Source organism: Solenopsis invicta, chromosome 4 (assembly GCF_016802725.1).
Source record: "Solenopsis invicta isolate M01_SB chromosome 4, UNIL_Sinv_3.0, whole genome shotgun sequence".
In the NCBI taxonomy this organism is placed as follows: domain Eukaryota; kingdom Metazoa; phylum Arthropoda; class Insecta; order Hymenoptera; family Formicidae; genus Solenopsis; species Solenopsis invicta.
The window spans coordinates 16,149,952-16,222,040 of NC_052667.1; the positions used below are offsets into that span (position 1 = coordinate 16,149,952).

Consider the following 72,089-nt stretch of genomic DNA (forward strand, 5'->3'; position numbering starts at 1 on the left):
CTGGCGGTTTAAGTCAATGTTAAAGTCGCCTATTACGACCGCCGCTGGGAAGGAGGGGAGAAGTCCCTCGAACTCCTGCTGAAAAGTGACTAGATAGCCCAGCTTGGGTGGCCGATAGACGACAGCCAAAAGGAACGGCCTCTGACCAGCTGCAGAGATGCGCACGATCATGTACTCGGGTTGGCCGCAGTAGCGCGCGGGCGAGGTAGCAAGTACGCTCGCGGACAGCCCGTCGCACACGTAGACACCAATACCCCCTCCCCCCCGACCCACACGGTCAACCCGCAGGAGCGAGTAACCAGGGAGGCGAGCCAGATTGTCAGTAGCATGGGGCTTAAGCCACGTCTCGGACATAGCGATGATGTCGAAGCGGTTGCGAGAAAAATAGTCGCGAAACTCGATGAAATGGGGGAGGAGGGATTGGCAGTTGACGTGGCAGAGGCGGAGGAACCCAGCAGCAGCAGAGTTGGCAATTGAGGTGCGTCAGGTCCTACGCGCGGACGAGGGCGGGACGACAGCCGCACAGCCGGCCCCAGGCGCGCCACCGGACGCCGCCGAGGGCACACGAGGCCTGACAGCCGGCGCCCGCGGAAGGCGAGGCGCCGAGGACGAGGTCGCCGAAGTGGAGGCGGCAGAAGAAGTCGCCGAACCTCCGGCGTCCCCGGCGGCAGCGGGGGGCGGAGGGCCGGCCGTGAGGCTGTCGAGATGTCCAAGATGGCGAACTCTGATGGGTGATGTGTCCGAGTGTCGCCGGATGAATACAAGGCCGTTGCGGACCCAGGCGCGGTGCAGCCTACCGCCGCGCACTGCACGCCTAGCCTCGCCGAAGATAGTCCTCGCTGACAATGTGAGTCTTTCGTTGACGTCAACTCGGGAACCGGAGAGCTCAGCCGACACCTCAGCACCCTCGAGGACGCCCTTGGCTCTCTTTCCGTCTATCCATCGGTTTCGCGCCTCGCTGGAGGAGAGCCTGACGATGATCGGTCGCGGTCGGTTCCCCTTGGATGGAATACGAGTGGCAGAAATCAGATCGGGAGAGGCCTCTATCCCGAGTGCAGAAGCCACGCCAATCGCGACGGCGCGAGAGTCCTCGGAAGGGAGCTCTTTAACGCCAAACAAGATGAGCTCATTGTTTAGTTTGGCGCGCTCGAGCGCCTCCAGACGCTCCTCGAAGTCGCCAGGTGATATGCCCGGGCCGCCGGAAGGTCGCGCCTCCAGGGCGCGAACGCGGGCATCCAGAGCAGCCTGCCCCGCATCGACCCGGCACACAGATGCCGCCAACTCCTCGGTTCTGGCCTCGATGGTACCGAGAGACTGTTGGACGCCTCTCTCAAGGGAAGCCAGCTGCGTCCTCATGGCGGGAAGCTCTCGTAGCTGATCCCTCATGGCCGGAAGATCCTGCAGACTGCGCTCAATGCCCTCCACCTTGGCCAGCACAGTGGCGATAAGATCCCTGAGATCCGAGGGAGGAAGAGCAGATGACGTGGCTCCGTCACTCGCAGGCATCGGGCCACGGGAATCAGACAGGCCCCCAACGAGACCCAAATCACGGCAAGCAGGGCATGGAAGCACCAGGGAATCGGACCGCGACGCACGATCCAGCAGGCTTGACGCACACACTTCGTGATAGATGTGCTTGGGATTGCGGTCGCAGCACAAGGCATCAGTGATGGAGATATAGCGCTTACAAACCGTGCACGCAAGCGTCATGGCGAGGAAGGATAAGCTGATTGGCTGGAAAGAGAGGCTGACTGACCAGTGAGAGAAGCCGATTGGCCGGCGACTTACGATCGTACTCGAGCTCGGCGAGAGAGAGAGAGAGAGAGAGAGAGAGAGAGAAAGAGAGAGAGAGAGAAAGTTTAAATAGAAATGTGCTGCCCACGTACTTTTGTCAGTCATTTGAGCACAGGAGGTGCCCCACGGAAAAACCCGCGTGTAACAATGAGTCGCGCCGCCCCTGTCTACCACTTGTACCTGACCCGTCATACGCTAATTCTTATTGTAACTTGAAAACTAAGCTCCGGACAAATTTTTGCAAAAGGAAAAATCGTCTCAGAATTCGATTACGAATATATATATATATATATATATATATATATAGGGTGTATGATAATGGTTGTCCCCACGTTTTACCGTAGGAGTTGACTTACCGTAGGAGTTGACTTGCACTTGTAGTTCACTAAACGCTTTTTAGATGGCAGATGCTTCGGTACAGGACCGAGTTACACTTACATACGGGCCCCTAGTGAAACTTTTTCTCAGATTTTTTTCGTATCATTTTTTAGAACATGTGTATAATTTTTTATGAAACGTTATAAAATCTAAAAAGTTAAAAAAGTATTTTTTTTAAATTGTGAAATGAGAAATCTTAGAATTCACATGTATGAAAAGTTCTTAGAAAAGATGTAGACTTAATTTTTAAGTATTTCTAATTGTAAGTATTTTCAAAAAATGTTTCAATTTGTATAAAAATTATGAGAAAAACTTTAACCAAGGATGTTTTCGGGAAAAATATGATAAATTATACAAAATTTTTTATAATTATGGAATTGTTTTGAGAAGTTATAAATCTTTTATTTCTTGTTGAAAAAAAACATGTAAAAAGATATTAGACAATCTAAAGAATTTCACATAATTTTACATGCGATCGTTCTGAGAAACTATGAAATTTATTATTTGATATTATTTAGAAAAAGTGTTATATAAGAAATATTAGATAATATCAGCAATTTTTGAGAATTTATAATAGGATCGTTTTGATCGAGATATTATATTTTACGTTTGAAAAAAATGTGAGAAGATTTGAAAAAAATTTTTTTCAAGTTCACATAGTTACTTACGAATTGATAACATGAAAAATTATGAGAATTTTATAAAAAATTATGAGAAAAGTTTTTACCAGAAAAAGCTGTGCATGGTTATTATATTAGTTCTGAAGTTCTTTAAAATAAAAGTACTTCAAAGATAATATTTAAATTCAAAAGATTAAAAGTATTAAAGAGTTGTGATAAAAATTGTGTGGATATTAAATATACTTAATATTTTTTCTGCGTTTCTATTTACTACTTTTATTTATTAATCTAATTAATAAATAAAAGGAGTAATCTTAGTAATAAATGTAATATAACTAACCATGCACAGCTTTCCCTAGTAAAAACTTTTCTCATAATTTTTTATAAATTTCTCATAATTTTTTATGTTAACAATTTGTAAGTAATTATGTAAACTTATAAAAAAAATTTTCAAATTTTCTCCCATTTCTTTCACCGAAACGTAAAATATAATATCTCGTTCAGAACGATCCTATTATAAATTCTAAAAAATTGTTCAGATTATCTAATATTTCTTAACACTTTTCCCAAATAATATGAAATAATAAATTTCATGATTTCTCAGAATGATTGCATGTGAAATTATGTGAAATTCTTTAGATTGTCTAATATTTTCTTACATTTTTTTTCAACAAAAAATAAAAAAATTTATAATTTCTCAAAACGATTCCATAATTATGAAAAATTTTTTATATTTTATCATATTTTTCCCGAAAACATCTCTGGTTAAAGTTTTTCTCATAATTTTTATACAAATTGGAACATTTTTCGAAAATACTTACAATTAGAAATACTTAAAAAGTTTACATCTTTTCTTAGAACTTTTCATGTGAATTCTGAAATATTCTAAGATTTCTCATTTCACAATTTAAAAAAAATACCTTTTTAACTTTTTAGATTTTATAACGTTTTATAAAAAATTATACACATATTCTGAAAAACGATACGAAAAAAATCTGAGAAAAAGTTTCACCAGGGGCCTGTATGTACGTGTAACTCGGTCCTGTGCCAAAGCATCTGCCATCTAAGGTGTGTTTAGTGAACTACAAGTGCAAGTCGGTAAGTCAACTCCTACGGTAAAACGTGGGGACAACTATTATCATACACCCTGTATGTAACTATATATAGGGGAAAGTAGGTAAATTGCACGCAGGGAAATTTATCGCAGTGAAGTGATTTTTAAAGTTGAAATCGATACGAGTACAGAAATAGAAACTTTAAACATTTTTTTATCATTATGTATTGTCATATTGAACAATTTTTTATTTGATAATGCTATATTCAGCAAAAAGAAGTAAGTGGTTAAACGAAAAAATTTCTCGGGCCTTGGGTAATTGTACGTGCGGTTGGATAAATGGACGCGGAGGAAAAATGAGGTTATAGCCCATTCTTTTAACTACACTACACTGCACTACACTGTACTAGTGGCACTATAGTTGATCACACGTGGTCTCACGCCTTTCAAGATGGATGCGTAAAATTGTCGACGGCGGACTTGATTTGATAAAAAAACAATTACTGGATGACTATTTAATTAAATTTAATAAACAATAGCTCAAAGAACGCAGGAAAAAACGTACTTTTGTTAGGTATAACAAAATTAAACGAATAAAGTAAAAATACAGACTTATTGCCTTATTTTCTGAACACCAAAATCGCAAGAAAAATCATGATTTTACTTTTTCTTATTTTTTAAATTAACTACGTTTTTAAATGATATAACGTATGGTTATATATTTAAAAAATGCCTTCAGCCTACAAATATCGTCGTGATATAAGTTTTATTCATCGGGAAGGTGCCAAACCACGAAGCGTACAATTACCCAGTGCGTACAATAACCCTACTTTCCCCTATATATCACATCCTGAGCGTAAGCTTGCGGGGATAGTGATAAACGTGGTAAAGGGAAGCATAGGACAAACTCGGCTGTTTCCGATTCGGATGCGTTCGGCATTATCAAACACATTCATTCAATTCAATTCAATTTTTTCTATTCAATTCATAAAACTTTTTAAATATAATACACTACTTGAAAAAAAACAGGGTAAACTTTTCAGATACCAAAAATTAGGCTATCTTCAAATGACTGTAATTTGGCGTAAAAAAATGATAAAGCATTTTAAAGCTTAAAGTTTCAACTTTAACGCTTTATTAACAGATTTTCAAAGTTCTTTTAACTTCCTTCCTCTTATGCAGTAAAGAAGTACACCTTGTTTTATTCCTTAAAATTTTGTATTTTTGATACTTTGCAGTCCAACAAACGATTTTTTTTTCGAACAATTTAAGAAAAACTTCATAAACAACAACGTTTTTCCTACAAAATGTTTTTTTTTAATTTTTCTATAATTTTTTTTGACCGAGTTACGCAACTTTAAAGCTAAACTAACATTTTTTACAAATAATGTCCGTACTCTGTGAAAAATCATGGTAGACAAAAAATTAAAAAAGCATTTTAACGCTTAAAGTTTCAGCTTTAACATGCTATCAATGGTTTTCAAAAAATTTTTCAATTTATCAGTGCTATGCCCCAAAAAAGATACACTGTTTTATCCTTAAAATTACGTATTTTTGACAGGCTGTAGTTTAATAAAAAAATTTTTTTTTACAAATTCAATGCAAGTATCATAAAGTATAACATTTTCTCTACAAAATGCTTTTTTTTAAATTTTTCGATTTTTTTTGACCAAGTTACAAGACTTCAAAAAGCACATTTTTTTACAGTACATTTTTCCGAAAAATTTATCGCGAAAACGCTTACAAGCAATAATTATTCAAAGAGAAGCAAATACAATATTAAACACGCACACACTAATACACACACACATGCACACACAATGTGCAAAAATCCAACCTCTACGTCGTACATATTGTGTAATGCTAATGTCGGCAATAAACGTCATTTCTTGGCAAAATGTACTGTAAAAAATGTGTTTTTTCGAGGTCTTGTAACTCGGTCAAAAAAATTGTAAAAAAATTGAAAAAAAAACATTTTTTAGAGAAAATGTCATACGTTTTGATACATGTATTAAATTTGTCAAACAAAATTTTTTTTATTGAACTACTGCCTGTCAAAAATACGTAATTTTAAGGAAAAAGCAATGTACTTTTTTTTTGGGCATCACACTGACAAATAGAGAAAATTTTTTAAAACCATTGACATATTAAAGCTTAGACTTCGAGCTTTAAAATGCTTTTTTCATTTTTTGTCTACGATGATTTTTCACGGAGTACGTACATCATTTGTAAAAAATGCTAGTTTAGCTTTAAAGTTGCGTAAAATAAATTGCGTTCAAAAAAATCGTAAAGAAATTTTTAAAAAAGCATTTTGTAGGCAAAATATTGTAGTTTATGAAGTTTTACTTGAATTGTTCAAAAAAAATTCGTTTGTCGAGCTGCAAAGTGTCAAAGATACGAAATTTTAAGGAACAAAATAAGATGTGCTTCTTTACTGCATAAGACAAGGAAGTTAAAAGAACTTTGAAAATCTGTTGACACAGTGTTAAAGTTGAAACTTTAAACTACAAAATGTTTTTTTCATTTTTTGTCTACGATGATTTTTCGCCGAGTTACAGCCATTTGAAGATAGCCTAATTTTTGGTGTCTGGAAAGTGCTTCCTTTTTTTTTTTTTTTTTGTAGTGTACAATAAATTAATTAAATGTTAACCGTTATATATTATACAAGGTGTCAGAAAACAATCGTTTTTGCTCTTGTGGGTTGATAAAGTAAGTCAAACTGAGAAAAAAAGTTGTTTACCACTTTGCAATTTCGTAATAGTTAACGTAAGAGTTATAAATTAATAAAAATAGCGGATTTAGTCTCGCTCGCCGCCAAATCCAACCGCGCTATCGTGGTTACCAAGCGCGCGGAGAGTTGTTGTTTCATTATCAGAACAGGTGCATAATTGTAAATCGTCTTTCGGCACACGAATAAACCGTGCATTTGCTGCATGCTGAACGCCACCAGTAAATTCTACGGCCGGCGACATAAATTTACCGATGCCAATCTTACATAATTTTGTATATATCTGCTTTAAATATTTCTTTGCGAGTTACCTTGTTTGCTTGCAAATTGTCATCTTTCTTGCAATTTAAACGCTTTGTATATATCTACCTAAGCATATCTCTTAATAAACGTGTGTATATTTTTTTAATCAAACTACCGTCTAATTTTCTCTTAACCCAGATCGTGCCCTGGAATTCCCGACGAGCTACGTCCGTACGCGATTTCTAACAAAAAAAACGGGTTGTTACATTTTAAAAAATGATACACTAACAAAGGCAATCAATGATTTGGAGGTTTTACAGATGTATCAAGAGGAGAGGTGGCCACTTTGAACATTTACTGTAAAATAATTAAACTTTTTGTACTAATTAATAATAAATAAATATTACTTCACATTTTGTAGATTTCATCTTTTGACGCCCTGTATCTCGGAAATGGTGCATTGCGGACATATGGTTATGGGAACTTTTGTCTTGTTTTGACGCGAAGAATATGCCCCCAAAGATTTTTCACGTCTTTTTGGAACACCCTGTATAACAATAAACAATTATGTACCTTATGCTAATTCTTTCAAATAATCTCACATAACAACAATGTATGCAAATTTCGAATATCAAAATATATGTTAATTTTTAGTTTTTAAAAAAGGTTTTAATGTAAATACTTCATTTACTTAACTCATCTCGTCACCCTTCCTCCGAGAGTGAAGATCACATTTGGTCCAATCCCGAGTTAAAAAGATTAAATTTTCTGACTCTAATTAGGACCAACGATCGCACGATTCTGAAAAGGCGTTAAAGCGTGTTATTACATGCTGACCCATAATTTCAGAATCATCGAAGTGCGTTCGGCTCGTGCCGCACATCCATCTAGTATGGACACGAGAATAAAAGAGTTTTTGTTGCATCCTTCTCTGCCTTCCTTAAATCCCCGGCATCTTTTTGAGAGATAGCCTTCTTTTCTTTAAAGCTGGATGTAACACATGTTTTGAAAACAAAAGAAGAAAACAGAAAAAAAACAAAAGAGAAAAAACAAAATAGTGGTCCAAAGTATGCTATATCTTTTTAGTTTCTGACGCGTGAATTTTACATCCACTCCTCGAATGCTCGGTCTATCTTATGTCTATGGTATATAGCGTTCCATCTATGACGCATTATAGCCACACTCATGAGAACCATAATCAAACTGTATATAGCTAAAATTCGTGTAATATTTACCCATTATTAAAAAAAACCTTTAAACCCATGTTCAATAGCATTTTAAATTTCTTTCATCTTTTATTTGAAAATCTTTATTTTTTCCACCTCCTATAAATCCTTTCTCCTTTCTATTTTATTATCATTTTAAACTCCTTTGATTCCTTTTCTTTTCTTTTTTCCTTCTTACATTATTTCTTTTCTTTTTTCTTTGTATTCTTTCACATAAAACCTTTACTAAAAGAGAAAAAAATGTTCTATTATAGAAATTTCTATTTTTATAACACAAATATTAAAATATGTAATATTCACCTATTATTAATAAAACCTTCAAACTAGTGATCAGACACATCTCAACTTGTTTTATCCTTTATTTTAAATTCCTGGTTTCTCCACATTCTTTAATTCCTTTCTCCTTTCTATATCTTTTTTATTTTACACTCCTTTAAATCTTTCTCATTCATTTTTACATTATATCAATTCTAATCTTTTTTCCTTATTTTCATCTCACAAGTTTCATCCCACATAGAACTAAAACCTCCAATGGACGTCTAATGGACGTCTGCCGCAGAAGTTCAGACCTTCCAGTGGACGTCCCATGGACATCCAATGGACGGTCACTAGGCATCCACAGTTCCGCATTGCGCACGTCCATTGGACGTCCGTTAGACGTTAACAACGGATGTACATTAGACGTTACGTGGATTATTAATAAAGGGTTCATAGAGCCTTAGTGGATGACAAACCAACGTCACGTGGATTATTAGTAGATTAGTAGGATTATTAGCTTTATGGAGTCTCAGCAGACGTTATTTAGATTATTAATGGACGTGTACCGTGGAGGTTCGGACCTTCAGTGGACGTCTAATGGACGGTAAAAAAAATTTTTTTTAAACAAATTTTATTATTTTTATAGCTTAATCTGTATTCACTGTTTCACATATAACATTTTAATTCACTAATTACAATTACGAATTATTTTATAAATTTTTGAAACGCATCGGCGCCGGCGGGATTCGAACCTAAGATCTTCGGAACGATAACCTAGTATCTTAACACTGAGCTAAACGTACACTTATGAGATTGTTAATAAAAAGTTATATTTGAAGTAAAGCTGATTTGAACAAGAAGAAACTGGCGTTTTGGGTATCGCGCGAACACTCTTATTAACCTTTTGTTTATTTAGCCTTAGATATTTTTAATATAAATTATATAAATAATTAAAACCTGTTTCTGCCCATGGCCAAATCAGTCAAAAAACAACAATTAGAAATAGTATCGAAGCATGAAAAAACATTAATGACGTAAAAAGCCCGTTGCCAAAGTTAATTTTGCAATTAATTGTTATAAACAAATTGTCAAAACTGAGTGTAGAGGAAAATTGATTGCGCCAATCGATTCACCGAGAAAAATTACTAAAAAAACGTATATGACGCTTTTTTAATTGTCATAGTTGTTATAATTGTTATAAACAAATTAGTTGCATAATTGTTTTGATAAAGAGATAATGACCAAATTCCGTAAAGAGAGCGCATGATGTACGTAATATAACATTTTATCCTTGTTTAACTTCTGGTGATCAACAAGGATAACGTCATGCGCATTATACGCTTTACGGAATCTATCTGTCTTCTATGATAAAAGTGAAATCTCATGAAGCTATAGAAATTTTATGGCCTTCTAGTGGACGTCCATCTGACTTCCATGATGGAAGTAAAATCCTATGAAGCTATAGAGATTTAATGGACTTCTAATGGACGTCCATCTGACTTCTATGATGAAAATAAAATCCCATGGAGCTATGGAGGTTGAATGGAGATCTATCTGACTTCCATGATGGAAATAAAATCCCATGGAGCTATGAAAGTTGAATGGATGTCTAATGGAGACCTATTTGACTTCCATGATGGAAGTAAAATTCCATGGAGCTATGGAGGTTTCATGGATTTCTAATGGACGTCCATCTAACTTCCATGATGGAAGTAAAATCCCATGGAGTTATGGAGGTTTAATAGACTTCTAATGGACGTCCATCTAACTTCTACCATGGAGATAGACGTCCCATGGAGCTATGGAAGGGCGATAGACATCCACTGGAGGTCAATTTCTATGTGGGATGATCTTTACTAAAAGAGATAAAGGTAGTCTGTTCTATTCAAGAAATTTTCATTTTTATAATATAAAATATCAAAATATCATGTTATTTTCACCCGTTATTAAACAAAACCTTCAAACCTTGTTCAATTGAATTCTTAATTTCATTCTTTACTTAATTCTTTTCTTTATTTTATTTTTTATTTAAAAATCTTTACCTTTTCTGCCTTTTTAATTCCTTTTTCCTTTTTATTTTTTATCTATTGTACACTTTCACAATTCTTCTTTTATCCTCCTCACATTATTTTATTCCTTTTCTTTTTTTATCTTTATTGCACATTTTTTAAAATCTTTACTAAAAAAGATAATGGTGGTCTGTCTGGTTTAAAACATTTTTATTTTTCAAACACAAAATGTTAATATACCTTATGATATTCACCCATTATTTAAAAAAATCTTCAATTGTATTCTTACATTTTTTAGTTTTTTATTTAAAAATCTCTAACTTCTCCGCCTTCTCTTAATTCCTTTCTCCTTTCTATTTTTTACCTATTTTACTCTTACAATTCTTTCTACTTCTTTCGTACATTATTGCATTCCTCTTTGTTTTTTTACATTAATTGCATACTTTTTAAAACTTTTACTAAAAGTGGTAATGTTCGAGAAAGAAATTTTTATTCTTAAAACACAAAATGTCAAAATACCACCTAGATAGCCAAATGAGTTCAAAATGCCGTTATGTTGCTGTTAACCGTTTCAGCAACTGATGTCGACAAACTAGGGACAAGGTACTTCCTCACTATGTGTGAAATCTTGCCCTCACATGAATTCTAAATTTGATGATGGTAAATTGATAGCATCTTGATGGTATTACTTCATTGTACTCAATGAATATACGTATGATAGCAACATGATAGCAACTGTTGCCATCGGTTTGCTCTCCGCGTTTAACAGCATATTGACGGCCTGTTTATCTGACGATATCTTGATGACAACATGAGAACAACTTGTCACGATGTGGTATCCGTGGTATACAGCATCATGACAGCAACACGATGGCAACATTTGCAAAAATATAAATGCCTTACATTTGATATAAAAACAAGTTAACTATTTACATGTAAAAATATAAAATTTTATGTGGAGCAGCGTTCCACACACACGTCACGTTTGAGAAGAATAAGAGTAAGTATTCGTCTCGCGGTTACAAGCAGCCCCTTCACACTGAAGAGTGAGTTAGGCACGCATTATGCATTTGTTCGAAATCGATTCCGATCGGAATTATTCCATTTTTCCTAGGAAACACGATAGAAATCTAGGAAAAAACGGAAAAATTTCGATCGGAAACGATTTCGAGCAATTGCATAATACGTGCCCCGGTGAGTCGGTGACTAGATATAACGCTTATGATCGCACTCGACTCAAGAGAAATCCCCCGCGGCGTGACCACCTAGCGATGGCACCAGCACTCACTTGTCCACGTGGAGCCTTATACACGACGGGATCAAATATTGTCATGTCAACAAATTGTTGACAAGCTGCAATTTAAGAACTTCAACAATATTCGTCAACATTCTGTTTCTTTTGTCAAACTTTTGATAACATGGATATCATTTTGTTCTCATGTTGTTGTCATTATGACATACATAAATGCGAGCTCATGACGAGCCGTCAGTTTGCTATTAGTATGAGAAAGTATCCATTTGGACAGTACAATTGGACACAGCCAATTACAGCGGCTGGTGCCTAGTAATTTTCTTCTGTTTAAACGTTGTGAGTGGTTTGTATCCAATTGTACTGTATCCAAATGGATGCTTTCCATTGACGCATTATTATTTAAAAAAATCTTCGAATTCGTGTTTAATTGCACTCTTACTATCTTTCGTTATTAATTTAAAAATCACTACCTTCTCCGTCTTCTTTAATTTTTTTCTCCTTCCTATTCTTTATTCCTTGTAGCAATTTTCTGCAAGACTGCTGTAAATCTTGCAGCAGATTCTTGAAAGATTCTGCCAACAGGACGTTATGATCTACTTCCTCATTCTGTTCAATTCTTCAGAAAGATTATGCAGTCAGATTCTTGCAAGAAACTTACACATATCTTTGTTGGCAGATTCTTGCAAGAAACTTGAATGTATCTGCTGTAAATTTAGCAACAATCTTTCAAGATATTTGCTACATACCCTAGTAGCAATTTTCTGCAAGACTGCTGTAAATCTTGCAGTAAATTCTTAAAAGATTCTGCCAACAAGACGTTATAATCTGCTTCCTCATTCTGTTCAATTTTTCTGAAAGATTCTGCAGTCAAATTCTTGCAAAAAATTTGTATATATATCTGCTGCAAGATTTGTAAAATTCTTTCATCAGAATATTTTATAGTATAGTCTTAAAATGAATTAAAAACAGAATAAATTTGAATTAAACATTTCATTTATGTACAAGATTAAATAACAATACAAATTGTTATTTACATGTAAAAATATAAAATTTTATGTGGAATAGCGTTCCACACACACGTCATGTTTGAAAAAAATGGGAGCGAGTATTTGTCTCGAAGTTACCACACGGAGCTCATAAAAATCTCACTGGAGTATGAGAAGTCAGCCGCGATGGCGCCTAAATATAACGCCTGTGGCCGCACTTGACTCACAAGAAGATCTTCCGCTATCGGTGGCACTAGCACTCACTTGTTAAATTCATTTCATTCCAAAATTGTTATAAACCTTGCAGCAGATCTTTCTGCCGCTGATTAAGCAGAATCTGTACAATATCTGCACAAGATCTGCGCGTCATTTATGTTGTAAGAAACTTGCAGAAATCTGCAGATCATATTCGTGCAATATCTGCACAAGATCTGCGCGCTATTTCTGTTGTAAGAAACTTATGTCATTCTGCTGAAGAACTTTGCTAGACTGCTTACAGACTGCAGTTGCGGGAAAAATTTGCTTCAAGATAGCTCAATATCTGTACCAAGTTTCTGCAATCAGTTCATATACAGTGAACGAATATTGAAGCAGTCTGCTAGCAATGTGCTAGCATGGCTCTTTTGGAAATAATCTTCTGCATATCTGACTCAATTTTACTGCAATTAACTGCACGTAGATTCTGTCCTGCAGAAAATGCCAGAAAATCCTACTAGGGTATATATTTTACATTCTTACAATTCTTCCTCCTTTTTTCTTACATTATTTCATTCTTCTTCGTTTCTCTACCTTCATTGCACATTTTTTTAAATTTTTACTAAAAAAGATACTATTCGATTAAAGAAATTTTTACTTGTATAAACAAAACCTTAAAATATAATATAATATTTACCAGTTATAAAAAAAACTTCAAACTCTTGTTCGATTGCACTCTTTATTTCTTTTGTCTTTTATTTAAAAATATTTACCTTCTCGGCCTTCTTTAATTACTTTCTATTTTCTATTTTTTACTTACTTTACATTCTCACAATTCTTCCTCCTTCTTTCTTACATTATTTCATTCCTCTTCGTTCCTTTACATTCATTAGACACATTTTAAAATCTTTACTAAAAAAGATAATGTTCGATTAAAGAAATTTTATTTCTATAACACAAAAGCTCGTAATATGATGAAATTCACCCATTATTTAAAAAATTTTCGCGTTTAATTGCATTTTTAATTCCTTTTATTCTTTATTTACAAATCTTTACCTTTATATAATAGAGGAGACCGGGGCAAGTCAAAAGATTTTTTTTTCTTTTGCGTCTCTTATATTTATTTAAAAAAAAAAAACAGTTAAACGGCTTTGAAAGATTGAACCTTTCCCTTCACAATGCCGTTATAGATAGAACACAAAAATATATAATTGCTTTGAAGTAATTTGCGTATAAAAATGTCGACCAGTGCCAAATATTTTGAATAGCCAAATATTTCGAATTACCCAAGCCCTGAATAATTCAAATTTAGTCCGGGAATATTCTAAAATTTGTTTTAAAATAAAAAAATGTAAAAAAACTATTGTGAGAACTTTCTTTTATTAAAAAAAGGATATATAGTGTTATAAAGAAATGTTACATACAACAACAAAAAAAAATACAAACACACAATAGAGAAAATTGCTTTAATGTTTTTGAAACAAATTAGAGACTATTCATATTTTGTGTAATTATATCCGTTAAGTATTAAATTGTGTATTTTGGTACAGAGAACGCTAATATGAAAGAAAAAAGTCATCCAAACGATGATTCAATGTTTGGTTTTTCAAATAGCCTCGACGTCAACTGTGCGCATTATTACGTATGATCTACAGAAATAGACATCACACAGCAAAAAATAAACACGAAATGTTTCATACATTTAACTGGATACGATACATTCAAAGTTTTCAAAAAGAATCTTATTTATCTTAATTAAATTTTGAAGAAACGCTAGTTATCAGAAATTACTTTGATTGTCGCAAAACACATTTTTGCTACGACTTCAATATGACGCCATTACCAACAAAACTTTTTTAGCAGCATCATTATTTTAGGGCGCATTTACAGTATTTAAAGTAAATTTTTAACTTGTAACCATAAAAAGATATTTCCATTTTTCAAATTGCCCCGTCTTCCGAATTGTCCCGGTCTCTCCTGAATCCAAAGATTATTTTATTTTACATATATCTTGATCAAAAAGTTTCCGCAATTCATTCAAAAAATTCAAAATACAAGTTTAATCATCAAAATGATATTGTCCCCTTCAAAATACCCCCATCGACTGCAACGCATTTGTGCCAGCGCTTGATCCAGCTCTCGAAACATTTATGGAACTCTATTGTCGGTATAGCCATCAGAACCGTCTTCGATTTTTCTATAACCTTCTTTCGGCTGTTAAAACGCGTTCCCCGTAGTGGTTTTTTGACTCAATGAAACAGAAAAAAATCTCAGGAAGCCATATCAGGTGAATTCGATGGCTATTGATATTCGTTTCGTTTTTGGTCAAAAATTCACGGATAATGATGGCACTGTGCGACGGTGCGTTATTATGGTACAAAATCCACCAATTGTTTGCTCACACTTTCTTTTTTAGCGAATTGCTTCACGCAAACGTCTCATAACGCTCAAATTATACTTCTTATTAACTGTCTGACCTTCTGGTAAAAATTTGTGATGTACAATACCGATGTAATCCATGAAAACTGTGAGCATCGCTTTATCATCCTCGACGGACTCATGATCACTTCTGAAGCGTGCCACTCGTAAACGGTTATTTTCTTTAGAGTATCATTGCCGAAACAGTTTCCCAACATTTTCAAGGTTTTTGCACTATTGAATCCATTTTTAACGCAAAATTTAATACAAACTTGTTGCAAATTTAACTGTATTTTAAAAAATCGAAAACACGCGTAGATGTACACCCAAGGACTTTGATTCTGTCCATGGGGAAATGTTCCAAACTGAGAAATTGCTATCTTTCTACTTACAGTTCATACTTACAGTTCATAATTAATGTAACGACCATGGAGTAGGAGAATAGGAGGCCGAACTCGATAGCGCGCGCGAAGCAAAAGTGTTCTAGATTTATGTACCTTATTGGGAGGAAGTACGCTAAACGGAATAACTTCTTACCGATGGTCGCCATCTTTAAAAGCCTCTCACATGCAAAATGTGATGAATTCACGATTACGCATACATCGCATACACGAGATCATATACGAGATGCCAGTTGTTACTCCGATTTTAAAAGAAAATGTTGGAAAATATCATTTTTATTGCAACATTTTTAACAACAAAGTAATATTAATTGAAAACTAATCATGAATTGTGTACATCGTGTTACAAGCTGAGTTCAATAATCGGAAATGGAAAATAGAAGTTGCATCAAACAAGCGACAGAGAGGTTATATTATGAAAAAGTACATAATAATTATGAAATAGTATATTTGATTAGTAATTAATACAAAAACTTACATTTTAGGGATATAATGGAAAGAAATTTCTCGGAAATATATCATGCATCAGATGAAATTAAATTTAAATATTTGCAACAGAACTTGAATTTAGTCCAGCTGCCTTCTTCGGATTGGGGATTTTTGACTGGAAACGATAAATTCTTTGGTATGAAAGTTGAAAGTGATTTTAGCATAAGAAAAAAAATTGCTGTCTTTCCAAATTTACATAATAATATTTATATCGATGATGAGATTATACCCTTTTTAAGATAAATTAAAGTATCGAGTATTAATAATTTAAATGAAATTTTGAAAACATTAGATACTGATTAATTTATACTTTTTTTAACTGTATATATATTTATGGTATATATATTTATACTCCTTGTAATTGTATATACATTTTAAGGATGAAATAAGTGTGCATCCAAGGAAATTAAGGAAATTATAGATTTTACATCGATAATTAAATTTGACAAGTGAAATTCTTTAATGACTGAGTCATTAAAGAAAACCAATAATCAATTTTGATTTTTGAAGACCATTTGTTTATTTACTCTGATATCAAATAGTTTAATATAAGGTCTGAAATTTATATTTCAATTTGTATCAAAGTAACTTTAAGTCTTTATAATTACTTAATGCTGTACGATGAAAGTTTATTTGATGTATCTATTCAACCTTTTTTAAATGATTGTACATTTTCATTATAAGAGAATATAAACTTAGTGGTTCATTAAATATCCGTTTCTATGTTAATTTTTTTTTTATTTATCACCATCATATACATTAACAGATGCATAAATTAACATAAACTTATGTAACAACATAAACTTGAGTAACAACATAAACTTAAAAAACATAGAATATTTTCACAAATTATTATTCCATGTTACTTACAGTAAAAGCTGTAAAAAGACTTTTTTTGCCAAAGTACCACTTTTTCCATCTTTCGTGGTACGATCCTCGAATCCAACACGCTATTTCTACATTTGGTTTACAAATAAATAAATATTTAAATATTCGGGTAAAAACACCGAACTCTACGAAAATACATGAAAAGTCAGGTTAGGCTAACTATTACAAATGGCGCTCATCCGTAAGAAGTTATTCTTTTCAGCGACCATCCTCCCAATAGGGAACATAAAACGAGAACGTAATTGGAGTGCTGAGTTTGGCCTCCTATTCTCCTACTCCATGGTAACGACCAATAAGGTCTAGTCGTTTCATTAATCATAAACTGCGAGTATGTAGAAAGTGGTGACTTCTCAGTTTGGAAAATTTCCCCATGGACAGAATCAAAGTCCTTGGGTGTACTCAAGACGGCGTAACTTTTACAAAAATTATGGCGATAAAATTTGATGGGAATGTCAATGATAGATGTGGCAACCTACCCAAAAAAGCAGAACTGAAATCAGCTGACTCAGAGCATCACCTGGTGGTAATTCCGGGAATTTTTTAATCAAGGTGGTATTAAGTGTTGTACAAAAATTACAAATTTTTAAAATTTTAATCAATTTAATCAAGTTAAAATAGCATATCAATTTTTTCTAAGGTACAGATAAAAATATTTATTGTTTTTGTAAAGGTTGAAGTTCTCTACAATTAGATTTTATAAATTCACCATTTTTGTCCTTGAGTTTTCGAAACTCATTGAGCTAGAATTTTATTAATATATTTGTGTGCTTGCATTTTATTATTATATAAACTTCTTTTAATAATTTTAATATTTTAAAATTTTAAATATTAATTGTATCAATAAATATTTAAAAAAATAATTATTATAGAAGTTTTAAGGCCATTTTTGTGTTGTTCATATATACAAGCATAAATAATTTAAATTATATGACTAACATGAGAAGAATAATAAGCGGAAATACGATCCACGTAACACATGTTGGATTAGAGTCTATATTGCAAGATCCGTAATACACGTAATAACTTAAACAATCTGTCGAAAAAAACAAATAAAATAGATAAAATTATATTAGAGAAATTTTTATTTTTATGACACAAAAATCAAAATATCATGTAATATTAGCACATTATTAGAAAAAAACCTTCAAACTGGTGTTTAATTGATGTCTTAATTTTATTCATATTTTATTTAAAATTCTCAACCTTCTCCAACACACCTTCAATTCCTTTATTCTTTTAATTTTATTTCTGTTCTAAACTTCTTCGATCCTTCTTTTTTTCTCTTTATATTACTAAATTCCTTTTTTTATCTTTATTTCCTTTAATTCCTTTTTTTTATCTTTATTTCCTTCAATTCTTTTATCTTTTTAATTTTGTTTTCATTCTAAATTTCTTCGATTCTTGCTTCTTCCTTCCTTCTTTTCATATTATTAAATTTCTCTTCTTTTCTTTATCTTTATTTTACATTTTTAGAAATATTAATTATAATAAGAAAGATAAAATTCTATTAGAGCAATTATTTTTATAACATAAAATATCAAAATATCACATAATATTTGCCTATTATTAAAAAAAAACCTTCAAACTGGTGTTTACTTAATGTCATAATTTTATTCATCTTTTATTTAAAAATCTTAACTTTCTCCAACACCTTCAATTACTTTCTCCTTTCAATTTTATTTCCATTTTAAACTCTTTCGATATTTCTTTCTTCTTTCCTTCCTTTTTATATTATTAAATTCCTTTTCTTTTCTTTATCTTTATTTCACATTTTTAAAAAACTTTACTAAAATGTATAGATAATATTTTATTAAAAACATTTTTATTTTCATGATCAAAATATCAAAATTTCACATGATATTCATCAATTATTGAAAAAAAAACCTTTAAACTAGTGTGCAATAGCATTCTTAATTTTATTCATTATTGATTTAAAAATCTTAACCTTCTCCAATATTTTCAATTTCTTCCTCCTTTCAATTTTATTTCCATTCTAAACTCCTTTGATCTTTCTTTCTTTCTTTTATCCTTTTCGTATTATTAAATTTCTTTTGTTTTCTTTATCTTTATTTCACATTTATAAAAATATTAACTAAAAATTATAAAATTCTATTAGAGAAATTTTATTTTTATGATACAAAATATCAAAATATCGTATAATATTCGACCATTATTAAAAAAACCTTCAAACTGATGTTCACTTAATGTCATAATTTTATTCATCCTTTACTTTAAAATTTTAACTTTCTCCAACACCTTCAATTACTTTATCCTTTCAGTTTTATTTCTATTCTAAACTCTTTCGATACTTTCTACTTCCTTCCTTCCTCTTTATTATTCTATTCCTCTTCTCTTCTTTATCTTCATTTCACTCTAAACTCTTTACTAAAAGAAATAATGTTCGGTTAAAATAGTTTTTATTCTTAAAACATAAAATGTCAAATTACCATTTGATATTCACCCATTATTAAAAAAATTTTTAAACACTCGTTCAATTGCATTCTTAAATTCTTTTGTTTTTTATTTAAAAATCATTACTTTCTCTGCTTTTTTTAATTCCTTTTTGATTTCTATTTTTGACACTTTTTAGACTTACAAGCTTCCTCCTTTCTTCGTACATTATTTCATTCTTTTTCGTTTCTCTACATTAATTGTACATTTTTTTTTTAATTTTTAGTAAAAGTAATAATGTTCGATTAAAGAAATTTTCATTTTTAAAACACAGTGTCAAAATAGCATATGAAATTCACCCATTATTTTAAAAAATCTTCAAACTCGTGTCCGACTGCACTCTTATTCTCGTTCGTCTTTTACTTAAAAATCTTTATTTTCTCCGCCTTCTTTAATTGGTTTCTTTTTTCTATTTTTTTCTTCTTTTACATTCTCAAAGTTCTTTCTCATTCCTTCTTACATTATTTTATTCTTATACTTTTCTTTACCTCCATTGCACGTTTTTTCAAATCTTTACTACAAGAGATAATATTCGATTAATGAAATTTTCGTATTTAAAAGTAGGATATCAAGGCGGATTTGAAATTAACTCATGAGATCTAAGGAGAGCGCGAGGAGTATCGACCGAGATGATGTCACGCGGGGAGCGGGAGAAACATTTCACGGCGCGTATTTTTGCCGTGCTAACCATGAAGGCGCAAGTTCACGCAGCGAATAAAAGCTGGCGTTTTACCCCCTCTCCATCAATTTGGCAAATCCAGCAAATAAACGCTCAAAGTTCGATACAGTTCAACTTTTAGCGACCAAACGCTGGCGTTTACCCCTTCTCCATCAATTTTCATCAATTTGGCAAATTCAGAGGATAAACGCTCAAAGTTCGACACAGTCCAACTTTTAGCAAAACGACGCTGAAATTTAAATATTACATTCCAAATTAATTACCTTCCAAAAGTAAATATATAAGAAAAAAATTATGACTGAAAGGTTAAATCAATCGACATCATCTGAAAATACAAACAAAATTATTATATATTATATACATATAGTAAGCGTACTTTTAGGCTAGGTTGCTTTTTGTTTTTTATTTATGTTAGATAGCTTTATTTGTTATATTGTGTTAATAACTGTGTTTTTTATATTGTAGGAAATTCTGTTATACTTCTGTTATACCCTCATATACTTGTGGTGTGTGCAAAACAATTGTTTGTACCATACAAGAAAGTAAAGAAATATATCGGCACTCTTGTATGGAGGGATGAATGTTACATAGATAAAATTTCATATTATTTTTATCTTAAAAGAGGTAAATACATTAGTAACAATTTCGGCCCGATGCAAAAAAGAAGCTGTGCTCATTACGATTTACAAAAATCGGAACTACCCAAAACTTTTTTTTTATATCTATTTCTTTTTCTTTTTTTAACAAATACATTGCAGCAATTGCAACAGTTATACGTCGTCTTCTAATTTCAACAATAACCGCCACTGTGCGTTTATAATATTTTACATACTCGATATATTGATTATAATATTCCAACTCCATTTTTGCGGTTATGTCAGATTACTTAGCAATTGCCGTTTTTAACGCTGCTTTGCGTTGCGGTGGAGTTGGGTGGAGTAAGGGTAAAACGCCAGCTTTTATTCGCTACATGAAAAGGATAGACGCGATAGCGTTTAGCTTTTTAACGCTGCTTTGCGTTGCGATTAAGTGGGGGTAAAACGCCAGCTTTTACTCGCTGCGTGAAATTGCACCTTGATGTAAGAAGAAAGGTGAAACAAGTAACCAGATGCGCAGTAGACCATACTCTAGACCAATCAGAACTGGGTCCAAATTTTGAGATTCAATATGGCTACGGCTTCGGTACTGGGACGTATTTATACTTGCATTTATACGTGAATCGGAGATAATCGGTGAATCGAAGAAATTCAAAGCTACTTAAAAAAAGAAGAACGTGAAGGTAAGGTTGAGACTTTGTACATTAATGAAAATTGTGATAATTGTTATTTCAAATTTTGTAAACTTGAATTAGAAGAAATTTGGAAAGTTATAAGAATGAGCTTATGTGTATGGCTAAATTGTTGTATTTCATGTTTATAACAACAGTGTTTATTGCAACAGTGATTTGTGTTAAAGATAATAAATTTCAAGTATTTTTACATTTTTACATTTATTTTTTTTAACAACATCTACATTTTAAGTACGTGTGACTACATATGATTGTTTCGTATTTAAATTGCGCGGATATATTTGGACCCAAATTTCATTGGCTCATTACATCGAGCCACTTACCGCACATCGAGCCGCCGACGATGCGCGTTGTTTCACCTTGTTTTTTACATCATGGTGCTAACTGCATCTTGGAGGAGGTGATGCTACCTCGTGGTGCTAATCATAGCATAGGGGATATCACTTGAGGAAGCACGTGTGTTTGTTCTCTCGCTCCCTCCCATATACTCAATCGTATAGTGCTCTAGAGAACCTCTAGGGGAGAGAATCGCCAAGGGGGGTCACGTAACCGACCTTGTGATTGGCTGGCGGAAATGTGCAAATTTTTACATTGCGACGTCAATGCGTTGACGTCGACACGCGTCACGCAAAGTGACACGAACCACTGATTCAATCAGGAGGTTTTCTAGTGCGCTCTTATTTCCTTCCCATACACATGCCCTCTCGCTCGTACAGCGCCTTAAAGTCCAAATCACACTAGTGATTAAAAATTGAAGATTGAAGATTAAAGATTGAGTTTTGGCCAATCAAAATAAAAGGAGCTAAAATTTCCTTGTTTCAATTGATCAAATATCAATCGCTAATCGTCAATCACAATTGGTAATTGCTGGGGTGATTCAGGCTTAAGGTGCTTGTTCGCACGTCAATTAGTGCATGCATAACGACATGGACCCATCAACTTCTTTATGCATATGGTTATGCAGCTATGCAAAAGTGTATGCCAGAGCCTTAAGGGTCTCGCACATGAAATGCATAACATGACATAAGCACAACATAAGACCGATGGACCAATGAGCATCCAGCATAAAGTCGCCATATTGATTTACATAAGATTCCCATTGGTTCAGAGACCTTATGCTACGCTTATGCTCTGTTATGCATTTTATGTGCAAAGCCCTTAAAAGGGCCTCGCACATGAAATGCATAACATAACATAAGCACAACATAAGACCGATAGACCAATGAGCATCCAGCATAAAGTCACATAAATATTGATTTATATAAGATTCCCATTGGTCCAAAAGCCTTATGCTACGCTTATGCTCTGTTATGCATTTCATGTGCAAGGTCCTTAAGGCTCTGGCACACATCATATGCATAAAGAAGTTGATTGGTCTATTTCCTTGTGCATGCGCTAATGGACCAATCAATTTCTTTATGCATATGATTATGCAGCTATGCAAGAGTGTGAGCTTCTCACTAGAGTCCTATATAAAGAGAGAAGCGACATCGAACCCCCACCACAACCTTCACTATCCAATTGAGTTCTCCACCGCCACTTTGGGACCGCTTAACGTTATCAAACACCATTCATATCATTCTGCAAACAGCTGTGGTCACAATATGGCTGCTCGCTTAGCCAATCAAGTATCAATCAGATTACCAATCAGAGCTTCGGACACCAATGTCGCTTCTCTCTTTATATAGGACTCTACTTCTCTCTATAGCATGATGTACTCAATTTGCAGCCTTCTTTCTCTAAAATCTGCGCTCTCCGTCGTTTTTCTGCCTCTTATTTCCAAGAGCTGCCAACTGTGAAAAGTTAAGGAGCTATACCAGTGTGACACTTTCAAAAAATCAATTTTTTTGCATTTTAGAAAGTTTATACCTTCAGGAATATTATATTAAAATTTCAAAGTCGGATCTTAAATAGTTTGAGAATGGCAGTCTTCTAAAGAGCAACCGCTCGCAGATCAGAAACGCGCTTACTGTCAGGAGGCAAGGTAGTACAGCCGCTGAAAAACTCTTACATACTGGAAATGATCAAATTATAATTGATAATACTCATGGATACCATCTTATTCAGTTCGTGTCTGTTTTCACTGCTATTGGCCTAGTTTACACCGAGTACTTGATACGTGTACTAACTTGTAACGTTCTATTCCCAGCCAGAAATGATTAGTCGAATCGACGTCGATTCGACGTCGATGCGTCGATAAATGGTCGATGGTCGAAAACTAGTCAATATTTTTATCATTTTCTACTTTATCATAAAAATTGTTTATTGAGTAATTGCGAATATTTTTGTAAAATTTCGATTAACTTTTATTCAATTTTACGTAGATCAACATAAATTGGAAGGCGAAGTATATATTTTACTTTTTTATTACATTGTTTTTATGCACCAAAACGTCGAGATATCGGAATTCGATATGTATTCTTTTGCATACACAATTAAATCAACATATAACTTGTATATAATCTTGATCTGCAAATTGTGTAGAGATGCATATATCATTTGCACGATTTAACAACTTTTTAATAGCAATAAATAGACCTTAAAAATTGTTACATCTGTTATAAAAGAATGACACTCGGGAAAAAATTTTTTTATATATAATCATTATATAATTATGTACACTTATATGTAAAATATGTCCGTATACATAATTATATTATATGTAATTATATACAATTTTATATAATTATATGTATATTTATTTACATATAAAGATACATAACACTAATATAAATTACATGTAAGTATATATAATCGTATATATTTATGTTTGGACATATTTTATATATAAAATATTTTTCCCCGGGCATTTAAAATGAATATATCACTAAGCTGCACCAACATTTTTCATACACATGTATATTTATAATAATTTTCATATCTTATACCATTTATAATTATTATAAGAATTCATCATATTTGAAATTTTTCTAAAGGAATTTTTAAAAACCTTAAATATCGTCAAATTTTATAAACTTTTTATGTAAAATGAGAAATGTAGAAAAAAGATTTTTTTATTATTTCTTTTATTATTATATTATTATATTATTATATTATTATTAAATATACTACTGTGTCCAAAAAGTAAGATGACATTGCATTTTAAATCTCCCGCGCGCACGGATTTGGAGGAATAAAATTTTTTTTAGGTTGGTAGGACTGTCTTTGACATCCAAGAGAAGTAACACGTCAAAATATCCATTAGTGTTTGAGATACGCATTGTTTTGTGAGCTGCTAAAAGTGAATTTCTCGTTTTTTGCCATGTCTACATTTGTTGAGCAATTGCTTTCCGACTACATTGACAAGACAAAACGCATTATCACTGGAGATGAGACTTGGATCTACGCTTACGATCCCGAAACAACCGACCAATCGAGTGAATATCGTGCCAAAGGTGAGCCGAGACCGAAAAAACCACGTCAAAGTCGCTCAAAAAGCAAGGTTATGCTGACTGTTTTTTTCGATTATCATGGTGTTGTGCATTACGAGTTCCTTCCGCCGGGCCAAACAGTCAATAAGGAATATTATTTGAACGTTATGCGTCGTTTGCGTAACGCTATCCGACAGAAGAGGCCGGAATTGTGGCGAAACAACACTTGGTTTTTGCACCACGATAATGCACCGTCACACACTGCGCTGATTATTCGTGATTTTTTAACCAAAAACTCGACTAACGTTCCACAACCACCGTATTCACCTGATTTGGCTCCATGCGACTTCTGGCTATTCAGCAAACTAAAGCGGCCGCTCCGGGGACACCGTTTCGAGTCGATAGAAGAGATTCAAGCCGCTGCGAAGAAGGAGCTAAAGGCCATTCCTGAAATCGATTATTACAACTGTTTCGAAGATTGGAAAATCCGTTGGAATAAGTGTATTATATCAGGGGGGGGATTACTTTGAAGGGGACGAAATTGATTTGCAAGAATAAATAAAGAATTTTCGAAATAAATGCAATGTCACCTTACTTTTTGGACACAGTAGTATTCCCGAAATGCGCTCACATTGATCATTATCGTGCAAACAAGGTTGATAAATTACGACTATTACTATTATCGAACGGCAGTGTACGGTAATATAAGTATGCATCACTTACGCTACGCTTTTAGACTTGGCGCGAATTGCAATTGTGTCTCTTGAATGGTTGCGTCTTACAATTGAGTGAGCGCTCACTGTTATTGGTGTATTCTTTAAGAGCTAAAGGTCTGTTTGAATATTTTACTATGTTGATTTGATTTTATGTTTTAATTGTGAAATAGTTTGTTCTAGTTAAACAATGTTTTTTTTTATTTACATTATTATATTAGGTATATTATTTTTCACAAATAAAAGTAAAAGCCAATGAATTTAAAGTGAATGATAGTGAAGTATTGTATTCAGTTATGGCTGCAGCTATTAGTAATTTTCTTGCATGTAAATACAATTTTCGAAGCGATGGCAATCAAAAGAGACCTTTTTGCAAATTACTATTGTGGGAAGTGATTATAGGTGAATACATATTACTTTATAAATTTTATTTGTATTTTTAATAACAGTAGGAAAATACTTTGCCTTCAAATATTTCTTATTTGTGTATAGTAATTTTACACAAAACATTTAATTTCTAGGCGCAATTCATAACAAGAGACCTAACGTATCTGTTACAGATTTATCATTATACATAGGACAATGGTTAAAGAATGCTCTATATCAAAAACAAGTTGATGAAAGTTTTGGAAGACGTGATAAAAAGTTCAAAGAAACAGATAAGCATTTCTAATTATATTTTGTTTGGCAAATACACATATGCATTTATATTTTCACACAATATTTTATTCACATATTAAAGTAATATATTACAGTAATAAATAGCATTTCGATATTACTCAAGTTCACGTTAATATTACCTGTTATAATCTCATCTCTAGATATTCCCAGTGAGAAATGATGACAAAATCGACGTCAATTCGACATCGATTCGACATCAAAATCATCAAAATGATATTATTTCGATGTCGATTTGATAGGTCATTTTTCGTTGGAAATTAGTATTAATTCGACATCAAATCGACATCAAATCGATTTGTCGATGACTAGTCGAAATTTAAGCCCATTTTTAAGTCGAATCGACTACACATTTCGACCGTCGATCGACCAGTGTTATCAACGTCGAATCGACGTCGATTCGACTAATCATTTCTGGCTGGGATTAAATTATCTTACTTTCGACGATGCGTGTATACATGATACATATATTTAATTATCTCAATTCATATTGTACCAGCTTAGTATACTATTCTTTAAATTTATTGCCGAAATTAAGATAATTTAATAGAAAATTATTAGTTAGTACGTGTATCAAGTAAACATCGGTGTAAACTAGGCCATTAGCAATTTAGTTATGTGTAAAAAGTGCAAAAAGAATATTGAATTTAATGAAGCAAGTCCACGGGGTTTAGGATTCAAAATTGCTGTGGTATGTGAGTGCGGCGTTTCATATGTGAATTTTGGACCAATAAAGTCACCATTGGTCCTATTACAAAGGAATATGCCGAGAAAAGAAATGATAACAGAATCCACCAAGCGGAGTTATGACATCAAACGGCTTCTAAAGAGTGTCGAGCAGCTCGGAAAAGGGCTTTAGCGGTTCAGTGCTGGGATTCTCTAACTCGTTATGACAATTCGGTATCGTTACAGTGTTGTTGCGCAGATAGTACACATGATAGAAAAGCTGCGCAACGCAGTTTTTTGTCATTACAAACACATAACGACAACATAACGAGTTAGAGAATCACACTACAGTAGCGGGATTCTGTAACATCTTAGCGACAATTCGGTATCGTTAAAGCGTTGTTGCGCAGATATTATACACGGTAGAAAAGCTGCGTAACGACACGTAACGATATCCTTAGCTGTCGTTAAGAGTTACAGAATACAGGCCCTGTGATTGGATCCACAAGTAAGAACCAATTACATTCGCCGCTCGATGAGCAAGTCTACATTCCAAAAACCATCAAAGAAAAAGTGTCGCAATTCTTATGACCACGACTGTATAACTAATATAACTGTCTTTGTCGGACATTCTCTATTTTCACTTTATCTTTTTCTTGTGGCTAGTTACCGCTATAAATGAATGTTATTGAATACAACACGACGAAGGACTAACTGCGCTCATTGTAAAAAATTAATAAAAAATAGATGGTTTGTGTAAAATACAAAGATTAATAATATTTAATAGTATTTAATAACAAAATAATATTTGAAGTAACAGTACAAATATCGTAATAAATTTTACAGTAATTTTAATAATTTAAAGTTACAAGATAAATATTTTATATTTCTTCCATTTTTACAATATTTTACTAACCTAAAAGGAAAATGAAATGTAACATTTTAATGTTTTATTGTATTTTAGTTGTAACAACCTGTGTTTTGTCCGAGCGCGGACGAGCTCAGGGAAGCCAGGGCTCGAAGGAAGGTTGCCGGGTTAATCAATTCCGAGATCGGACGTGCGTTTAATGAGAAATGACTTTATTTACGATCTAATACTGACAATATGTGCCCGTAGTTCGCGGATACACGCGGTGCATCCGCGACGGTACGGTGACGCGGTTTTACAATAAGAAGACGCGGTATTACAATAAGAAGACGCGGTATTTACAGTAAGAAGACGCGGTATTTACAGACCGGGGAGCTATTTACATGCGTTCGGTCGCTCGCACTCGGCTCGCGGTCGGTGCGAGAGAGCGCACGATAGCGCGGTCTCGCTCACGCTTGGTTCGGTATCGTCGCGAGGATTCCACGATGTTTATGTCGTCGCCGGCCTTGTCGGTCCGCGGCGCGCGCGGGCCGGGACGCCCTACGCTAGAAGCCGCGTCGGTGTTCCGCGAATTCGCGACAGGTGCGCGGCGGGATTCCCTTAGTAGGGAATCCCCGACGTGAGTCGGTGTCGGCTGCCTCGAGAGCTCTCGATGGAGGCAGAGATATCTCTACCCCCTTGGTGGCAGTCGTTACCGTGGACGCTTGGACGGAGATGGGTTGAGGGAATCGTTGAGATCTCTCAACGGTGACAGAGCTCGCTCTACCACACGGATTTCCTTGGTCTGGCTCGGAGGCTGGACCGGAGAGGAGTCGATCTCTCCGCGGGATCGTCCGCCTTTTATACCCCGATCTCGGAGAGTCGGGGATGTTCGAGTGGAGTTCGGTTCTTCTCGGAATACAGCATCCCCGCTGCTCCGAGATCGGTCCGGTATCGCGCTCTCGCTTGAGCGTACGCCTCTCTGTCGCTCCAACGCCAGGAGCATGCGAATCCGTGCGCGTGCGCGCGGACTTCGGGCGTTTAACGGCGCGCTTGTCGGACTGTTCGTGCGCGCGTGTGAGGCGATTATCGGCGCGTAGCGCCTGTTCGTCTGTCCGGCGGGTGTTCGGCCGGACAGGAGAGCGGTTCGTGGCCCCAGGGGGAACGATGCGGAGGTGCATCGTTACATAGTATTGAATTTTCATAAAAGTGATAACATAAAAATTGTTAAAGATTTTTTCTTTTTAATTTGCTGTAAAAGTTTTTCTAAAGTATTCTCTTGAGACCCAGTTGCGCACAGACCCGATCGGACATCACCAATCACGTAATCTAATCTAACCCTATCAATGGAAATACCTTCCTTTTATAGGTCTTCACATGAAATTAAAAGCTATATGAAAATTACACTGATGGTTCTGTTGTTTCAATAAACTTTATTATTTCCAATGTATTTTTGCGCGCTGAACACGAATCCGACAAGCAAATTGCTCCATCACGTCAGGTTTTTGAGAAAAGTAAGATTAAATGTGCTAAAAACGACGTTTTTCAACATATTTGTGATTTTTTTGCTAGCCAAGTAAATTTTATTTTCTACTTCCGCGCTTATGCCATCTTAAAGTGTCAACTTTTACCTTTAAAATAGATTTTTTTTAACGTTGTACGTTTTACCAAGTTAATTTTTGTATAGTCACACCACAATCAACATTTCACTGGCCGACGTGGTTTCCATTGTTTGAAAAAAAGTTACCATATTGCAGGTATTTTTGCGCGCTGAATACGAATCCGGCAAGCAAATTGTTCCATCACGTCAGGTTTTTGAGAAAAGTGATGTTAAAGGTATCAAAAACAACGTTTTCTGATATATTCGTGATTTTTTATAAGCAAAGTCAATTTTTTTTCTATTTCCGCTTACACCATCTTAAAGTGTCAACAATTACCTTTAAAATATATTTTTTTAACGCCGTATGTTTTTTCTTTACTAATTTAATCTTTGTGCGTGTGTAGTTACGCCACGACAATATTTCACTGGCCGACGTGATTTCCGTTGTTTGAATAACGGTTTCCATTTCCATATATTTTTGCCCGTTTAACACGAATCTGCCATGGTAAGCAAATTGCTCTACCACGTCAGATTTTTGAGAAAAGTGTAATTAAAATAGTGAGGTAAAAATGATCATTTTTGACACTTTTAACTTCACTTTTCTTAAAAATCTGACGTTATATAGCAATTTTCTTACCAGATTCGTGTTCAGCGGACAAATATACATGGGAAACGGTAACTTTTTCAAACAATAGAAACCACGTCGGCCAGTGAAATGTTGGTTGTAGTGTGACTATACAGAGATTAACTCGGTAAAAGAAAAGCGTACGCCGTTAAAAAAAATCTATTTTAAAGGTAAAAGTTGACGCTTTAAGACATAAACGGAAATATATAAAAAATTACTTTGGTAAGAAAAAAATTACAAATATGTCAAAAAATGTCATTTTTGACATTTTAACTTCAATTTTTTTTTAAATCTGACGTGATAGAGCAATTTACTTTCTAGATTCGTGTTTAGCACGCAAAAATACGTGGGAAATAAACTTCCTCAGAAAGATACTTAAATTTTTTCTTATATTATCCCCTGTGTCATAAAAAAGGTGTTATTTTTAATATGGTTGACAAATTACTTTTATTATCACATCCTCAATTACATCGTAAGAACTTCATTATTTTACTTAATATTTTATTGGAAAATAATTATCCTTTTAATTTTATCTTCTCTATGATAAATTTCAGACTCAAACACCTTTTTTATAAATATGACACCTGCGTTGAATATAAACGTGTGAGAAGATTTTTTACGATTCCTTACATTGAGTCGGTATCAGAGAAATTTTCGTCTTTCTCATGTAAGTTTGACTGCAGTGTTGCGTTCACGATCCCTTCTAAACTGAATAAATTTATAACTACTGGCAAAGATCATATAGAGCGACTTTCTTATAATGACGTGGTCTATAAAATTAATTGTAAAGATTGTAAGAACTGCTATTCTTCTTACGTGGGGCAGACGAAACGCCAATTAAAAACAAGAGTCAATAAACTTAAAGCAGATATTAAGAAAGCCAATTCTCCTTCAGTTATTTTGTTACATCGCATTCGAGAAAATCATGAATTTGATTGGGAGAACGTGGAAATTTTAGACAAAGAGCCATCTTATGTTAAAAGATCTGTATCCGAGATGTTACACATCAAAAATCAATTGCATGGACTCAATAAACTAAGCGATACCAAACTCCTCTCGGATGCGTAACTTCTTATCTCCGATCGTATTCCCTCTTCTTAGGTTTGTCATCCCTTCTCCTTCTATTCCTTTCGTTCGGGCCACCAAGGCTATCTCGTTTCGGTCCTTGTTATTTGTATCTATTTTCACTAAGATGTAACATTCCATCTCAAGGCTGTGACACGAGTTTTGATGCTTAGAGGTATTTTGTATATAAATTTTGCTTTGATTTATTTCTTTTTTTTTCTTTTTTTTGCATAATTCTTATAATGCGTTTTTTTTACAATTTTATATCTTATGACTTGTACAGCTTTCATATTTATTTTTATTTTTATTTATTTTCCGTTTATATCTCTTAACTATTAATTTGTATTTTTGTCTCTGTTACAAGTTTTAAAGTCATTATTTTAATATAATCTTTTTATTTATTTATTTATTTGTTAGCAACCAATTTATGTGGTTTTACGAAGCTCTTGTCTCTGCACACGCCCTATGAGGTCGTTTATAATGTTATTATGCTAAGACGTTGAAATAATAAGATGTACATCGCGGTTTTGCAGAATCTTTATTTATTCGGTAACTTGTTTTCATTTTTTATTTTTGATCTTTATTTGTTTATTTTGATAAATTTATATCTTAATTAGTGCGATTAATTTGTTGTTTTATAGACTTGTAATATCTGTACTGAAGAAGACCGTCATTAAAAGTCGAAGCGTTTGCCTGACATTGGAGTTATGCGTTGATTAATTTATTTGCGTCTGACATCCTGCGTGGCTCTTGAGTTCATTATTCCATAATTTTAATCTAAATAAGAACGCCTTCACGGCCGTAGCTGGATCTTGCTTTTGTATTTACTCGTGTGATTTTATATACTTTCTTAGATTCAACACAAACTGCGCGCCGTTACTTTCGGTCGTAACAGTTATAATCGAACAAGGGTCAGTAATATCATATTTATTCCAGCCAGAAATGATTAGTCGAATCGACGTCGATTCGACGTCGATAACACTGGTCGATCGACGGTCGAAATGTGTAGTCGATTCAACTTAAAAATGGGCTTAAATTTCGACCAGTCATCGATAAGTCGATTTGCTGTCGATTTGATGTCGAATTAATACTAATTTCCAGCGAGAAATGACCTATCGAATCGACATCGAAATAATATCATTTTGATGATTTTGATGTCGAATTGATGTCGAATTGACGTCGATTTTGTCATCATTTCTCACTGGAAATATCTAGAGATGAGATTATAACAGGTAATATTATCGTGAACTTGAGTAATATCAAATTGTTGTTTATTACTGTAATATATTACTTTAATATGTGAATAAAATGTTGTGTGAAAATATAAATGCATATGTGTATTTGCCAAACAAAATATAATTAGAAATGCTTATCTGTTTCTTTGAACTTTTTATCACGTCTTCCAAAACTTTCATCAACTTGTTTTTGATATAGAGCATTCTTTAACCATTGTCCTATGTATAATGATAAATCTGTAACAGATACATTAGGTCTCTTGTTATGAATTGCGCCAGAAATTAAATGTTTTGTGTAAAATTACTATACACAAATAAGAAATATTTGAAGGCAAAGTATTTTCCTACTGTTATTAAAAATACAAATAAAATTTATAAAGTAATATGTATTCACCTATAATCACTTCCCACAATAGTAATGTGCAAAAAGGTCTCTTTTGATTGCCATTGCCTCGAAAATTGTATTTACATGCAAGAGAATTACTAATATCTGCAGCCATAAGTGAATACAATACTTCACTATCATTCACTTTAAATTCCTCTTTGGTTTTTATTTTTATTTGTGAAAAATAATGTACCTAATATAATAATGTAAATAAAAAAAAAACATTATTTAACTAGAACAAACTATTTCATAATTAAAACATAAAATCAAATCAACATAGTAAAATATTCAAACAGATCTTTTGGTCTTGAAGAATATACCAATAACAGTGAGCGCTCACTCAACTGTAAAACGCAGCCATTCAAGAGACACAATTGCAATTCGCGCCAAGTCTAAAAGCGTAGCGTAAGTGATGCATACTTATATTACCGTACACTGCCGTTCGATAATAGTAATAGTCGTAATTTATCAACCTTGTTTGCATGATAATGATCAATGTGGGCGCATTTCGGGAATATATTTAATAATAATATAATAATATAATAATAAAAAAATAATAAAAAAATATTTTTTCTACATTTCTCATTTTACATTCTGATAGAAAGCTTATAAAATTTGACCATATTTAAGGTTTTTAAAAATTCTTTTAGAAAAATTTCAAATATGATGAATTCTTATAATAATTATAAATGTTATAAGATATGAAAATTATTATAAATATACATGTGTATAAAAAATGTTAGTGCAGCTTAGTGATATATTCATTGTAAATGCCCGGGGAAAAATATTTTATATATAAAATATGTCCAAACATAAATATATATGATTATATATATTTACATGTAATTTATATTTGTGTTATGTATATTTATATGTAAATAAATATACATATAATTATATAAAATTGTATATAATTACATATAATATAATTATATATACGGACATATTTTATATATAAGTGTACATAATTATATAATAATTATATATAAAAAAATTTTTTCCCGAGTGTCATTCTTTTATAACAGATGTAACAATTTTTAAGGTCTATTTATTGCTATTAAAAAGTTGTTAAATCGTGCAAATGATATATGCAACTTTACACAATTTGCAGATCAAGACTATATACAGGTTATATGTTGATTTAATTGTGTATGCAAAAGAACACTTATCGCATTCCGATATCTCAACTTTTTAGTGCATAAAAACAATGTAATAAAAAAATAAAATATATATTGCGCCTTCCAATTTATGTTAATCTACGTAAAATTAAATAAAAGTCAATAGAAATTTTACAAAAATATTCGCAATTACTCAATAAACAATTTTTATAACAAAGTAGAAAATGATAAAAATATCGACTAGTTTTCGACCATCGACCATTTATTGACGCATCGACGTTGAATCGACGTTGATTCGACTAATCATTTCTGGCTGGGTATTATTAAATTAAAATTAATTTAATAATACACGATGCTCACCAGCATAAAATATTAACCCTCTCTCACCTGAAGAAACTGTAAAGAATTTATTGCGAAAAATATCACATCAATACCCATACAGCACAGAAAATTCTAGCAACATTGTAGCAACGTTGCAATGTTGCAGATTGCAATGCAATATTACGAAGACATTGCAGAAACATAAATTAACAATATGCCTGCAACATTGCATGGCATATACCAGTAATATTCCGGAAACATTGCAATATCATTATTTTTTAACAAACTAGTGGCAGTAAAGAGCCAAAGCAGAATATTCGCGTATAATAATATATTAATTTAACTCATCCATAATTATTCATCCGCATTTAGCAAAGTAAGGTCGGGCGACGTTACTAGATTTTCCGCTGAATCTCTACATTCCCTAAAACCCGTATCAGGGAGTCGATCTTTGACTACATAAATATGGACTGCTAGTACCCCCAACTTTTCCTATGTTTTCGTGTAAGAAAGATCTGCAACGCTTCCATCTCCTAAGTGGCAGAAATGTGAAACAAAAAAGCAAGACAGCAATAGTAGAAGATAGTGACCCTATATCAGAGTCTGGACAGGCGACAATCACTTTTGATTGGTTCTTCAGTTTTGGTCAACTCCCGCCTGTATTTGAATTCCAATATTCGTATTATGTTTAGATGTTATAGAAAAATCGAGTATAGGAAATAAACAAATAAAAATTTTTTTATAATGTAATACAATATATTTTATTTGAATATAATATGCATTGCCATTGACTTACTGTCATATTTTTTACATTTTATTGCATTTTTTTTTTTCATTAAAAATCTTTAATCTAAAAATTACAAACCTCTTAATTATATTTATATATAAGTTGTGACATGGTAAAATATGGTTAGCTGTAACTTTACTGTAACTTTACTACATTCTTTAATTAAAAAATTTTTTAAACTCATATCTGTAATGTTATTGAAATATTTAGAATAATGTCGAAACATTTGTTCAAACCTAAAAAGATTAAACCTAAAAAAGATTTAAAAAGTTTCAACATTAACAAAAAATAAACAATTATTTGTGTAACATTTTAATTGTACGAATTTGGTAAATGAATATAATATTGGAGTTTTTGAGCCAACTGATTTTAAACATTTATAACACAGTCTGCATTGTTTTGTAATAGATTGTATGAGGTACCCGGCAATGTTATATAAACTATTTAATTCTAAATTTGATAATCTTATTAAATGTTTATTGAAAAGCGGAATTGCGCTATTACTTGTGTTATTATTGTTTATATCAATGTTTCCTTTATTTGTTTGTTTTTCTTTTGACAAATATTTAATAAAGCCTGATAAATATTCGCTGTCATCATTATCATAGCTCTAGAATTATTACAAAATGGGGCTGCACAGCCACCCATTTTTAATAATTTTTAAAATAAACTTGCACAAAGAACACACAACAACAATAGTTTTACGTGTCACGTGATTTCGCGTTTAAGTTGAGGTTAGACACGTCAAGAATAAGTTAGAGAGAGAGGTGTATCTCTTTCTCTCTCGTGCGATTTTGCCCAAATCGCGTCTTGTCCAGACTCTGATATAGAGTCTCTAGTAGAAGATCAGAAAAGAAAGAGACGGAATACAATATATCGCTTTGAATTTATACGTTTACTCCAAAATATGCGATTATATTTCTGTAAAATAAGAATTAATTTTACTAAGTTAAAGAAAATAAATATAAAATATACACATTTTATTATTAAAGACATATTTAAAAAAATTATATAATTAATATATATATAATAATAAAATATATAAAGCAAAAAATGGAAAGTAAGTAATTAAAAATAAAAACAAATAAGTGATGTCATATAAATAAAAGGAAGTCTCATTAGAGAACCGTTATTTTTGGGTAATAAAGTGTACAGTATAAATTATTGCCCGCTGAAAATAACAGTTTTAATTAAATTACGTCTTACAAAGACTTTGTGTTTATTCAACGTAATTATTTTACCTTCATAAGCTAATTTAACGTTCAAATAATACGTAATAATTAATTTTATTATTACATATTTATGATTCTCTAATATTTCTAGATTCTTAATATGTGTGTCAAAGTTAATAAATAATTTATCTAATCTTACATTTCTTAATGTTTCTTGAATCATTGTAGGGATTATATTTCTCATTTTAAATTTATTTTCTAATTTAAAAAAATTAAAAATTTTTTCACAAACAGTTATTACTATTTTATAGGTGTTAATTTTTGGATATTGCACAAATATTTATTATTGTCGCGTATAAAAGCTACACACCACACCATATGTTATTTTATACTGGAAATCGTCGCTTAGGAGATGGGGGCGCTGTAGATGTTTCTTACGGCCTAAAAGAGCCAACTAGCAGTCCATATTTATATAGTCAAAGGGGTCGATCATGAAACTTTTTCCCTAGGGCGGAAACGTGAAAAGTGAAAATCTTTACCATTGAAGTTAATGGAGAAATTTTTCACTTTTCACGTTTCCGCCTTAGGGAAAAAGTTTCATGATTGACCCCCAGACTACGCATTGAAGATTGAGATTGAAGATTAAAGATTGAAATTTGATCAATCAAAACAAGGAAATTTTAACTTCTTTTATTTTGATTGGCCAAAGCTCAATCTTTAATCTTCAATCTTCAATTTTTAATGCGTAGTCTGATACGGGCTTAAGAGTACAACCGTCCATATATCGACTGTAAGTCGACTCATCCAAGTCAGGCTTTCAAAGTTGATTGCAAATCGACTTTGCATAGACGTCTGCAGACATCCTTCAAATGTTGACTCTAAGACGTCTAGAAAAAGCCATGCGGTCCCGTGGTGCTGTGTGCATCATAGTATTGTTAAGAAACAAATATTTATATCAATAGATGAAATAGGTCCATGTATAAAGAAACCTCAATCTACAGTCTAATGAACAAACAATATTTTTTAATAAAAATTTTTTTATATTTAATTTAATTATTGTATTATATTGATATATATTTTCTAATTGCATCTTATGTAAACAAATAACAGAAAAGTTATTCTAGATGCTATTCTGCATTTGCAAAATTAGTAAAAAACTATAATTTTATATTTGTTTATATAAATATTGTGCTTTAATTATACATATTTTATTTTTTCGATAACGTATATGATGTATATTGACGTATATTGACCTGATCTACCAGTTATATACAAATATCAGCATAAAGTGTTCACAAGTCACCATGAGAAATTAGTTTGCAGCGATCATGGAGGTCAAGCAACGTTCACCGGAGTCGCGACTTGGATGGGTGACCGCTTCGGAAATTTCCGAAAAAATATTTCCGAGATTTTTTTTTGCAAAAAATGTTTTTTTAAAATGTTACACAAATATTGTTTTGTTTATTGGAATTATGTGATGTAATAATATTTATGTAAATATTTTGGAAAAATGGGATGTTTTAATGCAATATTTCAAAAAGCGGACATCTTAATGTTGCTGTAATCTTCCAGCAATGTTGCAGCAATATTTCGCAATCAAAATGCAATATTACAATGTTTCAATGAAATCATTCTGCAATGTTCCTGCAATCTCTTTGTGCTGTATGGGTATATTGTTACGAGCGTCCGGGGATTCCCACCTCTTATAAAGAATTCCATTTTTTAAGACAAGTGCATCCCAATATAACCAGTAGATCTTTCAAGAAGTATCTTGAGAAACAACTTCCATCCAGGAAGATCATCCTCCTGACACCTTGCTTTGATAAATAAAAGAAATACCAGGATCTTTCTTTTAATCTTTACGCTATTCCTCTAAGTTTTCTTTTTCTAAAATCAAACATCCAACAGTCCCTTACTCTAGTAGAGTGTTCTTCAATTCCACTTTAGCACAATATTGACATTCGTAATCTTCACATAGTCGTCTAGAAAGACCGTCAGCGTTCTTATGATACTAACCTTTCCAATGAGCAATTTCAAATTCATACTGCTGAAGCCTTTCCATCCAACAAGCCAGTTGACTCTCTAAATCTTTAAAAGACATTAACCACCTTAAAGAAACATGGTCCGTTTGGACCGTAAATTTCCGTCCGTAAAGATAATGACGAAAAGCTTTCATCGAATCTATAATGGCTAATAATTCTCGGTGTGTTGTACAATAATTCCTTTTGGCTTTGGAAAATACTCGGCTAAAATAAGCTTTTTCTTTTCTATTTTGTTTCTGTGAGAAAACTGCACCAATTCCCACATTTGAAACATCAGTATCAAAAACAAATTTTCCGTCTCCTTTTGAAAAAGAAAAAATAAGAGACGATGTTAATATTTGTTTTAATTTATCAAAAACTCTTTGACATTTCTTGTCCCAAGAGAATTTAACTTGATTTTTAGTTAAAGTATATAACGGTTTAGCTATGGACAAGAATCCTTTCACAAATCTCCGATAATATGAGCAAAATCCCAGAAAACTACAAATATGCTTCTTATTATGCGAAATTGGCCAATCTCTCACAGTCGCAATCTTTTCAGGGTCCGTTGTAATGCCCTTTGCTGCTACAACGTGACTTAAATATTTAATATTCTTTCCAAAAAGGACATATTTTTTAAGATTGATTTTTAAATTCATTGAGCGTAGCCGAAGAAAAACCTTTCTCACATTCTTTAACATTTCTTCACAACTGTTCCCAATTACAATAACATCATCGAGATAAACTAAGCAATTTTGCGATAATAATTATTGCGTGAAATATCATCACAGCCTTAGTGGTCGAGTTAGCTAAGACACCCGTACCAGAGATTTGGGAGATCCCAGGTGCGAACCCTGGCTGAGGTGATATTTTTCGCAATAATTTTTTTACAGTTTTTTCATGGGGGGAAAGGGTTAATATTTAATAATACGTGATATTACTTAATCTCGTGCAATTTAGAATTGTGTTATGACTAAAAATTAATTTGGCGCCCAGTTCATTGAACTTGAGGAAAGTATATAAAATCACAGACAATACAAGCACGAAGACCTAGCTACGGATGGGTTCCAATAGCGCACGGTGCGATAGCCCACCAACCAATCATCTTGACTTATCTAACCCAATCTACGAAAAATCTCTAGGCATCTGCCATTGTGAGTGGTTTGTGTGCTATCGGGATGTGCGGAACCCGCCACCTAACTACGACCGTAGTAGGCATTCTTGTTTAATTTGTGTTGATACAGCAACGGTCAAAATATCTCTCTCTATTACTTCAATAATAAATTCTGTAAAACTTTTTCCATTAATCTTTCAAAAGTTGCAGGAGCGTTACATAGACCAAAAGGCATTACATTAAATTCCCAAAGACCGTTACCAATAGAAAAAGCAGTTTTTTCTTTATCTTTTGGATGAATTTTTATCTGTCAATAACCGCTTTTTAAATCTAAAGAGGAAAACAAGATATTACCTGTTAATTGGTCAAAAATCTCATCAATTCTAATGGAAAAGAATCTTTCTTAGTGACATCATTTAACTTCCTATAGTCCACACAAAATCTGATTGATCTATCCTTTTTTTACCATAACCGCCGGAGAAACCCAGGAACTTTGAGATTCTTTAATGACTCCATGTTTTCTCATATCCTGAATAATTTTATCTACCTCTCTTCGTAAATGAATTGGAATTCGTCGAGGTGCCTGTTTAATTGGGGAAGAATCTTTTACATAAATCATGTTCAACAATATCACAATTTCCTGCAACAATTTCATTAAAAAATACATGTCGAAATTCAATCAAAAATTCTGCAAAAATTTTTTTCTAACTATCGTCTAAATTTTCTGAATCTTTAATAAAAGTTTTTTCAAAATATCAGAAACTTCTTTTGAAAAATCTTTTATAAAAGAACATTTTAAAATTTGTTTCATTTGGAAAAGATTGAACTCCAAAAACGGAATCAACTACATTTCTCAAATTCACATTTCTTAGAAAATCCACCCCTAAGATGCAACAATCGCTAATGTCCGCAATTAACATTGGAATTTCAACAGAATAGTTTCCAAGAACTTTCACAATTGTTTTATATTTAATCAAAAAATTTTCCCCCGTATGATATTTCAAATCTAAATCACAAATCTCTACTTTCCGCTTACCTACTTCAACAAGATTGCTCAAAATTCACACATCAAAGCCCGTATTTTAAAAATACAATGTTTATTATCTACTTCCCCAGAATAACAAATTTCACCAAAATCGCACTTAATTCTATTTAATCATATGATTAGAAGCCCCTAAGTAGATATACCACGTCCGTTTACTGCAGCTGCTATTTTTAACGCAGAAACAAATGTGAGAATCTTTATCTTCGTTAACTGCTTGATCTGTCTTCTCTTTTTCTTTTCCTGCTTTCTACTTCTTGTATCTTATGCAGTCTTTCTTTAGGTGACCTAATTTTTGACAGAAAAAACATCTTTCGCGCCTTGCTTTTGTGTAGTCTTTTCAAACTTCCTAGATTGTGCCTTAAGCGCTTTATCATCACATTCGTTTGTGTGATCTTTCGCATTTTTTCGTCGTCTATACTCATCTAGAAGTTTATCCTTGAGTTCTATAGTCAACTCGTCTTCCGACCTTGTCTCTAACGCCGTTATCAAAGTATTGTATGATTCAGACAAGGCAGACTACACAATAACAACGCTATAATCATTTTATCTTTTAACGCCTCACCTAGAGCAGCGAGCTAATCCACCAAATTTAGCATTGCATTCAAATGACTGAATATCACTGGTCTCTGAGAGTTTCATGCTACAAATCTTCTTAAACAGAAATATCTGATTTATCAGCGAAGCTTTCTGATGATAATTTTTCAGCGCTGTCCACGCTTTCTTTGCACTGGTCGTATCCCTGATGTGCCTTAATTAATTATCTTCAACCAACAAGCCGATTGTAGCACATGCTTGTCTATCCGCCTTAAGCCATCTCTCGTCCGGTGACATTGGTCTATCAGTACTAACCGTATGCCACAAGTCTACCCTTATCAGTATCAACTCTATCTTACATTTCCATACTTGGAAATTTGTATTATTTAGTTTCGTAATATTGCCATTATTCCTCTTTATGCCACGTAATCTGGCCCCATAACCTATTAAAAGGTTTGCGATTGTTACATCTGGCGTTCAAAATTTTTTCTTTTTTTTTCTCACGCCATCCGATAATATTTCTAAATCAAAACCTTTCTAAAACAGTCGCGTTAACCCATGGATTTATTTATGATTTTGAAAAATTCCCTTTGATATTAAACTCGCATAATTAACTAATATATCGGATTTATTCGGCATGGATGTGTCGATTTTAAAATATTAAAATTTAAAGAATGCGCCCGCGAGCTCGCGCGTCCGGAGCATGTAAAAGGAGCGCGCGCGGATCATTTTTTGAACAGATCGCTCTGGACAGTCGGAGTGTGCGCTTAACAGGCGGCCAGCCAACGATAGACTGGCAGAGGGATCCCAACAACGGGAGGGTTATTCTTGCAAAAACGAGGCAACCGAGGAATAGCATCGGGATGTCCCCCTTCTTCACAACCTCTCCTTTGTAGGACATGGCAGTTGAACCACACCGAGCTTATGCTTGAGTGCGGCCTCGGCCTAACCTACACTCCTTCTCTCCTTCCTCGCTCTCCTTTCCTCAGATTGGTCGCGGCGTAATTTGCTTGCACCACTACCTTCCATTTTTCCTTTTTACCCTGAGAGGTGTGTTTTCTCCAGTTGCGCGCGACCTGGTGTCATGCTTGTGTTTGCGCCTTCTTTGCCACCTCTTCTCCTTTCTTAATCTATCTCCCTTCTTTAAAAAAAAAATCCCACTGACATCCTGATTCCCTAACAGCACAAAGTCGACTTTAAGTCGACTATGAGTCGGCCATAACTGCTAGACGTCTGGAAAATGGACGTCCGTAAGTCGACTTTAGACGACTTAAAGACGTCTATAAGTCATACAATGTCCCACTTTAATCGACAACTATAAGTCGACTTTTAAAGACGTCTTTAAGTCATACATTTGGAGACAACTATAAGTCGACTATAGTTAGTCATCATACAGACATTCTATGCAGTTGTAAAGGAAGAAATATTGAAATCGGGAAAATATGTTATAAGACATTTTTCACTTGTTTGATTCGTTTTATTTAAAAAAAAAAGAAAATTGTTATAATATATAAAGCGAATGTAACTATTTATATCTGTGTATGTGCATTGTGCGCATTTGTTTAAGTTTGTGTGTGTGTATATGTATATCACAATAACTCATTGTATACAATATTATCTTGCTTAATATTAATATTATATACAAATGCATTTGTTAAGAATAATAATAAAAACAATTTTAATAATAAAAACTTTTAACTATTCTATATTCATGGATGTCACATAAAACAAAAACTTTATCCACATTCATATCTAGTCACAATGTAATTTCATCAATTAACTTTCTTAATGCTAAATAATAAAATAAATATTCCTCTTATTTAAATAAAACAATCTTAATATGAAAATAACTTTTTTTCTATCTTTGTACTCGTAATAAAATTATTATCTTGCGTTTAAACTTCTCTCTCTTTTTTTTTTTACCAAACATATAGCATTACATATATCACATATTCCAGCATAATCATGCATATGAATGCCAAGTTTCCTTTTTAACTAGATCAAGTTAACCATTACATCTTTTTATTAGCAATGAGTTTTACGAATCAATCGTTATCACATCACACATTTCTTTTACTCATATAAAAAATGCAATGACTACTTCATACATATATTTTGAAAGCCAATACATAAAACAAAATTATTATAAATTAAAAGTATGAAAATTTAAAAAAAAAGAAAATTTATACAAATACGCGCATGTGTGTATGTGAGAGTATCATCGTACGGACATTACGATTATCTAAAACAAAATTTGGCGTCGTGACATTTACTTGAATCCTTTTGAATAATGCTCATATACTTCTTTCTATTTTGTCAATGGCTATTTCTGCAAGATGATCGCATAACATAAAATGGCTTAATACGCCAATGATATTTAAATAGTTTGTATGATGGACTAGCTTCAATTATACCACTTAAATAAGAATGACATCTTTGACAAGTCTTCGTATATTTAGGCATATACTGTAGGAAGATCATAATACGGATATTAACTTTTCAAATTTTTCTTTCATTGTAACTTTGTTAGTAAAATTTGTTATTTTTCTACTGCCTTACATAAAGTTCGATTTGAAACATATAAATCACTCTGAATTAAAAAAAATATATATCAAAAAATCTATATCATAACGTTGAGCATATGACAAAGATATAAGATAAATTTTTCAAAGTATTGCTTGTATGATGTAAAACCTTTTATTTGCATATATAAACTAACGATCGGATATATTGATTTTATTACTAATTGTTAGGCATTATTATCGATATTTATGCGCGTACAAACAGGATAATTACGATTCAATAATCGTTTAGAAATTGTTATGTATCCGTAAGATCGATCTACAGCATAGATGTTACAAATTAAGACTATCACTGGATTTCCTTGATATTTTAAAAACCAGTGCCGCGTCACGTAATTATAATGTTAACGGTTCCATTCCTTTTTGAAACGACAAGACACGATACAAAATGTTTCGCAAAGTTTCTCATGGAAGACTTCCAGTAAATGTTTATTAATCAGTAAAATAACTTTGTTTTACTGATTAATAAACATTTTATTATTATTAATCGTACTTCTTATCCTGTCACCTGAGCGACGGAGCCATTCTTGCATGGTAGCTTCTAATTCTGCACGGGTTGAAGCTGGTGACCGTTTCATCACAGAATCTGAAATACATATAAATAAAATTATAAAGCTATGTTCCGAAATTAACTGTAATCAATACTGAAAACGTTGTTTGATCTCTATCGGAACTCTAATGTTAAAAAGAGATGAAATAATGTTGTCAGTACTGGAAAGTTAATTTTGAAATAGGAAATCTTGTTATAGGAAAATAGGAATAATGGAATAAATGTTACCGATTATTAGTTTGGACAAGGATGTGGATTTAAAACCTACACCACTCTTTTGGCCTGTCCATGATATTTGGGTCCCTATTTCGTTACACATTATATGTGATAAAATGTTTCTAATAAATTGTTTACCTGTCGAACCTCCGATTCGACATATCATGTGTTCCTGTAATATAATTACAAAAATGTACACGAATAAAATGTTATGATTGAAAAAAAACATGTTAGTGCGAAAATAAAATACACGTATTTTTAAACATATTCAGACAACTAATAGTATTAATTTAGTATTCACCAACCATACATTTTTGAAATCAATTTTATTCAATTTTGCGACTTAGAAATATTTATTTGTATTTTGTTATATTTTTATATGAAATTTTTTTCAAATATTGAATATAAAATTATCAAATTTAATACATACAAGTAATAAAAAGTTTTTGATAATATATAATAAATGTGACAAAATTTATAAAATTATAAAAAAGCGAGTTAATTTCTGGGAAATTAGAACAGCAACTTAACAGGCAGTACAATTATCAACATTAAAAACAATATTTTATAAATATTATAATATGAATAGACTTACGAATTGTTTTCTCATGTTCGCATCCACTTTCAATTGATTGTCGCATTCAAAAAATTGCTGAAGCGTCATCAGCGGGAACGACGGTAATAATTCTTGTCCTACAACCTCGTCACCTCGTCCTGCATTCGGCTCTTTTAGCAGCGCTTCGATTTTATACAATTGTCGTGACAATTTTTTGAATTCCTTTTGGACATAATCTCTGCATTCGCCTGTAACAATATTACAAAATTGTAAGAATTAAAATTGTTAATATTTTAATAAAGTGACTGTTAATAAAATGACTGTATAAAATAATCATAAAATATTAATACAATATAAAAATATAAGTAATATAAAAACATTAAAAGAACAAAAACTATTAACAAATTAATAATGTATCTCTGTAGGAAGTTATATATTTACCACAACAGTTATTATGATTCCTCGTTTGATTTTCTTTATCTAACTGCAGTGAACCAGGTAATTCTGAAAATCATATATATATATATATATATATATAATAATAAAAAATATATATTATGTTGAACTATGTTTGCAAATTTCTTTGTTTCATAACAATGTTTTTCTTATCAAAATCATTTTTTATTATTATTAAATCATGACTTTTACTTGCATTAAAGAATAAATAAGATTTCGTGATAATAGCTTTTATGCAGCACTTACGAAGCAATACTGTATACTAGATTAATAAAACTTAGAAATAAATTTATTATTTTTTTAAGAAACTATGATTTTAAGAAATCGTAATAACGTTTTACATTTTAATATTAACATTATACACATTTATATTTAAATTATTGATACTGTGTATGTATACCTTGTATGTCAGATAGGTAACATTCATCGTGCCATTCTTGATGACGCTCCATCATTGCAGGCTTGGTTTTCCCAAAATTAGCTGACGAGATGCCGGACAATTTTTTAGATTTGTGTTGCTTTTCTACAAAAATTTAAATAAAGTTACAAATAGGATTTCCAAGTGAATATATATACACATAGCTGTATTACTCAAGTCAAATAATTTTTCATACCGTTCAAATCATTGATCCGTTTCGGAGTAGAGTCTACTGCAAAACAAACAAAATTATACACAATTGATAGCAATGATGATTGTTATAATTAGAAAAAAAATGACCAATCGCAGTCCAATTTAAAGAGAATATTTGACTGTAATTTATCAATTCTTATTGCTTGTGACTTATAATACTAACTAATAGCTTACTGTAGAAAGCAGTGTTGCTAGGTCTACCGTTTCACCGTATTAATTATAATAATAATAACTTTTTCTAAATATAAGTTTTATGTATTACATGAAACTTCTGAAATTTATAATCTACCGCTTTAAATTTCAAATCAACCGCTTTTTAGACGTGATACCTACTGGTCAATTTCTCAATCACCTGACAACACAGGTAAAAAAGCCTTTACATAAACTTACAAGTCTTTTCGTAGTTGGATGAGAATGTAGCACGCTTATTCATTTGCGATTGTGATGCCTTGGTTAAACTACCTTCGCATCGTTGCTTTGATGTAATGTACGAACATTTTGGTAGGGATATCGTGGAAATTGTTTTTGGTGTATTTTCTGCAAAAATTAAAATAAAATTAAGAATAGTATCATCAATAAAAATATATGATTAATTCGTGCAAAACAATACCTATTGTATTATTGTAAGTGTTTATAGTTACATTTTCAAATAATAATTTGGTAATTATGTAGAATATCCCCACCACCTCCGATTTTGATAAAATTAGACTCATTCGACGCGTTTTTGCCTGAAATGAACAAATCTGGCAGAAAAAGTGTCGGATTTCCTCGCAAACCGAGATATCACGCACTAAAGTTGACAACTTTTAAGGTTAGGATATCTGTCACACCGATTAGATGTAACTAATTTTATTAAAATCAGAGGTGGTGGGGGTATTTTACAAAATTACCAGTGTTTTTGATATGGATGATTGTAAATGATGTCTTACCTTTACGTTGTTGGGAAATTGGCGGCATATTACCTGTAATACAGAAATTGATATATATAATGATCGGAAAAATAAAAAACCACTTTACATATAAAACAAGTTTGCTTCATAAAGATTCAAAAAATATTTGTTATAAATGACAGCTCATAAGATATTTCAATTAAAAGATATCTTATGATATGTTAGTTATACTACGAACATTCTTTAAATCTGTATGAAGCAAATTGTTTTATAGGTTTTTTTATTTTTGCATTAATGTAAATTGCAAATATATGTATCACAAATAAATAGTAGTTTCTTTTTTAACTTACAGGAACTGGCATCAGAAGTGTCAGACTCATCGGAGGAGAGTTTTCTAGTTTTTTTCGGCCGTTTGGATGGTTCATCAAATGCAGCACGCATAGCATCAATATCAGCATCCGATGAAATATCTGCTGATTTCTTCTCGATTTTCCGAGCTTCTTGAAAAGAATCTGTCAAACATAATGTAACACATATGTATGTTTAATGCAAAACATTATTTTAAACCACACATATTTTTAAAGTAGCATTTTTTGCAAATCATAATGCAGAAACGTATAAATCTGTCAAATTTAATAATCTAATAAAATTCAAATACTATGCGCATGCAAAACTTCATGCCTGATTTATCATTAAAAATCATTATATATTTAGCATGAATTTATATGCACTCATTTAATATAATATTTATTGTTCTAGATACATAAAGTGTAACTCACCAAATGGGCCAATCAACTGTTTGTATGGAGTTAAACTCCATGTATCGTTGGGCTGTATTTCCTTTGATATTGCTGTGGTGACAGTGATACCTTTCGGTGGCCACCAAATCACTGAATCGCTTTCGAAGACCCATGAGTCGGGTACAACAGAGCACCACTCGTCGCCAATAACAACGTACCACACCTTTCAAATAACATTTTTAGAGCAGCATCAATACGTTCATTATCTGTACTTCTTATAACATGCATATTTTAATACAATAATATGAAAATAATGTGAAAATAGTACATAATGTTACAAAGATCAAGCTGTTATTGAATTTTCTATTGAAATAATTATAATTTTAATAATAACGTATGTACAATATATATAATATTTTACTTTTGTTTTTAATTGAAATTAAAATTTGTGATGTAATAAGGGAAATACGAGGTATGTTGAATCATTTTCAAAATTCATTTGGAATGCTTTATTTTTTATTAAAGAAACTGGCCACATTTGTAAGGCCGATAAGCCTGTAACAACATATATACCTAAATTTCCTGAATCACAAGGATAATTAGGTAACGTTGAAATATTTGTAAACTTTTGACCAATAATTGTTGGAATTTCACGATAATAACCAATATTCGAAATGCAAACAATGCTTGTGATATTGTTTTCCTCGATGTAGCAGCAGTTATTATATTTTTTTGTTGTCAAGACAAACGAAGAAAATTTTATTTGACCATGTGCGTTACAGCAACCTAATGGTAAATTATCATTGATCTTTTTCTGCAGCTGAGGATACTGTTGATTATAAAACCGCTGATTTTCTGCAGGAAATAACGATTGTTCATTTAACCTGTTACAAATTTGTTGTAACGGTTTATCAAATTTTCTGAGAAGTTTTTTTATAGTGAAAAGATAGTTTTCAAATGGGAAAGCACTAAAAGAATCTAGGGGTCCCAATCTTTTTGCATCAGCAGGTAAATGTATTACAGTATGCATGTTATAAGTAACATTTTGTGGTCCATACAGAATGCTCATGTTTTGAACGAAATATACCAAAAGATCATGTGCATATTCGTTGTTCTTTTCATAATCGTCAATGCTACATAAAATTCTCATCGCACAATTTAAGGCATTAAAATGTAGATATTTTTCATTAGGCAGCACATTTCTAAGAACCAGCGGTCCTAAATATAGGAGAAAAGTGCGATGTTGAGTCGCTTTCCATCTGTGAAAATCATCCAAATCAAAATATTTTCGAGCGAATTCTGTTGGAATACATTTTGACACAGTTTTCAGTGCATCAGACAAAACATTAAGATGACCTTGCATCACTCTGGAAATTTTTGATCTGTCTAGCCACAATTTCAGAAGTTGCTTGTTTATACCGAGATAAGAATTATGCATGTAGTCTACAGGAAAATGACTCACCATTGGAACTGAAATCACTTCAAATGGCGATAAAACACCTTGAAGGTGATGTTCAGGTTGCGATCTGTTAATAAAATCAATATCGGTTCGGAGTGGAGCATTAGTATCTAAAAAAGTCATTCGCCTATTTATTGTTTCGCCCGTTACAGTGCATTTCCCACAGGCAAAGTGTCCATTGTGCGATTTTGTGCAAGTAACATATGCTCGAGCTGGAGCATCACAAATGACAGCACGGATATTGATTTGCCGGGGCTGTTCGTTGATAAAGAATCCATTGTTTTTTAAATTTAAATATTCATTCACAAATGGTTGAAGAAATTCGCATAAAGGAGCTTTTTGGTAACCATGATAAACACCGATGACGAATGGTGCAAATGGCAAATCAGAAATCCTGCCTAAAATCGGCCAAAGCTGACTCTTTGAGCTTTTCGAAATTGGTAAGCCATCAATATTTATGTCCAAATGAATTATATCCCGATAATTAAAAGCATGAGGAAAGCGACTACCAATTGATGTAAGCGCTTTTAATAAGCCGTAGTGAACATACTGACCTTTGGAAAGAGTTTTAATATTATGAGTACCTGGTCTTGGGGTATTCAAAAGTGTTCGCGCATCCCGAGGTAAATCATTATGCCCATGTCTTGACAGAATTTGTAATAATGATGTTAATGCATTTTGATTAATTTGAAATTCATTTGCCCATTTACACAGTTCACCTGCCAAAGGCAAATGCATATTTTCCGGATGCGGGTTAATTTGAAATTCGTCATCACTGACGATGCTTGTGTCGTATGATGAAACACTATTAGAATTGTGTGTGTCAGAGTGACTAATATCTGATGAAGCATCATTGACCTGCATCATATTTGATTGATCTTCAATCTCATCAAATTCTAAAGCCAATGAACATGATGGACCAGCGATTGGATTATCGTCAACATTTGGAAGTACAGCCGGCTGAGAAGCTACTTCACGATCCAAATTGTAAGAAAGTAAAGTTCGCCGGTTTTGTTGACGTTTCGACAAATTAAAAAATTTTTTGGGCATTTTCAGAGACAATAAATAATCTTAATAAACGTACAAAACCTACAAAATTAGCCTCTGACTTTATTATTTTAAGTATGAAATAACACGCCCTTAATTAAAATTAAAATGAATTGTATTACAGAAAGTACACACCATTTATAGTTGACTCGGCACCGACTCGACACCGCCACGTGCTCCGGTTTCCCAATACACGCGTTTGTTATTTTACTCCGGTATGTCTCTCTCTCTCTCTCTCTCTCTCTCTCTCTCTCTCTCTCTCTCTCTCTTTCTCGTTCATAGTACTGAAAATGAAAGCAATTGAATTAACACTGCAGTATTGTACTTTCACAAAAGACGACTGGCTTAATAAATATATAGATTAGCTTTAATATACGATTCTTACACACGAACCAAACTCGGCACCGACTCGACACCGCCACGTGCTCCGGTTTCTCAATATGGCACACGTATACTCCGGTTTCCCAATATGGCACACGTATACTCCGGTTTCCCAATATGGCACACGTATACTCCGGTTTATCTCTCTCTCTCTCTCTCGTTCACAATACTGAAAATAGAAGCAATTAAATTAACACTGCAGTATTTTAGTTTTACAAGAGACAACTTAATATAAATTAGCTTTAATATACTATTTAATTCTTACACACGAACTGAAATCGGTGCCGGCGAGCAACAGCACACAGAGAGTGAGTCTGTTTTGGTTTCTCTTTTACTCCGGAAACGATGAGCTTCGAGCACGCGCAATGCGCCGATGGATTGGAGCAATCGCGCGTAACTCTCGGCACTGAACGGTGGCGTCATCGGCCGACCGATTTTATTTGTCGTTTACAAATATAATCTTGCACTGTTAATTTAGCAAATGCTAAAAGTAATTAACTGATAATTAATTTTTATAGTTGCAATTTTAAAATGTCTTTTTCAAGACGTCTTAAAGTCGACATTTGAAAGACGTCTGCAGACGTCTGTTCAAAGTCGACTTACAGTCGACTCTGAAAACCTGACTTAGAAAAGTCGACTTATGGACGGTTGTGCTGTTAGGGTTTATTCTTCGACACTCCAGTACTCAAGATTTAAAATTTAAACTAAAAATGTTAAATTTTACATCAGAATTAAAGTCAATCTTAAAATTCAAGATTTAAACATTTAATAATTTGAAAATTGTAACTTTCAAGTTCATTCCGCTGTTCCACACGCCACATTCCTACGCTCACGCTCCTCTCTCTCTAATTAACTTAATATTCGGAAAACCGGTAAGAATTTACTTTTTTTCTTTCTTAATAAAAATTTTTTATTAATCAACAAAAATGGTAATCCTTTACAAAGCAACATGGGCAGGAAGACCCATCGTGGTAAAGCCGGAGGACGTAGACGATTTCTACGCGCTCTACAAAAAGAATTGAACAAAATTAAAATTTTTGATTCATCTACATACTGGGCGGACCTCCCTGACGTCCCATTTTCCCCGGCGGAATTTCCGGTCCTTTAGTTTCCGGATCTCACAGTTCTCTTCCGTCCTCCCAAACAAGACATAAGGAAGGAGATCGCCGAATTTCGGAAAAAAGCAGCAAAACCGACAAACGATTGTATACCGAACAGAATTTTCACGCGACCCGTTGTTCCATTTATTTACACGAGGAAACCTATAACGGCGCAAAGATTGCCGCGTATCGTTTCAAATGTAAAAGTAAATTTTTAAATATTGAAAATCGCGAGCTGGGAATTGTAAAATGATAATATTATTATAAATTTAATTTGATGATTATAATATTATAAATTTAATTGTTATTTTCGTTCATGTTAATATATTTATTTTAACAATCAGACCAGTTTATTTATGGCGTTTTTATAGTTCTTCATATAAATAAATTGATAAAGTATTTTTCTACTTAACTATGCTCTTAAAAATCATTTAAACCTTATTCCACGCCACCGCTCCTAGTCATGCTTCCAAATTAATCAATAATATATAATAATTATAATAATCCAAAAATGTAAAATAAATAACTTATTGAAATTGTCTGGGATTAAACACCAGACTGGTGACAGCAGCCTATTACTAACTATTTAAAATCACAAAATAAATTAATAAATAAAACACAATAGAATCCTTCTCAAAAACGTCCAACCCAAGCCCGGACGCAACAGCGATATTTGGAAAATATAGTCAGTATATTTCAGTTTTACATACATATACAGATACAGAGTGGATCTGAAAAAGATCTTTTACACGGAATTACAAAAGAATACGCTACTAAACTGTAAATACGTCCGTTACTATCTGAGACAAAAGTAAAAAAATGTAACGCACACACACACAGTCTGAACATAGAGAGGCAAGTTATATTGCACCGCCTAGTCATAGTAGACACTAGCGCCGTTGTTTAGTGATCTTCTGATCGCGTTTTGAAAGGCTAACTATTGTTGCACTTTAACATTACCCCACGTTTCCTTCCACTCAAGAAGGAGGAATGTTGCAAGTGGCGAAAGCCACCGCTGACGGAACAATTAATTATAAAATACAATTTGTTTATATTACGCCACCGGTATCGATAATACCGACACCATGACATGGTAACCGATACCGGGAACGCTGAACAGGCGACTTTCTTGAATAGACAATAGATCTGCCGAGTCGGCAAGGCCAGATCGGCCGGCCCTCCAATAAGTAGAGAGCCAACGGTAAACGCAGGGGACTCAGTTAAGATACGCGACAGTACCGCGTCGCGTTTGGTATCACAATATCTAAAAGACAGTGTAATTTGAATAAAGAAGTTTATTGTGAACCGCTCAACAAATGTTTAATTTAATCGTCTCTGATCGACGGGCTCCTTCCTAAAGCATCCGAGAAAACCCTCATAACAAAAATTGGTTCAAAAATATGCACGTTTTCCCTCAAAAATTTGTATGTGAAAATGTAATTAGCAAATAAAACCGTACCTAGACTGTATAAATTTTCATGAAGTTGACGATTTTGATTTCCCAGGATACGTTGCATGAGTATTCCATCAATCTCCAGAGTATTGCGTACTGAAAGTACTCTTTTGGAGACTACGGGATGTGAAATAATAACACAAGTCCACTACGAAGCTACTCGCCATGTATAGTATGTAAGCCTGAACTAGTTCAAATTAACGCGCCAAATCCGCCCAACCCGGATACTGTTGGTACAGTAGAAATTGACGCTGGAGACGGAAGGAGAGGATCGATGGTGAATCGGTAGACAACGTGGTCGAGACTTGGACCCATTCAAATTCAATAGTTGAGATATTGTTATAAATAAAAATGGTCCACTGGATTCACCGATGAGAATTAATTATTAGAAAATTATATACATGTTGTTAATTCAGGTAATTCAAGATTGTAAAGCTTTATGGGCAGAGTGTATATACATGACAATCTATAACCTCACTTTCAATAAATTACAGTGTTAACTAGCATTAACAGCAGTATTCTGTTAATTATCCCGGATTTTCCATAAAAATTAAAGGAATCGACTTACAAGTAATATAAATATTTGATGAAAACTATTGAATATTTATATTACCATATATGGAAAAACTTTAATCAAGTTGAAAATATGTTTTATCTCACTGTCCTTGCTTATTTTTTCAAATAATTTACGTTTACATATATGTATAAACAATGTTTTAAAGCAATATTATCAAAGTTTGTGTAATATTTCCAAATATATACATATGATATAAAAATCGTTTTCGATTTTATTACTAAAAAGTTTATAAATTTATAAGGTTGTCGATTGATCTACTTTATTGGTAGACCCAAGTAAAGACGATCAAAAAAGATATATAGTTTAATAAGAAAGTAAGCAAACAACGTAGATACAAGTATTATGCAAAAAATAGATTATATGAACATTTTAATTAATAGCATTTATTATATATTTATATATAAACATTGTAACGTTACGCGATTTCGGTGTAACAGTGCGGGAACTTCGAGATTGGTACAGATAAGGATCGTCTAGAAAACCTCTAGGAGAGAGAATCGCCAAGGAGGGGTCACGTGACCAACTCTGTGATTGGCTGGCGGAAATGTGCAGATTTTGCACTTGCGACGTCAATGCGTTGACAGGCTTCGTCGCGAGAAACCATCGGTGGTTCCGCATAATGCGTGCCGGCCAATGCAGTGACGTCGCATTGCAAAATTTGCACTTTTCCGCCAGCCAATTACCCAGTCAACAAAATGTTAGTACTGTGTCGGCAGGCTGGCGGCAGATTCGATCAAGACGTGTTGGCAGACTGAACTCAACTGATTTCAAATTCTGCTTACGTTCTGTTCACAGAATCTGTTGATATTTTATGTAAGTGAAATGACAGCACCAAGCGAGCACGCCGTGCTGCCAGCACATGACGCCAGATAGGTGGCAGAATTCGAACATGACATGCGCAACACAATCTGACTGCAAATTGCTAGCATAAATTGAGCACCCCGTGTTGACAAGATCTGCTGTCACGCTGGCAGCAGAAATCAAGCATTTTTATTCAAAAATTTTTATTATAAAAAAAATATTTTTTAGTTTTCTTGCAAATTTTAATCTTATTTTTATTATGAGTTAATCTAATTTGCATATATCCTATTTTATTAATTACAATTACGTATTATTTTACAATTTTTGAAAATGCATTGGGAGCCGGCGGGATTCGAACCTAAGATGTCGGGACAATAATCTAATACGTTAACACTGAGCTAATCATAAACTTGTGATATCGTTAATAAAAAGTAATATTTGAAGTAAAGCTGATTTAACAGGAAGAAATTTATTATGTTGAGTATCGCGCGAACATTTTCAGTAGCCCTTTAATTATTTAGCTTTAAATATTTTTAAAATAAACTATATAAACTGTATAAACTGTATAAATTATATAAATAATTAAAACCTGTTTCTGTCCAAAGTAATATAGTCAAAAAAACAACAATTGGAAATAGTACTAGAGCATAAAAAAAACATTGGCATAAAAAGTACGCTTGCAAAAATCAATTGTGCAACAAATTGTTATAAACAAATTACTAAAAATTGATTGTAGAAGAAAACTGATTACTCCAACCAATTTTACGGAAAAAATGAATTAAGAAACATGCATAACGCTTTCTTAATTGTTATAAACAAATTAGTTGCAAAATTTATTTTTGCAAAGTTTCTTTAATAATTTTTTGTTGTAGAATCAATTGGCGCAATTAGTTCTCTTTTAGAGTAAATTTTTAATAATTTATTTATACCAATTGATTGCAAAATTGAGTTTTGAAAAGTTCTTTTTACGTCAATAATATTATTTTATGCTTTGGTCCTATTTCCAATTCCGATTTTTTTGTTAGTCAGACCATGGCCAGGAATGGCTGTTAATTAATATTTATATATGCGGGCAGATGCAGATAGAAATGTGGACACAATACATGCGGATAGATACGGATTCCTGTACGTAATCGCGGTGCAAATAGAAATTGCAGCGTATAGAATGCAAACAGAAACAGACAAAACATATACATAAAGAAATTGATTGGTCCAATAATTAAGCAAATGCATAAGAATATGGATCATTTTCTTTATGGATATGTTATTTATGCATGCAATTATGCATAAGAATAGGCATAAGAATAGGCCCTGCATCTTGCATGCAATTATGAATAAGAATAGACATAAGAATAGGCCTTCATTTGTTTGAATAGGCCCTTAATAAATTTATCAAGAGTGACGTCACATTTTAAAAATATGCGAAACAGCTCGATTTGCTTGATTTCTGCTGCCAGCGTGACGTCAGATCCTGTTAGCACAGGGTGCTCGATTTGTGCTAACAATCTGCCGTCAGATTGTATTGTACAGGTCTTGCTCTATCTACAGGTCACCTATCTGACATTAGGTGTTGGCAGCACGGCGTTTGCATGGTGCTGCCAGTCTGTCGCGTCGATCCTGCTCGTTACCGCCAATCTGACGCTAGGTCTTGTCAGCATGCGGTGCTCTATTTCTGCTGCCGTCAGATTGTGTTGCGCAGGTTGTGCTTGATTTCTACCGCCAATCTGACAACAGTACTGTCAACACTATTTGCTCGATTTCTGCTGGAATTAAATGCCAACAGTTTCTGTCCTATTTCTGACAGCAGTTTGCTGACACCGCAGATATTGCACAGTCTGTGTGAAATCTGTTGCCTTTCTAGCAACAGAAATTGATAGCAGACTCTCCGAATGATCTGTTTGTTCACGTTTGGCTGACGGGGTACAGAGTCGGTCACGTGACCTCAGTTGGCGATTCTCTTTCCTGGGAGCCTATTTTTGAATCTATACGCAACTTTACGCACGTTGCGAACGGTGGAAAAGCATATAGGGGAGACTCGGGCAAAAGGAATCGTTTTATTTTAAATGGCTATAATTCTATGTTTAAATTATCAAATTTGCAAAATAATTATACTAAAATGTAGCTTGAAGTCTCTACTTTCTGAAACTGACGTTGAATTTTGCATAAAATTAATTTTAACTACCCTCACATGACTTTTACGACGACACCTTTTTTTAGATACTTTTCAAAACATCCGGGCAAAAGAAATCTCCAACTCGAGCAAAGGAATCGCCTAAAAAAATTACTAAAAATTATTAAAAAACGGACTTTAAAGGTGAAAAACTTTATTAATCTGACAGATATTGAAAATAAGTAACAAAATTAAACATAGTTTTGAAAGGAACGATTAGGAAAATTACGAAATTAAGGTATCTATTACAATTCTTGGCAGAAATCGCATACATAGAAACCTATAACTCGTACACGCTTCATAAACCCGGTATAACTCGTACACGCTTCATGAACCATAAAAAAAACCATCTTAAAATGAAAACCAATAGCCTAGGTACACTATAAATGCAAGCTAAGGTAACGTGTTAGCGATTCCTTTTGCCCAATTCCTTTTGCCCAAAACAACATGCTTTCATTACTTATATAATGATGCTATCACCAATTAATTTATGCAAAATAACTTTGGTATTTTCTGAAACTAGACAAAATTTCCTTTACTTTGATATATTACTTACTTTCGTAGCAGTTATAGTTTTCAAATCATTCGAACATTAAAAAACGTAAATCTCGAACAATGATAACACATAAACACATTGTCTAACATAAATAACGTTCACGCCAAGCTGTTGGAAGTTTTATGGTTGTACAATATTCCGCGTTCGCAGCACTATCGAATGACAGTGTTACCAACTTCCTGACATTAATAAAAAAAAAGTTGTTTCGAGTTTTCTTTTTGCCCGGGTGATGCCTTTTGCCCGAGTCTCCTCTACGTTTCTCATGTCGTATTCTTGAGGACTGTTTTGCAGTACTCGCAGTTGTAAACGTATACGTTTTCTATTAGGCCAAAATACGCTTGGCAACGTTGTAAAATATAACTTTCTACAAACATTGGATCAAAAGTGTATTGCGCAATAGTGTTTATAAAGGTTAACGTTTCACATTATAGCGATTGAAAAGGTAATTAATTTGACTTAAACATTTTTAAGAAAATTCATATTTTTCAAGAAATTAGCCTAAATTAAGTCGTTCTATTATATTCTATTTAATATATTGTATGATACTTCAAAATAAAGATTCGAAATGTGTTTATAAAATGTATGTTCTTATAGCACATGTTCTGAAATTTTATTTATATTATATGAATAAATCTTTATATTATTCTTTATTTTAGATAGATAATTTAGAAAAGAAAAAGCAAAGTGCAAACATCACAACAGAGAACTTTGTTAATTGAATATACAGGGTGTTAGATAAATGCCGCCCCTGGTTTGGTGGATTGATAGATCAAATAAAACTGAGCAGAAAAGTCCTCTACCATTTTTTAATACTTGCCATAGTTAACTAAGTAAAAATTAATAAAGTCTTCGAATAAGGGCGTATCACCGCGCGCAAGGACCGCCCGCCGGTCGCCGAGCTACGGCCCCCGAGCTACTGCTGCTTTTTCCTCCTCACCGCGCCGCGCCGCCCGCCGCGGCTGCCTACATCTCGGCGACCGGCGAGCGGTCCTTGCGCGCGGTGATACGCGCTTATTTGAAGACTTTATTAATTTTTACTTGGTTAACTATCGCGAGTATTAAAAAATGGTAAAGGACTTTTCTGCTCAGTTTTACTTAATCTACGAAACCAGGGGCGATATTTACCTGACACCCTGTATGAAAAAGCATCCACAATTGATAAAAGGAAAGTTCTCGTCATCTTTCACATTGAAAGATTCTATATAAATGTGGAACAACGTAGTACAAATTTTAAATTCAGTTAACGGGACAAGGAAAGATTGGAAAGGTTGGCGAAAGGTAAGAACATATAAAGCAAAAAATTTTTAATGATTATTATTTAAAAGAAAAAAGATTTAAATTTAAGGTTAGGAGACCTGTGTCATTCGCAACGGTTTTTAGTGTTAAAATAATAATTGTTACAATTTCCAATTTATAAAAAATACTTAAAATCATCTTTTAATATTAAATATTTACTGTAAAGTAATGTTATTGTTATTGTTTTTGTGATAGTATAAATTATTTGCAAATAGTTACAATTTTGTACTTTAAATGTTTAAGCAAGACCAATCAGAGGTCTGTATTAGTATTTTAAGATATTACTTAAGACGATCTTGAAATAAGAATCGACTATGAATATCGGCCTAAGTAATTTTAAATTAAATTTTTCATTGTTGGCATGATTTTCAAACGCAAAGCAAAAAAACATTGTATAAATACAATCAATAGCAAAAACAGGTGGTGTCACAATAAATAGTGAAACTTTAACGACACAAGAAGAAGAAAAAATTTTAGATATAATGTGTCCAACTAGCATTGATAGACATCCCGAAATAGAAGAATCTACTGTGGATTTATTGCAGATTCCAGAAAATGTATTAAAAATTGTATTATATATATATGGTACTTTATTCCTTGCGGAGTACATTGCGGACCTCCGCTCCGCTTACAAAATTTAAACCTCGCAATTTTATTCCTCGCATCCTATCCAACACCTGAGAGAGAGAGAAAGATCACTCATCCATCCATACATCCACACTCATTCTCCGGACCTCCGTTTCCGCCGCATTTTCCTCTCTTCCTTCCACACTCTCATTCACACCCAACCACCCTCCTCCCTCCCTCATCTCCTCTAATCTCCTCATCTAAATCTCTCCCTCCCTGTCTTCTCCCAAGACCTCATCCACCATCTCCTGCCATCCTTTTTCAACCCCCCAATTCGTGCATTCCTCCCATACGTGCTCCCAAGTTTCCATTCCCCCTCCACATATCCTACACTTCCTTTCTTCATCCCCTTCCCAATATCTATTCCCCATCATCCCGTCTCCTAACCTAAACTTCGCCACTCTCTGCCATCTTTGTTCCTTCCATCCCTTCTTTAGGTACTCTGGCACCCCCTTACCTTTCACCCTACCATACCATAAGTTATATCTTGAGCCCCTAATTTTCTCCCATCTTTCCTCCTCCTGCCACCTTCTCTCTCTTGCCACTACCTCTTCCCCCCTCAGCTCTCCCCCCTCTCTCATCTTTTCTATCTTAGTTAGGTTCCAGCTCTTCTCCTCGTAAAAGTCTCCCCTTTCCTCTTCCCATTTACCCACTACTTTTCCTACCTTCGCCCTGTCTCTCATTTCCTCCAAACACAACCTTGCCAGCTCTCCTCCCCCTCCTTCTCCCAGTTTCTTTTCATAGCTCCATGCCCTCAACCCTGCCCTCCCCCTTAACTTTTCCCTCTGCATTTCCTCCCTCACCATGTACCCCGGCGTGTACCTCCCAACCCCCACAATCCACTTCAAGAACCTGTCCTGTATCCTCTCTACCTTTTCCCTTTCTTTCCACCCCTAAATTTCTGCCCCATAGCTAACCACCGTCCATACCAATCTATCAAATAACCACATCCTTCTAGCCCAGTTCTTTCCAAATCTCCTCTTTCCTATTCCCCATACTTCTCTCATCACCACTGCTCCCTTGTTAACTCTCTCCTCTATATGTTCTTTCTGACCCCCATTTGCCATCATTACATACCCTAGGCATTTGTATTTTCTCACCTCTTCTATCTCTCTTCCTTTCCATTTCCACACCATCTTTTTCTGTCTTCCGCCTCCCCTTCTACACCTCATTATTTTCGTCTTTTCTACATTGACTTCTAGTCCCTTCCGTTCTATGTATCTTTCTAATGCCTTAATCATCCCTTTCATCCCTGTCTCCTCCTCTGCAACCACTGCCACATCATCTGCATACGCTAGCGAGTATATTTTCCTTCCCTTTACCCTCACCCTCCCCATCCCTCCCTCTCTAACTCCTCATCCAAATCCGCCAGCAATAGCGTGAATAAGCATGGGCTCAGAGGGCATCCCTGTCTTACCCCTCTCCCCGTCCAAAAGTTTTCCCCTACCCTTTCCCCCACCCTCACTCTACTTATGGTCTCCTTCAGTACCTCCTCGCACCTCACGACCAAGCTTTCTCTAACTCCCCTCTCCCTCATCATCTGTATGAGGATTTCCCTATCCACCGAGTCAAACGCAGCTTTCAGGTCTATATATAGCACTACCATCTTGCCTTTTCTTACTGCCACTCTCTTGTTTATCATATAATTCAGCACGTAAATCTGATCAATTGTGCCTACCCCTCTCCTAAACCCCGTTTGACTCGGTGGGAGTATCCCCTTCCTCTCCACCTCCTCCCTCAATCTCTCCGCAAGTACCGCTGCGTACACCTTGTACGCCGTCTGCGTTAGCGTGATCCCTCTATAGTCTTCAACCCTCTCCCCTTCCCCCTTTTTCACTATTGGCACTACCACCCCCTCCCTCCACTCCTCCGGCCACCCCTCTCCTCTCCACACTCTGTCACATATTTCCCTCAGCCATTCCTTTATTTCTTTTCCCCCATATTTCCATACTTCATTTACGATACCATCCCCTCCTGCCGTTTTTCCCTTCTTCAGTTTACTTACCGCCCTTGCTATTTCTTCCCTACTGATATCATCTTCCACTCCTTCTCTTCCCCTCACCTCCCTTCTCACCCTCCACTCTACTCCCCCCAACACCTTTCTAAAGTGTCTCTCCCATTCCCTCATTTCGATCCCTTCCGTGACTCTCTTTCTCTTTCTCCTCCCCCTATTTACTACCCTCCAAACATCCCCTTCCGTTCTTACACCTTCCAATTCTTTCTCCCATCTTTTTCTTTCCCTTCTTTTCCTTTCCTTACAATATTCTCTGTATCCCTTCCTCATCTCCTTATATTTCTCCCCATTCCCTCCTCTTTTCTTCCACTTTTTAAACTCTTCCCTTACTTCTCTTTTCATATTCCTACATTCTATATCCCACCATCCTCTCCGCACCTTTTTCTCTTCTCTTTTCTCTACTCTTTCCAATGCTCTTTCCACTCTCTTTTTCAATTTCCTCCAATCCTCCTCAACCACCTCCGAAACATTATCCCTCTTGCCCATGTATTCCTCAAATTTCTTCCTTTCCTCTTCCGTCCACACCCCTCTTCTTTCTCTTCCTTTTTTCCCAATTCTTTCTTCCCTCCTTCTTCCCCCCTTCACATACACCGTTAATGGCTGATGATCCGAGTCCACCCAGTCCTCCACCTTCATCTTTACCACTTTACCTCTCGTATCCTCATTTCCGATTACATAGTCAATTACAGTCTCCCCCTTCCCTCCAGTATATGTCTATTCTCCCTCCTCATCTCCCTTTATACATCCGTTCAGAATTGACCATCCTAATTCCTTTAAAAAACCACACAATTTCTTTCCCTCTCCATTCATCTTCCCATCTTTTGAATTTCTCTCTCTTTCCCCTACCCCTCCCTCTTCCTCCTCTCCTATACCTCCCCCCTCTCTGCCCGTTCTCGCATTAAAATCCCCCCCTATTAATATATTTACCCCCTCCTCTCTCTCCTCCATCCACTCTCTTAATTGTCTCGTTTTTTCCTCTAAATCCCCATTCACGTATACACCCACTAGTTTCCACCATTCTCCCCCTAATTTGACTTTACTCACCTGTAAACCCACCTCTCTCCTTTTCCTATTCTCTTTTCCTCTTTCTATCCCATCCCTAATCCCTACAATCATCCCCCCCACTGCCCTCCCTTTTTTGCTCTTTCTTCCCGCTTCTTGCACCTCCCAAATATATCCCTTCGGTAACCATCTTTTCACCCTCTCCCATCCTTTCTTCTGTAACCATGTCTCACTCAAAAACATCACATCCCATTTCTTCAATTTCTCCCTAAAGTCCTCCTCTTTATTTTCCATGCCTGCTACATTCCAAAAACCTATTTTATATTCTTTACTGTCTCTCCTTTTTCTATTCCTCCTTCTATCATATTTTCCATTTCCCTTATTCCCATCCTTCTCCCTCTCTCCTACCCCACCCCCCCCCTATTAAAAAACCTCTTTCCCTTTCTCCTCCTTTCCCCCTCTCTCCTCCACTCTTACATCTCTTCCCCTCCATTCCCTTAATTGATCTTTGATCTCATCCCATATCCACAATTTATCCTCGATCCACATTTTCATATATCCTACTCTTACCTTCTTTCCTTTTCTTCTATTCCTTTCTGCTTCCCTCTTTATCCACCACTCTACCCTTCTCTCTTTTTTCGTCAAGTCGTCCACGATCCACTCCTTCCTATTCCTCAGCTTCATCTTTCCCTTCATCACATCAATTTTCTCCCTCACACTCGCTAATCTCACCCATACCACGACCCCTCCCCCCTTATCTTTATCTTTATCTTTATTCCCTATCCTCCTCACCCCTTCCACTCTCGCTACCACCCTCGTTGCCTCTACTATCTTTTCAATCTCTCTTTTTAATTCCTCCTTTCCCTCCTCCTTTACTCTTACCCCCTTTATAATTATATTCCTTTTCCTCTTCTCCCTTTCCCCCTTTTCCCTTTCTAATTCTAGTCTCCTCATCCTTTCTTCCTTCGTTTCACTCTTTCCTCTTATCTGCATCTGCTCTATCTCTTCTCCTTTATCCTTCTCCCTTCCTCCCGTCACCTTCTCCGCCGTTCCCCTACCTTTCTCTATATCCTCCACTCTTCTCTCCAAATTGTCTACTCTTTTCCTCATTTCCTCCATCCATTCCCTCATCTCTTCTCTACCGTCCCTCAATTCTCTCAATTCACTTTTCATTTCTTTAAAACCTTCCCTTACCTCCCGTAATATCTCCCTTAGCCCTCCTTCTTCTTGTCTTACCGGCGATCTCTTTACCATATTGCTCCTCTTAAAGATTTCTCCCTCCTCTACTCTAGTCTCCTCCCCCTGTTCACCCTTCCTTTTCTCTCCTCTCTTCAGCAATTCTAGCAGTGGCGCACTGTTTGATCTTTCCCTCATAAAACTTTCTGCCTTGCTCGGCCTTCCTACTCTTCTCTTTTCCTCTCCGTTCCCCTCTACTTCTTTTTCCCTCTCTTTCCCTCCCTTCTTTCCTTCCTCCATCTCGTCTTTCTTCTAATCTGCCAATTTTCCTATTTAAAATATTTACTAGAATGACTCTTTTTATATTTAAGATTATCACTTTTAATCTAAGAAAACAAATCAATTAAGTTTAGAAAATGTAAAAATATCAAATTATATGTTAAGATATTATATTGGATACTCAGTAGATTACTCCAATTCAAAATTTCCCGCGACTGCACTAACTCTCTCCTGCTATGCTTCTCACTTCTACCGCCCGATGTCGCTACCCTCCCTCCTTTCTGCTTCCTCTCTTTTCTCTATACCTACTATCCCGTCTAACCTCCAAATCCCGTCCCAACCCTACTATCACTCCTGTCTCCCTATTCCCTTACCCCTGCCCTATCCCTTATTCTCCTAACTCCACCTGCTACTTCTCCGTCCCCTCACCCCCTCACACTCCAATCCTGCCCTTCTTCTTCTCAAAAACACAATCTCACCAAACACACCTTACAAACACACGACTATCACTCTCGCTACCGGAAACGGAAGTCCTATTACAAATTGTATTATATAAATACAATTTTTTTTTTTAATAACAAAGCTTTTGACGTTTTAATCCAAGATTTGAGTCATCCTTATTTGCTTATTCCTTATCCTTATTTCCTTATTCCTTATTTGCTTTACAGGAAGAAGTAATGAAAGTTGAGTATTTAAATGAAGATGAAGATATAATATCAATCATTCATGACATAGATGCAATTAATGATAACTGTACCATAACATCCCAAATTAAAGAAAGTAATGTAGGCAAAGAATATAATCATTCGCAGAACATAGTAAGTGGAAAAGAAAATATTAATAAAACACCAAAAAGTTACAAAATTAAAAAAGATAAACAACAATGTACTGTGCAATATAATAAATCCTTCCAACAAAGTAAAATTTTGCAAAACAATTCAAATTCTACACAAAATATAGACACTAATAAGGAAAATCAAACGCCTTTTAATGCAAAAAATAAAAATACAGCAAGTAAGCAATTAAAAAATTGTATTGATGTATCAGAAAATCTAAATAATATTTACGAAAAAACATACCAATTGAAAAAAATTTATTACGAAAATAAATTACAGTATCTAAAAAGAATTGTTGAAGCTGCTGAAAAAGCAACCAATATTTTAGAACAACATTTTTCTCATTAAATTTGCTTACATATAACATATATGAGACTGCAAATAAAGTTATTCTTAAAGCATATTTAATACAATTAATAATATAAGAATTTTTATTTTTATGTTATTTTATTTTTATTTTGTTTTAATTTAATTTCGTTTGTTTTTTTATTTTTATTTTGTTTTGTTTTGTTTTTTGTAATACAAAAAAAACCAAAAAAGCATCAAACATGCAGTTGAACTTTGTTGCCTAATAATAATTTATATGTATTGTAAATACATTTTTAGTCTAAAAATGTATGTTTTTATTGTATTTAACACTTCTTTAGTAATTTTTTCTTTTACTTACTATGGAAGCAAAACTCACTAACGTAATGACAATTCAATTAAATATATATTAGTAAAACACATGTATTATTAATATGTGATTCGACAATTTTTATAAAATTATGATAGACTATGATATTGCGTATTAAAGTGAATGTAAAAAGATTACTTAATTTAATTAATGTGTTATATGTGTTATATATGTTATGTGTTATATGTGATATATGTTATATGTTATACGTTAAGTGTTATATGTTATATATTATGTTAAATGTGTTATATATTATGTAACTTTTATTATATATTATATTACAAAAATAAATGTTTGGAAACAATTTTTTATTTTTATTTTATCCTTCTGTTAATGTTATTGAAATACAAAATATAATTAATTAACATTCATAATAATTAAGCCGAAGATAGATACATGTTTAAAACGTTTAAAGACAAAACAATATGCAACTGGACTTAAGTGTATTGAATATATTGTCACGTATTAATACTGAATTTTATACAAATAAATATATATAAAATATAAACGTAGAATATATTGAAACATAACAAATTTTTAAATTATTATTCAAGAAAATAATTTCTTATCATTTGTCGCTGTTTTCTTCTACCAGCTGCTAAATCAGGATTGATTCTTTAAATATTCCTTTCAGGATAATTTTCTCCATTTTCAATATTATTTCCATTAATATTCATTCCTAAATCAAAATCTTCATCTACATCATTTAAATTCAACAGCATTGGCACATTTTCGCTGATACATATATTGTGTAATACTGCACATGTATTTATAATTTTCACTGCTATTGATGGAGAATAATGTAGTACTCTATGCTTTAACAAACATCTAAAACGCATTTTGAGTACTCCATTGCATTGCTTTATTAACGCACGGCATCTCATCTGTTTCTTATTATATGTTGATTCTGGATTATTTTCTGCTGCATCTATTATGGAAGTCATTATCCATGGTCTTAAGGCATATCCTGAATCACTTATAAATTTTGATACAAGAATTTAATACTTTTACTTGTACATTTGCAATATAGGCTGCGGCCTATTGGTACGAGTTGATCAAGAAATACTTGGAAGCGTTTGTAGCATTAAGTAAACTATAATCATAGCCTTGCAATATGCAAAGATGGCTAAATTAATCATTTTTCTAATTAAATTAAATTGAAGTTAATGGCTTATAAAATTAATTTAGTTACATTACGAATTACATGAATAAAAATCTAATTTAGTTAAAAAAGTTACGTTAAGGCTCAATTTTATTGCATAAATTAAATTAAGTTAAATAAAAGATAATTTTAAAGGGAAGCATCCATTTGGACACAGTACAATTGGACACAAACCACTCACAGCGCTTAAACAGAAGAAATTTACTAGGCACCAGCCGCTGTGATTGGCTGTGTCCAATTGTATTGTGTCCAAATGGATGCTTCCCATTTTAAAAAGCATTATTTATATTAACTCTTAAACACACCGATTCTTTTTTTAGTAACCAAGGGGAAATGCGTTACCGCATACCCCAGGCCCCGGGGGAGGCTTGGTGGTCATGTGGAGCTCTCCCCCGCCGGCGGGAGCTTACCCACTAACCCAGTGTCCTGCCCTGCTATTTGACTGGGGGGCTCCGGGAACGCGTGCAGCATACTTCCAGAGCTCCCCGGACCCACCGGCCTTACGGCCAACTCGTTCCGTCGGAGGAAATGCTCCTAAGATGGAACGCTCCCGACAGGGCTAAGAGGCCATGTCTGCCTCAGGCCGGGGGAGGGGGACACTATCCCCCCCTCCACCTCTTTCTCTAGTTGTTCTGGGGGTATGACCTAGGAATCCGGCCCCCGCCGGAGAGCCTTATGTCTTCTCGCGCTGGGAAGGTTCCGATAGCGCACAGTACTATTGCACACAGCCAATCACAGCGGCTGATGCCTAGTGATATTCTTCTGTTCAAGCGCTATGAGTGGTTGTGAGTGGCTTGTGTGCAATAATACTGTGCGCTATCGGAACCTTCCCTCTCGCGCTCACTAATGTCGGCGCGAAATCCCTACTTCTGCAAGGGAGGTAGTAGGGGCGCTAGGCTCTCCACTCCCCCTTCCCGGCGAGGCCAGGGAGAGGACGCCCATCAAATGTGTGGGACGCCCTTCCCCTTGTCAAGGGGGGATTAGCCTCGCCGGCTTCGGTGTGAGCGGGGGGGACAGGGGAGATGTGTCCCTATTGTTCGGTCTCCTCCGCCCGACATTTCTGGGGTTGTGGCCCCTGTAGTAGACCGCCGCCTTGTCCTGTTACAGGTTCTATACGCTGGACCCTCTGCAGGGAAGGCGGCGAGCTCTGCCTCGTCTATTTCTGCGTCGCTGTCGACTCTCCATCGACTCTCTAAGCGACTCTGTAAGCAACTGTCGCTTCTTGCGACAATCCCAACGTCGCGAGGCTCTCTCTCCCCACCACGTTGGGTTTTTTCGTTTTTCGGCCAATCACGGCCCCTTTTGTAGTAACCGATACGCCTACCGTTGTAACGGTCGTGCCTGAGAATCGCGCTTGTCGCGCGTTATATGCATGATTAGCAAACCTTGAGGACTTTTTAGCGTTACGGTATTTTTCGTGGATTTTGTTTTCATGTTTATTTTGCATGCGTTATTTTCTAAATAACAGTTTGTTGGTCCGCCATTGTTCGGTGATCATGCACGTTGTTCGCATGTTCGTTCGTTTCTCGTTTCCGCGTATGCGCTTTTATGACATATAACGTAAATTAAATAATAAGTATATGCTAAAATTAGCGTAATAAGTGAAATAAAATGATTTGTTGTGTTTGATTGATTCGGTCGTGCGCGCGGTAACGAACGTTATGCGATTTGTGATTTTAGATTTGATGAGATATAAAATTAAAGTGTTTCTTCTGTGTGATTACTTAAAATTTTAACGCGCGTTGGCATTTGTTGGTATGCCAATCTTTAAGAAAACTTAAACTAATTATTGCGCTTTTCTTTTGCGTAAAACTTAAAATATACGTATTTACAAAAGTTTGCCACGCTCCACATCGTGTGTTGTGTTGTTGTCATTGTTGTTGGTATGTGTCAGCGGGGATGCGTCGGGCTGGTCTCCCTGACTCTCTCCTTGCTTCGTAGTTTCCCAGCGTAATCACTCGTTCGGGTGTTCCGGGTATCTCTGCGTCGTTCGATCTCTCTTTTTTTCCCTCTTTCTTCCGCACATTTTTTATAATTGGCGTGGCGGCTCTTTTCTCATCTCTCTTTGTGGTGTTGCGCGTGCTCGACATTACCTGTGAATAATTGTGTGCGGTAATGAGTTTGTTGGTTAGCCGCGGTGACAAGGTAAGACGGCACAAGATGATGCTCGCTGAGCGCTACCACGCCCCATGGGATGCTGTTAAAGGCGTTGGCAATATCCTGGGATATTGCCAACGCCACCTCTTCGTCCCCCGTGATGGATTCCGAGAGGAATCGAACCTGTCTTATGGCGTCAATGGTCGATCTCGCCTCTCGGAATCCATATTGGCCGGGGGATAAATCGGGATCTTCCCGGGACAAATGCCGAATGATACGGTTAGCGATAATGCGCTCGAAAATTTTGCCCGCATCATCCAGCATGCATAAGGGTCTATACGCGGAAAGACTCTCCGCTGCCTGCCCTCCTTCTTTAGGAGGACAAGCCTAACCCTCTTCCACCTCCTGGAGAACGTACCTTCCCGGAGGCACTTTGTGAACACGTCACGAAGTGCCTCCCCCACGATCGGAGCCGCCCGGGCCCAAACTTTTGCATAAACTCTGTCCGGCCAGGGCGCTTTTGCCTTACCTTAGATTCGGGCAAAGGTCGCAAGGTCATAATTGGATACTTCCAGTTTCTCGGTCCGTCCCGGGGGAGAGCCGGTTTTTTCCGGAATGTCTCTCCCCCTGGTGGGAAACAGTGTATTCACCACTACTTCGAAAAACTGGGGGTCCAACGGGCAGAGCCTTTTCGTCACGATTTGGTAAGGCCTCCCCCACGGATTACGATCCAGCTCAAAGAGCAAGTCATCACAGGCCGCGGTCTTTGCTCGTGCTATAGCGTTCTTCAGGGCTTTCCTGGCCTCTCTGAAGACCGCCACGGCGTTTCTCATCTCTTCTTCCACGCCCGGCCGCCTAGCGTGCCTGTGTTTCTGCCTGGCGGCCACGGTACACGTCTGAGCTCAGCCAACTCCGTGGACCACCAGTAGGCAGCACGGCGCACCATGGGCCTGCTGCGGAACATGGAGGCCCTACATGCCAGCGACATTATCTCGCATAAGTGCTTTACCTCCTCCTCGACTCCAAGGTCAGCCCCTCCCTCCGGCCATGTGGAGGCAAGGAGACTGACTTTGAAGACTTCTAGGTCGAGTTTCTTAAGGACCCATTGCTTTCCATCCTATTGCCGGCAGCGTTGCTCGCGCACCTCCGCGGGGGAGGGGGACACCAGCTCCATGGAGATGAGTCTGTGATCAGACTTCTCACCCAGAGAACCGACCTCCACTCTTCAACCTTCATCCTGTTAAGGGCGCTGGGGAAAGCCCATGTGATGTCAACAATGAACTCCCCCCTTCCCCCACGAAGGTACTGATCCGGTCCCGATTTAAAAGGATCAGGCCAAGCCCCGCCGCAAAGTCCTGGGTTAGGTCCTGGGTTAGGCTCCTGGTGTCGATGCGAGGGAAGCCCCAAGCCTCAGCATGGGCATTGAGATCCCTCCCCCCACCACGACTGGCCTAGGAGAGCGACTTAGAATGTCGCTCTCCATGCCATCCAAGGCCGCCTCAAACTCTCCTCTGTTTAAACTAGGGGAAAGATAACAGCTCAAGACATTGATGAGTTCATATTCGACCACTACGGAGCCCTCTCCTGCCAACACTGGGATCATCGGCAGAGCGCCCGGAACGTTTCAAAAAATAAAAACATTTATGTCATTGTCATTTCTATTAAAAAATGTATTTATGTAAGCAGACAAATATAAGGTATTTTTAATTAAATCGTGTCTAAAATTGAAAATTGATGTTTCATGATATATTTTGGAAAAACTCCCTTTTTTACAGCATTTTATGGTATTCCAACTTTAGACAGAGTTAATGCGAGTAACATCCGCAAACCTGTTTGAACGTATTTTGACTAGCTTTTTTATGTAAAATACTCACAAAAGAAGTTTCACTTACACACTATATGGGTTGCATTGACCTTAACAAAACTTTGCTGCCGTGCCGTTTAAATTTTAGTTGACCAAAAAAGTTGATCAACCATATAAATCGAAAGAGGAGATTTCAAACTTTTTTTACGTCTTGGTCCGAACTTCCTATCTCATTTCGTCTTCACACAAGAAGCGTTCGAAACTTTATATAAGGTCTCTCAGACCCACTTACGTGTTTAAGGGTTAAGTAAACTAATGCACTTCACGAGTTTATTGTGAAGTTGCCGTTAATTTGCTGACACCGAAGTCCTGTGTAAGCTGAGTTAGCAACATGAGAACAAATAGCCATCAATAGTTTATGAAATTTCAAAAGCAAATAGTGAGGATTAATAACGTATCATGTTGATAGCAAGATGACGACATGCGATGATCTCGCATTTCATATAAAATATCGTGCCGACAACATAATAGCAAACTGATAGCATATAAGCAAGCGCTCGCATCGCCGCTGGATGATCCCTCCATGTGTGTAAGGACCCACGTGAATAAATAAGTGCTTGCGTCACCGCTAGGCGGCCATGCCGCGGGAAATCTTTTGTGAGTCGAGTGCGGCCACAGGCGTTATATCTAGGCGCCACCGCGGCCGACTCACTAGCTCACACTTCAGTGAGATTTTTAGAAGAATCGCTGCTTGTTGTAACCTCGAGACAAGTAAACGCTCTCATTCTTTTCAAACATTACATGTGTGGAACAATGTCCACATAAAATTTTATATTTTTATATATAAATAATAATTTCTATTGTTATTTAATTTTGTACAAAAATTAAAAATTTAATTTGAATTCAATCTTTTTTTAATCTTTTTTAACAAAAGATGCCGTCAACATGCTGTCAATATGATGTTAGACGCGGACAGCAAACCGATGGCAACAGTTGCCATCATGTTGCTATCATACGTATATTCTTTAAATATAATGAAGTAATGCCATCAAAATGCTATCAATTTGCCATCATCAAATTTAGAATTTATGTAAAGACAAGATTTCACACATATTGAGGAAGCACCTTGTCCCTGGGTTTATCGATATCAGTGGCTGAAATGATTAACAACAACATAACGGCATTTTGAACTCACTTGACTATCTGGGTAAGCTCCGGACAAATTTTTGCAAAAGGAAAAATTGTCTCAGAATTCGATTATGAATATGCCAGTTTTGGGACCAATATGTTTTGAATCACCCTGTATGTATATATATTTTTTTTAATTAATTAAATAATTAAATAATTTAATTAATTAAATTATTTATATACATATTTTTTTAAAATCTGTATATACATATATAGGAGGTAAGTTTAACCTTAACCAGCGGCAGATGCTGCGTAATATAGTACCTCAGGATTCTAGCCTCTCTCTGCCGAGGATTGTGGTGCTGGGTGATGAGCCCCTACCTCAAGGTACCCCTGTCTTGCAGAACACCATGGATCTAGACCAGAGAAGGTCGAGAAACCATCCCCCGCTCCAAGCTGTCGTGTCGGGGCTAATGAGTACTGCACCGGGGATTACGACGCCGGGTGTTGTGATTTCCTCTTATAGGACCACACCCGTCATACCATCCACTGCTGTCTGTGGTCACGTCTCGCGGGCAGTGAGGAGGAGGTCTTAGCTTCAACGCTCGGACCTAAAGGAGACTACCTCTCTAAAAACCCCACCTGTGGTGGAACAGCATAGTTGCATGACCGAGGGGGTGCTCGGCCGCTAGCATGCGGACTCTGGAGACTAGGGGACCTCCAGTTTCAAAACTCCCTTACTGCGGCATGCGGGGCTCTGCCGTGGCACACCCAGCCCCTAGCTTCTCGTGGGACCAAAAATGGAATCTGAGTACAACAACAAAGAGGGGGAGGCCACTCTAAGTGCATCAACTGAGATGGAGGCAGAAGAGGAAGCAACTGCCCCCACGACCATCCTAGAAGGCAGCAACAGCGTGGAGGACACCGCTCAGCTCCAGGAGTCAGTCGAACGACTCAAGCTGCGCGATAAACGCTTCAGAGGGGCTGCACGAAAGAGGCTAAGATGGCTTCTGAAGCAGGGGATCCCTGAGGATCGGGCCAGGATTCAAGCCGTCCAGTCAATTAATTCGGAGAGTAAGGGCTCCAAACAGACCCAATCCGACGGTTCAACGCTTGAAACTGTTTCCAAGAAGAGGCCAAAACCTACAAGTGTCGAAACGCCCCGGGATACCT

The 72,089-nt window shown here is 34.9% G+C and overlaps 1 protein-coding gene and 1 long non-coding RNA gene across 6 annotated transcripts; one reads left to right on the forward strand and one right to left on the reverse strand.

Annotated features, from left to right (window-relative positions):
• Positions 1-42,120: 42,120 nt before the first annotated feature.
• LOC113004470 lies at positions 42,121-50,552 on the reverse strand. Of its 5 annotated transcripts, none has more exons than XM_039448011.1 (14): positions 50,428-50,550; positions 50,167-50,331; positions 49,917-50,065; positions 47,315-47,498; positions 46,886-47,047; positions 46,575-46,607; positions 46,036-46,182; positions 45,629-45,661; positions 45,415-45,537; positions 45,000-45,062; positions 44,598-44,806; positions 44,141-44,174; positions 43,726-43,822; positions 42,121-43,674 (listed from the first exon to the last, which is right to left on the reverse strand). In XM_039448011.1, the coding sequence occupies exons 3-14, from the start codon at positions 49,917-49,919 to the stop codon at positions 43,581-43,583; spliced, it is 1,182 nt and encodes a 393-aa protein (XP_039303945.1). In that variant the 5' UTR covers positions 49,920-50,065; positions 50,167-50,331; positions 50,428-50,550; the 3' UTR covers positions 42,121-43,580. The 5 variants fall into 5 exon arrangements, with proteins under 5 accessions (XP_039303945.1, XP_039303944.1, XP_039303946.1 ...); XM_039448010.1 differs by having other exon boundaries at positions 45,629-45,664; XM_039448012.1 differs by lacking the exon at positions 44,141-44,174 and having other exon boundaries at positions 43,585-43,822; positions 45,629-45,664; positions 50,428-50,549.
• LOC120357501 lies at positions 46,130-47,683 on the forward strand. Its single transcript, XR_005574502.1, has 3 exons — positions 46,130-46,268; positions 46,888-47,072; positions 47,295-47,683. It is a non-coding gene; the product is annotated as an uncharacterized LOC120357501 (long non-coding RNA).
• Positions 50,553-72,089: the final 21,537 nt, after the last annotated feature.

What these genes read in the sequence shown, in the direction of transcription:
- LOC113004470 (XM_039448009.1), bottom strand. Translation starts at nt 49,784, where the DNA reads ATGCCCAAAAAATTTTTTAATTTGTCGAAACGTCAACAAAACCGGCGA.